We start from the raw sequence: 72,089 nt of genomic DNA on the forward strand, positions 1-72,089 counted from the left end.
AAAACTGCCTTTTCCTACTGATAGTTACTTTATTTATTCCACACGCGTTTCTCCTTCTCTTGTTCTAAATCGCGAAGTGAACTGTTTGATAATCTATAACTAACAAAACTGTATCGTTATAGATCCCGCTGATTATGCCTTAGAACAAGAGAAGGCGAAACGCATATGGGATAAATAAAGTAACTAGCAGCAGCGAAAACAAAAAAAGAACAAAAATATGTTTCAAATGGCTCTGGGCACTTCAAGACTTAACATCTGAGGTCATCAGTCCCCTAGAACTTAGAGCTACTTAAACCTAACTAACCTAAGGACATTACACACATCCATGCCGTGGGCAGGATTCGAATCTGCGACAGTAGCGGTAGAGCGGTTCCAGACTGAAGCGCCTAGAACCCCTCGGCCACACCGGCCGGCCAGGAAAAGCAGTTTTATTTACAAAACAAGTATTTATTGCTACTAGATTGTTTTAATCTAATCGAGAGTTTGAAAGTTTTACGATATAGACTGAAGTATTATTCAGAAGTCATACTAAAGCAAAGGCATCTTTACCGTTAGCAAGGTAACGGGATACGGAGATTCGCGACGAAATTAAATCCTATGAGATTTGTGATGGTAATTAGCCTTCCTGGTATTGAATAAGCACGAACACTCAAGGACGTTGAAGAAGAAAGATCGCCGACAGAATAACAATAATGAGTCTCGAGTAGGTAGCAGACAAACGAAAACAGGAAGAACGTACAATTGCACCGAGTTGTCAGAAGTTGTCGTCAACGGCAGGGTTACTTACGCAAATGGAAGCAATTCCCTGAGTGATAAATCGGTGTGCGTGCTCAGCATAGGGACAATTAATTACAATCAACAATAAAACTGGATTCAAACTTTAATTCTTCGTGTCGCCTACGTAACTGAGTAGACATTATCGTGTGTATTAGTGACAATTAATTAACTATTAGAATGTTATGAAGTGATTGATGGTTATTTAACGGTGAAGAGTCATCGATTTGTCCCAATATTACGACGCATTCTGAACAATGCTTAAGTATACGTTATCTCTGTAATTACATCGTGTAGTTATTGAACACGCAACGTAGTGACGTCTTGACGACGGACAACAAATGGTTAACATAACATTCCCACAATTCCATACTGTGGCCACGACTTGGGTGATGTTTTGAAGAATCAAGACTTTATATTAGCAATTTTCAACATCCATTATCTAACCGGCACATAATAAAAAGAAGAACTACAGTTAACCAGGTCGCGCAAGCTGAAAGCCTGTCGCGGACTCACAACAAAAGAAAATTGGTGTTGATCATTTAAGGTCATCGCGTCATCCAGTGGTGTAATTGCCGCGTTTATCAGTGAAGAAGCAGGATTGGCTTAAACATTCTAACGAGCTGCTCTATCGATATATTGACACTGATCACGAAAGACGGTATTTGAAATATGACCAAACCACACGAGTAATTTGTGTTTCTCTACTAGTTGCAGGTTGGCGTTGTCTTGAGCGACGGACGCCGTTCCACGTCATCCCGACTGGAACAACCATCACAACTGAGTCGTGTCAACTCTGAGGAGACGCTGACGCCACATTAGGGAATTTAGTATTCGGAGATCCACAGTGTCAAATGTGTACCGAGAACACGGAATTCCAGGCACTACCTCTCACCATGGAGAAAGCAGTGGTCGACGGCCTTCGGTTGAAGACTAGGAGCAGCGGCGCCTGCGTAGAGTCGTCAGTGCTGACAGAGAAGCAACACTGTATGAATAACCGCTGAAGGCAATGTGGGGAGTACGAGTAACGTACACGTTAGGACAGTGCGAAGTGTTAAGAGGTTCCGGAAAGGCTCAAAATCATGAAAAATTCAATTTTTACTTTTTTGCGTTTTCTGCATCTGCAGACTATTACCTTTTAATGGATATATAATTTATTCAATTCCGAAGACTACAACTATTTTTAAATTTTATTTTGAAATGTTTTCTACATGGGCGTGACCCACTGTGGCGCTGTTAAACTGCTGTCAAATGGTGTTATTATTAACGTCCGTGTTCATCAGGTACATAATGAAGGTGATAAAACCTATTTTCAGAGACTTAGCAGCACCCGAACTGTTGAAAAAGTGTGTTCATGGAAAAACTCAAAACCCCAATGAAAGTGTAAATAGTGTTATATGGTCGAGAATCTCCAAGACTGTATTTTTTGGAATAGAAACACTTCACTTTGGTGTGTATGATGCTATTGCGACTTTCAATGATGGCAACATTGTAAGATGCAAGGTATTTAGAAATATGGGAATGAAGATAGGTTCTTACATGGTACGAGCGATGCTTGCTTTAGACAAGGAACGCCTTCGGGCTGCAGACAGGGCTGTAAAGAGTCTAGAAATACAAGCAAGAGTAAACAGGAGGAGGAACAAGAGGAAGCTGGAGGAGGAGTTTGCAGAGGATGAAGATAATCCATCCTATGGACCTGGAATGCACTAAAAAGTTAATCCAATCTTTGTCGCTCGATTCCCAAAACTTTTATTTTCTCATACTAATTACATGTTTTCTAAGGATCTTCCAAACATATTTGTTTCAAACTTTCAGTAAATGTTACACAGTACCTTCTGCATAATTTAACACAGCCTTTTTCCAAAAAACTGTATATTTTTGAACATATAAATAAAAAATTGCAAAAAATTTTTGTGAATTTTCATTACAATTGAAAAAAAATCATCTTTAATAACTGAACTAATATTTTGTAAAATCCCTGTATTCCAATAAATAATGTGTAAAAATTTCAACTTCCTACCCCAAATACTTTGTGAGGAAAGATGTAATTTATAAGCGTTATTTTAACATTGCAAGTATGGGGCGTTCCGGAGCCCCTTAAATGGCTACGGCAGCAGACGACCGACGCGAGGGCCGTTACTAACACTATGACGTCGCCTGTTGAGCCTGCCATTAACAGTAAGGCATCGCCTGATGCGCCTATTCTGCGGCTCACGGTCATATCGATTGGACCGTAGATGACTGGAACATCTTGGCCTGGTCGGGTGAGTCCCAATGTCACCTGGTAGAAGCTGATGGTCCACTGGTCCAAATGAACCGATGGTTGGCCGGCCGCTGTGGCCGAGCGGTTCTACGCTCTTCAGTCCGGAACCGCGCGGCTGCTACCGTGGCAGGTCCGAATCCTAGGGGACTGATGACATCAGATCCCAAGTCCCATAGTGAACCATTTTTTGAACCGATGGTCCCTAGATGACTGGAACATCTTGGCCTGGTCGGGTGAGTCCCAATGTCACCTGGTAGAAGCTGATGGTCCAATGGTCCAAATGAACCGATGGTTGGCCGGCCGCTGTGGCCAAGCGGTTCTACACTCTTCAGTCCGGAACCGCGCGGCTGCTACCGTGGCAGGTTCGAATTCTAGGGGACTGATGACATCAGATCCCAAGTCCCATAGTTAACCATTCTTTGAACCGATGGTTGACTGTAAATGCTTATGATCGGCCACTTGCAGCCATTCATGTTCCCAAACAACGATGTCATGTCACTAGGCCAAAATTGTTCGCGATTGATTTGAAGAATATTGTGGACAGTCCGAGCGAAATATCAGGTGGTGGTAAAAATTGCTGTTTGAAGAGCACGCCGCAGCGCGTGGTGTGAAGGAGTCACCCTCCGTTTCTGGCGGTGGCGCCGCTGTGGCAATCGCAGCTTTGGTGTCTCCCTCAGGTGGGAAAGGGGAGAGGTTGCCTGCTCACGTGCATTGAAGGAGCGCTATGAGCTCGGTAGTTGGTCAGTCGGGTCAGTGTGGGGCAGTCAGTGTCTCTCTGTCGTTCGGAGTGCTGGTATGTCTGTCGTTTGGATCAAGCTTTAACGCCGGCAAAATGAGAGTCTTGCCACGCCGCCAGTAACAGAACTCTGCTAGTGGTCGCCCGGTCGGGGCTGATTTCCTGCATCTGTGTCTGCGCGTTAGGGCGGCAGTCTGCTCGAGTTGCTCCGGCAACGGTCATTGGCGGTTGGATCGATTCGTTGATCGGTCGCGCACTGAGACGCAGGATGACTTGTCCGCCTTGAGCGTCGGCACATGTGAGGTCGCTACGTGAGTCCAGTGAGCCGCGGCGTATAGCGACGGGTAGTGACGTCGCGGTCGACACGAGAGCAACAGGAGTCAACCCACGACATCGGTCTGGCCGGTGCGAGCTGCGACGCCGTGAGGCGGGAGATCGTCGCGCCTTCCTGCGTCCGTTGAAGAGGCTGGCAGCGGACGGTTCGGGAGAGCGTTTTGGGGGTGCTGTACCCGACAGACATCGCAGTTTATTAGAAGTTAAGTGATTGGAGATATGTTTTTTCATTTACTTGATAATTTCTACTTGTTTTCTTGGTCAGTCTCTCGTCCCCAGCTTGCTCGTCTGTCTCTCGTCTGCATTTGTTAGGCAGTTAGTCTCTGTCTGTCTGTCTGCCGGTCTGCTGTATGTTAATAGCGGCCTCTGTCATGTTTGTCGGATTCGGTGTTAACGAATTTATAGCTTGAAGTGTAACAGCCAATTTTCTGAAATATGTTTTTATCTTGCCTATCATCTTGAGAGGCGGTATATGTGTAATGTAGAAAATGTTTGGCCAACCTTGTATATTTTATGTAAGGCTGCATTTCATGGGTTTTTATTTAAATGGTCATTTTAGTATGTAAAGTTGCCATGCTTCCACAGTAAGAGGTATTTTTTTTAAAATCAAGATGCACTTTCGGTGGCAAGTCAATCATTTAATGTTAGCGTTTTGTATCATTACCATCCCTCCTGTGGGGTGCATAGATTATGTGCTTGTGTGAGTTGTTAACATTTTAGTTTAAAGTAATCTGGTGTGTTCCATATTTGCACCAGTGTAGTCTTTCAGACGTTGTTGTGAGCGGTCGTGATTACGACCGTGTCAAAAGGGAGCGGCCAAAGTTCTCAGCTCGAAAGTTCATACAGTAAAAAAATCTTTCTGCCTCTGAATGAATTGTAACTTGATATTTAGAGGGTGCTTTCTGATAATAATTTTAAATCTGTGTCTAAAACAAAAGAAAAGAAAAGGAAAGGGGGCTTTTAGGAATAAAATTTCCATTCGTTGAAAGATATTTAATTTGTTTTCATCAGTTACGCACTGGCAACTACTCCCACGCTCTCATAATGTGATTAAATGTGTTAATCTTCTTGATGAATCGCTGGTAAATAAAGTAAATTCTTAAGAAAAAGTTTTGAAAGTAAATTCACAGTCCGTCCAAGTTTGCCCGACATGATTTCCATAGAACGTTTATAGGACACAAGGAAGAGGTCAGTTTGTGCACAAAATCCTCCACTTCGTACTCTTTCGCAGCTATGGAGCAGTATGGGTCAATATATCTTCATGGGACATCCAACGACTTTTTGGATCTTTGGCACGTATAGTTGCTGCACTACGCCGGACGAAAGGTGGTCCGACACAATATTAGCAGGTATCCCAAGATATCTGTCTCCTCAGTGTAGAGGGTTGAGAAAGACGAGTGCTCCAACATTGTCCAGTTCTGCGAACTTGTGAGTCCTTGGAAGGACCTTCTGATGTCGTGTGTACCCCACGGCCGTGATGTTTTTACCGATAGTGAGGCGGCACGTTATCATTGTTGGTATCTCAACACCAACTCGGGCTCGGTGTGTAGCTGGTTTAAAGGTTATGCTTACGGACGAAAGCGAATAAACCAAAATAGCTATGACCAACTCTTAATTACAAGCTGAGTCTTTCAAACGGATCTGACGAAACCAGTACGGGGTATAAAATTATTTAAGAACTTGTCTACACCGCTCTGTTTTAAAACCCACAGCCTTACACCTATCATATGTTGCTTAACATTGCTGTTCGACCCATATGAATAGTACTCAGTCTAAGAAGATAGACGTGCAAACCGAACAGGCAGCGCGAGTAATTACAGACTGTATTCAGAGTAGTAACACCCATTGCCTCTGTGTTCTCAGCAGCATCCCGCATCCACTTCTAAGAAAACCAGGAACTCGCCCGAGGGTGTGGACCAATAAACAGAGGATTCCCCAGCTTCTCATTAATCGTGATACCGCACAACCAGCTTCAAATCAAGAACACCGTCGGAGCGCACAGAAAACAACCTTTCCATGTCCTCTTCCACTGCCAATAATTGACAGAAAATCCAGTGATAAACAGTCATCAGTACTGAACAATCGTCTAGACATGAACACTTCCATTCATATCACCTCAGATGTGAACGTAGTGTTATATGACTGTCAAGGCAGTTACAGTTACTCCTTATTAACGCAAAAGCTGAAGATGGGCTAGTTCTGTAGATTGTGATTGCAGTACCGCCTTGCCGTAAAACCACCATATCCTTCAAACAACTTTCGGGAATGCAGAAAGGTGACGTGGTCGACAACAGCCGGTATGTCGACAGAAACACTACAGCATGCCTCGAAAATACAGGGGAAGTGCACCTGTTGAAATGCCTACCTGCATCCCCATATGTCATTTGAACGTTGTATACGCCGAGAGAAACTCAGGCCTCACATCATATCGTTGCTGACTGTCCTCTCCGAGCCTACAGAGGAACTGCAATGAGCTTTCACCCCTCAACGGATGAAGCGATCGAATGGGTCAGGGTATTACATTGTGCAATACAATAATTAACTGTTTCCCGTCGTCCAAACCCAAAAGTTTGAAATTTGGCTCAAAGGCGTCTACGACATTACTACGAAATGGTACAAACAGGAGAAGCCCTGCAACGTCACAGTGTGCATATGCAGTGCGTGTTGCCTATACGAGGTGCATTCAATTTCTAAGGCCTCCGATTTTTTTTTCTCCGGACTGGAAAGAGATAGAAACATGCGCATTGTTTTAAAATGAGGCAACGTTCATTGTCAATACGTCCCAGAGATGGCAGCACCGTACGGCAGATGGAATTTTACCGCCAGCAGCGAGAATGAGAACTGTTTCAAATACTTAAAGTGGCGACGTTTTGAACAGCATGCAGTCATTCGTTTTCTGAATTTGCATGGTGTAAAACTGATTGAAATTCATCGACAGTTGCAGGAGACATGTGGTGATGGAGTTATGGATGTGTCGAAAGTGCGTTCGTGGGTGCAACAGTTTAATGAAGGCAGAATATCTTGTGACAACAAACAGAAACAACCTCGGGCTCACACAAGCTGGTCCGACGACATGATCGAGAAAGTGGAGAGAATTGTTTTGGGGGATCACCGAATGACTGTTGAACAGATCGCCTCCAGAGTTGGCATTTCTGTGGGTTCTGTGCACACAATTCTGCATGACGACCTGAAAATGCGAAAAGTGTCATCCAGGTGGGTCCCACGAATGCTGACGGACGACCACATGGCTGCCCGTGTGGCATGTTGCCAAGCAATGTTGACGCGCAACAACAGCATGAATGGGACTTTCTTTTCGTCGGTTGTGACAATGGATGAGACGTGGATGCCATTTTTCAATCCAGATACAAAGCGCCAGTCAGCTCAATGGAAGGACACAGATTCACTGCCACAAAAAAAATTTCGGGCAACCGCCAGTGCTGAAAAAATGATGGTGTCCAAGTTCTGGGTCAGCGAGGGCGTAATCCTTACCCATTGCGTTCCAAAGAGCACTACGGTAACAGGTGCATCCTACGAAAATGTTTTGAAGAACAAATTCCTCCCTGCACTGCAACAAAAACGTCCGGGAAGGGCTGCGCGTGTGCTGTTTCACCAAGACAACGCACCCACACATCGAGCTAACGTTACGCAACAGTTTCTTCGTGATATCAAATTTGAAGTGATTCCTCATGCTCCATACTCACCTGACCTGGATCCTAGTGACTTTTGGCTTTTTCCAACAATGAAAGACACTCTCTGTGGCCGCACATTCACCAGCCGTGGTGCTATTGCCTTAGCGATTTTCCAGTGGTCAAAACAGACTCCTAAAGAAGCCTTCGCCGCTGCCATGGAATCATGGCGTCATCGTTGTGAAAAATGTGTACGTCTGCAGGGCGATTGCGTCGAGAAGTAACGCCAGTTTCATCGATTTCGTGTGAGTAGTTAATTAGAAAAAAAATTGGATGCCTTAGAACTTGAATGCACTTCGTACTCCAGCGAATCCATGATTCTCTCAAAAATGCCTTTCTCCACTTACACAGTCTTAAGGTTTTCTTGTTTAAATTATTCAATACATTTAATGGCGTAGGTAGCATCAGATGCAGGACATATGATTAGAAGACTTTATAGTTCGGAAGAATTTCGGTGTCCCAGGACCGGCGAATGCAAAGCAAAGAGCTCACTTACCCTTGCGGGTCACGGATGATTCTTTCTGCTGACCTGTTGCTGAAACTGACGCGGGAGCCTCCGCTATAAGGGAAGCACCTTTGCGATGATTTAACTTTGAAAACATTTAGTCCGCATCTCGTGGTCTCGCGGTCGCGTTCTCGCTTCCCGAGCACGGGATCGAGTGTTCGATTCCCGGTAGGGTCAGGGATTTTCACCTGCTTCGAGATGACTGGGTGTATGTGTGTGTACTTCAACTGCAGTACACACACACACACACACACACACACACACACACACACACACACACACACACACACACACACACATATATATATATATATATATATATATATATATAGTGTCCCAGCTATCTTGTCCACCCAAAATATCTCTGGAACAATAACAGCTATTGGAAAACGACTATCACCGGTATCAATGTAGGGCTGTGGCCCAAGAATGTACATATTTGGAAACATTCTAAAACGAAAGCATGTGTATTTTTTAACACAAACTTATGTTTTTTTTTTAAATGGACCTCCTATATTTTTTCTTGAGCGATCTATAACATGACAAAGCACATAGATAATGGCGTTGATTGCATCGCAGTATTCCCATTACATCCCGAGATATTGAGACGCAAAGTTGACACTTGAAACACCCGACAAGAGCTGCTAGCGCATGTCCTGAGGCTCTGGCGTTAACCCTATGCTGCCCGTAATCGCGGTGTGATTGACATGTGTAATCACACCTCCATACTTATCAAGAGGTCCGAAACGAATAATACGGTCTGCTGCCATCAACTCTCGTAAGCACATAATGTTTTCCCTTTTGCACATTTTACGTATCTACGTACACAATATGAAGCAGTACCGATCGGTGTACACCCGTCAGGTTGTCTTATTTATCCTGCACACCCAAAATAAGGTTTATCTGATACGTTATAGGAGCTATTGTGCCTGTCGCGCAGGGCCTGGCTCTACCTAGTCAAGTGTCCAACGTAGTTCCCACTACTGCCACAGTTACCACTTCGCCTTGTTTATGATTTGCGACCCATGCAAACTCCTGTACTCCACCACCCTCCGAGCACCCCATTTGTTGTTGCTTCGGCGTGCAGTACACCGCTTGCCAGTGTAGTCGTGCATCAGAGTAATCTTGTGACTGCACGGAGGTAGCACACATTGTGAATAAACGTTGTGTTGTGGAACTTATACTGTACAGTATAATGTACACACATGAAGATATGGTAGAAATGCTGCTGACCTATGGAGAATGTACGTTGACGGGAATACGTTATGAGATTGCTTGTTTGTTGATAGTACTGTTAGCGAACATTATGATTATTAAGTTAATATGTCTGTTTTCTACACTACTCTACATACCTGTACTGTACCCTGTTGTAAGTGGACGAAATGCTGTTCAGGCAGAACGACTGTACAGAAGACGATTCCCTGACAAGCCATCGCCTTCGCGCCGGATGTTTGGTCGTCTCACATCTCGTCTACGTGAAACGGGAAGCTTAAATCCAAGACTTCGACATCGTCCTAGAACACGCACAGATGAACGTGCTGAAGTTGCTGTGCTCGCTACCATAGCTGTGAATCCTCAATTCAGCACACGTCAAATTGAACGTGAAGTTGGTGTGTCGAAATCAAGTGCACAGCGTATTCTTAAACGTCATAAATTTCATCCTTACAATGTTGATTTACACCAGGATCTTCACGGAAATGACTTCGGCAATAGGGTAACATTTTGTCGGTGGGCTCAGCAAAAACTTCTGACTAACCCAATTTTTTTTCAGATGTTCTCTTTCCCGACGAGGCATCATTCTCCCACAAAGGAATTGTCAATATGAGGAATATGCATTATGGGTCCGCAGACAATCCCAAATGGCTCCGTCAGGTAGAGCATCAACGTCCGTGGAAAGTTAATGTTTGGTGTGGGATTATTGGAGATACCATTATCGAACCTTTCTTTATAAATGGCATCCAAAATGACAGACAATACTCCAGATTCATACGACACAATCTTCCTGTACTCTTGGACACTGTATCTCTGGAGAATGGTCATGTGGTACCAGCATGACGAATGCCCTGCACATAACGCCTTACGAGCACGACGACTTCTGAACCGTAAGTTCCCTGGTAGGTGGATTGGACGAGATGGCCCAGTTAGGTGGCCTGCCCGATCTCCGGACCTTACACCACTGGATTATTGTCTTTGGGGAGCAGTGAAGGATGCTGTTTACCAACATGAAGCAACAACACCAGAGGACGTGAAGCAACGCATTGTTGATGCTTGTACAGCCATCAAAGAGGAAACAGTAGCACGAAGTAGGGCATCCTTCATCCGCAGAGTGACCCTATGTATGCAAGCCAATGGGCATCACTTCGAGCATGAGATGTGATCGCTATGTTTAGTATGTAGTGCTGGTATCACAGTGGAAATTTCTACAAAGGGCCATTTTACCCAGTGATGTTAAGAAACATTTGTTTGAAACAATTCGTCATTTAACGTATTAGATAAACATAACATTTATAATTATGTGATAATAAAACTAATTGGTTAAACATGTTTACATTCATCTTCTACGTCCTACCTGAACTTCCCAAATCAAAATATTTTTACCTAAACAACGGTAAAACTTTTAGTCCACTTGTTTCACTTAAACCATCAACATGAATTTTACTATTACGAGTGAATGATTAACTGTCACTTGCGCTAGATCTACAGTAAAGTAAAGTTTTAACGTTGAACGGCATTACCTTTTTGGTAACAGATTAACGATAAGCGAAGTTAACTTTGTGACTAACGTTGCGGTACACAGATATGTTACAGAACCGCATCACCCATAGCCTATGGGACAAACGCCTGCTGGAATGTACGACGTTAACGCAGGATGGCAGCAGACCATATTATTCGTTTCGGACCTCTTGATAAGTGTGGAGGTGTGATTACGCATGTCAATCACATCGCGATTACGGGCAGCATGGGGTTCACGCCTGAGCCTCAGGACGTGCGCTACCAGCGCATGTCGGGTGTTTCAAGCGTCTAATTCGCGTCTTAATATCTCGGGATGTAATGGGAATATATCGATGCAATCAACGCCATTGTGTATGTGCTTTGTCATGCTATGGATTGCTGAAGAAAAAATATAGGAGGTGCATTAAAAAAAACATAAGTTTGTGTTAAAAAACAAATATGCTTTCGTTTTAGAATTTTTCCAAACATGTACATTCATGGGCCCCAGCCCTACATTGATACCGGTGAAAGTCGTTTTCCAATAGCTGTTATTGTTCCAGAGATATTTTGGGTGGACAAAATAGCTGGGACACCCTGTGTGTGTGTGTGTGTGTGTGTGTGTGTGTGTGTGTGTGTGTGTGAATGTGTGTGTACTGCAGTTGCTTGGAGAAGAAGTGGTTTTGGTGTCTAGAAGCTAACTTACGGATTTCATTGGGAAGAAAACGTCACGGAGTTTGAGAGATTTCCTTTAAATCAACTCAAAGGTGCTTCCCTTATAGAGGAGGATTCGCATCAGCTTCAGCACCAGGTCAGCAGAAAGAAGGAGACGTGAACCGTAAGGGTAAGTGAGCTCTTTGCTTTGCCTTCGCCGGTCATGGGACACCGAAATTATACCGAACTAGCAAGGTCTTGTAATCACATGTCCTGCATCTGATGCTACCTACGCCAATAAATTTATTGAGTAATGTAAACAAGATAACCTTAAGAACGAGTGTCTCTAAGTGGAGAAAGATATTTTTGAGCGAATAACGAACGGACTTTAATTTGGGCTGGAGTATAGGCAACACGTACTGCATATGTAGGCTCTGACGTTGCAGGACTCCTCGCTTTTGCACCATTTCATTGGAAGGTCGTAGGCGCCTTTGAGCCAAATTTGGAACTTTTCCGTCGCGATGGGAAACAATTATTGTATTGCGCAATATATATATATATATATATATATATATATATATATATATAACGGCATAATTTGAAAAGGAGCAGAGCTAGTAGCAACAGAAGCAGTGGTAGCGGTAAACTGTTCAATCAAAAATGAAATGGTTAACAGTAGAATTGTACAGCCAAAGAACAAAATCCCAGTAAATCCCCCCTTCGCCCCCCCCCCCGAAAAAAATTGTCGGACACAGAGGGACAATGAGAGCCCTATGCCTTATGGAATACCAGAACAACGAATATAGAAGAACCATTGCGTGAACTTACACAGTCAATACGCAGTCTGTAAAGACATATCGAGTGAATTGTGCAGATGAGGTTGATACGTAGAGGACTGGCAAACGTACACATTTATGGCACTAACAATCAAATCAACAAAAATCGTGAGAAACAGCCGTCTAAGGAACAATAATGGAACAGCGAGGGCTAACGGCGAGTGTGTGGCTGCCTTTTGCCTGTACCACCACCTCTGACCCTGTTATAAGCGGCCACCCACAGATCCGGTCCCTCTAATGAACAGCGACGTCCGCCTGCACCGCTCCCTTCCCACGCCACCCACGCTAGTTAGAGGCCCCTGAAGCGACAGACCGTCCTTTTCCGCGGACGGATACAAAGTGAGGCCCTAACTCGGTTGCGGCGTAATAATGATTGCTGTGGGCCGAGCTGCGCTGCGCCGCTTCTCCCAGATGTACGTCAGTTTGTCGCCGGCTCTGACGACCTCATTAAGACCTCTGGGGGCTTGGGGGGGGGGGGGGGGGACGGTAGCCCGGCAGCGAAATGCGGAGAAAACAGTGGAGGGTGACGAGGGAGAGGCAGTAGCTGTTGGTGGGCAGGGGGTGCAAGTCAGGGGCCCATTAACGCGCGCTTAATAGTGCTCGCCGCAGGATGGCCCTCTGGGACTGCAGGCTGTGGACTGGGTACCCGCCACGCCTAGCTGCTGGGGGCCCCGCAGCGGACCAACTTGTCTAACTACCGTCATTATTTACTGTGTACTAATACGACTCTGTCTTCGTACACAAAATGATTTACCACTGTTTTAGGAGTAACGACAAGGACGCGTGAGCGCGAAAACCACCATGTAATCATGTTAACAGGTAATGCATCAATGCTGTCAACAAGGGTAATATACAGGAAGACCTAGAAGGATGGTGGAGTTATGTCAGTTGATGATCAGTTTGTCTAGAGCAAAGGTTCTCGCCTTGGCCTGCGTAATGGAAGCAAGACTCGAGAAAAGACATCTTCACAACATTTGTCAAGCTATAAAAAGCGTTTGACAGTGTGAGGTGGTGCAACATGTTAGACACTTTGAGGAAAATAGGTGTAATCTAAAGATAAATGGGGGGGGGGGGGTAAAATAGAATACCAGGGATTCCGGCAATGCTACGCGGTTGATAAACACGTATAGGAATGGAAACTTCCTGGAGTTAAAAACTGTGTGCCAAGCCGAGATTCCAACTCAGGACCTTCATCTTTCGTGGACAAGTGTTCTACCAGCTAAGCCACTCAGGAACAACTCACGACCCCTCGTCAAAGCTTCACTCCGCCATAACCTCGTCCCCTACCCTCCACATTTTACAGAAGTTCTTCTGCTGTATAGAAATAGGATACTACTCTAAATCTCCTTCTTCCTCCCCGTCACTATCCACCTTTCGCTGCCCTCCGTATTTTCATCTCCTCCTACTCCGCCTCACTCTATCAGCTCCGCCCCCTCTGTCCTGCTCCTCTTCTACCCTCTCTCCCTTTGTCTCTTCACTTCTTCCTCAGTGTCCATTTCCCGTTTCCGTCTCTCTCACCTTGACCCTCATTTCTTGTTATTTCCAAAGAAACCTTGATTGGGACTTGAAGTCTCTTAAAATGAGTGGGGAAATTGGTGAAGTAGTTGGAATGAGAGAGATTGTGCAGCTGCTACGTTTGTGAGGATAGTAGTTATAATTTGTTGGTCTGCAAACGGGTAGGATTGCAAAGTTTAATACCAGTAAGCCGTACTACTTTCGTACTTTCTATTAAAATCGACTGCGAGGAAGAAAACAAAACAGCACATATTGTGTACACAATTTTTGTGCAAAACTATACGTACAGAGAATGTATATACTATATGTGAGAAACAGTTTGTTTAATTAAATGTCATGCTGTCATAGTTAAAACTGACTGTGGAAAACTAAACCGCACATTGCCATAGCACAACGCAGCAATGTCTCTGTCGCAATCAGTTTTAATAGAAAACCTGTACGTTATGTTTTAAAGTGATAAATGTCTAGTGCTTGCTGGGAGGTTCCTCCATGTAATGATTCTTAATTCTCGAGCGGGCGCGCGACACACTTTGTACACATGAAAAGAATAGCTTTCCTTATGTTACCAAGGTAGGTCAACTATGATCAAAATCACAGTTTAATCTTAGTTTATTTGAAAAAGTAGATAATAAACTTACATAATATGAGCTAAAGTACTGTTTTATTACACAATAATTAAATAAATTTTCACTATAACTCTTTTTCGCTAAGGACAGATGTTAGCCGGCCGCGGTGGTCTCGCGGTTCTCGGCGCGCAGTCCGGAACCGCGCGACTGCTACGGTCGCAGGTTCGAATCCTGCCTCGGGCATGGATGTGTGTGATGTCATTAGGTTAGTTAGGTTTAAGTAGTTCTAAGTTCCAGGGGACTGATGACCACAGCTGTTAAGTCCCATAGTGCTCAGAGCCATTTGAACCATTTTGACAGATGTTAAAGATACAGTAATGACGCATTCGAAGCATTAAACAGTGCAGTTGCATTATATCTCGGTCAGCTGCTTATTCGATCACTAATCATATCGTAGACAACTGCCTCAATGTGGGATTATGTTGCCAGTTCGTAACTGGGGTAATTTTTTTGAACTGATCGGAAATTTTTTCTCGCCTAGCTTGGCTTTGTATTTTATATTCTTGCTCTTCACTTGGACGTACAACAACACAATTTTTCGCAATACTGAAGGAATGGGTTTAGGTTTGCAGTTGTGAAACAAAAATGGAACCGCAAAAAATCATTTTAATTTTGGTTGGCGCACATTATATGCAGGCGCGCCCGCTGGTGTGTTAATAAAAGTACATGCCAAAATATTAATACTATCCATAAAATATTTCTTGATAGAAGTACGTGCTATAACATTAATGCTACCGAAAGGAAACATTGCTACTGGTCACAATGTGTCTTCATAAAAGTAAGTGTTAAAATGCTAATACTATCGAAAAGACAGACTGCTACTGCCCGAAAGCATTTCCCTTGAGGTGGGCACCATGCACACACACAATCACGCAAACACAACTCACACACGAATGACCACTGTCTCTGGCTACCGAGCACAATGTAGGGATGGGAAAAAGGAGCCTGTAAAACTGATACCTGTACGTTGCTTCTGAATACCCACTATTTTTCGGTTTTTATTTGGTCTAAGTTAAAAAAGGTGCTTTTTATTTTTTGCTAATAGCCGCAAGAAAACTAAATATTAATTTATCATGGCAGCAGTGCTAAATTTTTCTTTTATTCAAACCTTCTTTAAAACGGACTAATTTTTATTCGTAAATTTTGAATTGGTTTGAAATATAGCGTTGTTGGAGGAAGTACGAAACGCGATAAGTACTATTTTAATGACAATGCCGACAGAAAGGAGCAACACATCATATGTCATTAGAATTGGTACGTCATTGCAAAGACATTAATGGTCTTTCTGCCATGCGTCGTCGTGCAGTTTACAGGACTAGCCCCCACCCGTTCCATACAGAACTTTTCACGCTCTTGACGCAGGACACCCGCTGTATTGCAGTGTAGCACCAACCCTAGTCTAGGAATATTTTTACAAAGTGACTTTGAAATGAAGTGCTATGGTTCATTTCGTTTAAGAGATTGAAGACTTGTGTGAAATTTCTATGAAATACAAAAAAGAGGAAGGAAATTATGGTCGCAGTAATATATTACGAGGGCTATTCGGAAAATAAAGTCCGATCGGTCGCGAGATGGAACCCATTGCCGAAACCAAAAATGCTTTGTTCGCAACAGGTAGCTACACCTTCCTGCTACTTCTCTCTCCGGCTTAGGCAACTGTCGTAGCGTTGTACCAGCTTTCCGTTGTCCTCGTTATAGAAAACAGCCGCCTGTTCTTCCCGCTAAATCCCTACGGTCCGCAGCTCGTGGTCGTGCGGTAGCGTTCTCGCTTCCCGCGCCCGGGTTCCCGGGTTCGATTCCCGGCGGGGTCAGGGATTTTCTCTGCCTCGTGATAACTGGGTGTTGTGTGATGTCCTTACGTTAGTTACGTTTAAGTAGTTCTAAGTTCTAGGGGACTGATGACCATAGCTGTTAAGTCCCATTGTGCTCAGAGCCATTTTTGAATTCTCTACGCTGGTCCACAGTTCGTTGTCTGTACCTAAATGCTGTCTTTATAGCCAGAAGTTCCTGTGAGCGATTATGAAACCCAGAAGGAGCCAACGACGGACTGTATGGTTGGTAATCAAACACTTCTCATAGAAAAAGCTGCAGGAGATTCTCATTGCCACTGCAGAGAGCGGCCGAGAATTGACATGAAGAAGGAAGCGCATGACTTACGTTATGTGGGTTGCATAGCATTAGGCGGAAACTGTGACCAAGCCTCCATGCTTCGCGGAATACACTATTTTCTAGGCATCTTTACCTGCTCACAGTGCGCTCAGAGTGACATGACTCTATCAGCTTACTAGAGGGACTGCCTAACACATCTGCGCAAAGCTTTATCGGATTTTTTGTGTGGTTTCCATTTCGCGCCCCATCAGACCTTAATTTTCGAGTTGCCCTCCTAATAACTTAAAAGTAACTCCTTCATAGTGTACTATAAAAACAGAAAGTAGCTAACCTGCTTCCTGTGTCTACGTAATTTGTCTATCTGCCTGAAGCTCTAGAAAAGAGGAAAAATTGACACAATCTAAAAACATTCTAAATCCGAGATAGCATAAACTTTTCTTTATTGAAAACACTAGTTTTCAACTCATCTTTACCGTCATCTTCAATTCTTAAGTAATCTTTTTCTTAAGAAATGTGTTAGTTTTAAAGTGGACCTCATACTATGTTATCATGTGCATAAAAACAGCACGTGACAACTTGGTGTGAAGTCCAACTTAAAACGAACACGTTTAATAACAAACATATTTTTTAAACGCCTGAAGATGACAGCAAAGGTTGTCAGTGCACATGATGATGGCAAGGTGGTCGTTTGCCGAAATATTGTGCCCATATGACCCCCGACTTCCGGCCGTTTACCCATGAACTATTTGGACTTTGTCGAAAGCTGATGATTTAAATACAGAAACGTTTATGCGATCTTGGATTTAGGCTGTTTTTAGCAACTAAAACAGATCACGCCCCCTGTCTACTCCAAACGAGAAAATGCACTCAAATTCAGCCTTTGGCTCGTAATGCCAACATAGTGGTATAATCCCCGAGTACATGATTTTTAAGAAGAATTCAAAAAATGTGGATACTGGAGATTTTTTGTACTGTGCAAGCACTTACAACTTCTCGAGAAAAGAAGCGAGCGGTGGACGAACTAAGTTTTCTTTTCTTCTCTATTTAATTTAGTATTTTGATTCAATGTCTTTCTAAGACTGAGTGGCCGGCCGCGGTGGTCTAGCGGTTCTAGGCGCTCAGTCCGGAGCCGCGCGACTGCTACGGTCGCAGGTTCGAATCCTGCCTCGGGCATGGATGTGTGTGATGTCCTTAGGTTAGTTAGGTTTCAGTAGTTCTAAGTTCTAGGGGACTGATGACCATAGATGTTAAGTCCCATAGTGCTCAGAGCCATTTGAACCATTTAAGACTGAGTGAGTCAAAATTTTTCAACCTTCGTTCAGTTTCTACAGTTATTACAGGAAATGATACAAATAAAAAACGAAAACTGGTTACTTCAGACATCAGTTATATTCAGCTGTTTTAACAGTCGGGTTAATTGTGCGGAAAATAAGAAACGACATAATAGAAAACCGGTTGTTTCAGCGATAACCGCCATCCCTAGTTCAGAGACAGTGGTCATGTGTGTGTGTGTGTGTGTGTGTGTGCGTACCCGTGAGTTGCGTTTACTTGAATGTGTGTGTGTATCTTATCTAATTCAGAAGGGGGGGCCTTTTGGCCGTAAGCTTACATGTTTAGCTATCTTTTTGTTGTGCCTGTCAACATCTCTACTATACGGTGAGTAGCAGTCTATCCTTTTCACAATACTGTCATTATTCCATCGTCGACTTTCCAATGTTTGAAATTATGTGTAAAAATATGAAGTGTATCGGTCAAGAAATGTCCGCGGTTTTTGCTGACGTTGATTCCCATTTATACGTTATATAAATATTGAAATATTATATAAATTATAGAGATGTATAGGCTATATCTGTCAAAATGTTTATTAGAGGGTAACGTAAGGGTTTGAAGTAAGTCGGTTAAGAACTTTTCGAGATTTTTCGTAACTACACTCCTGGAAATTGAAATAAGAACACCGTGAATTCATTGTCCCAGGAAGGGGAAACTTTATTGACACATTCCTGGGGTCAGATACATCACATGATCACACTGACAGAACCACAGGCACATAGACACAGGCAACAGAGCATGCACAATGGCGGCACTAGTACAGTGTATATCCACCTTTCGCAGCAATGCAGGCTGCTATTCTCCCATGGAGACGATCGTAGAGATGCTGGATGTAGTCCTGTGGAACGGCTTGCCATGCCATTTCCACCTGGCGCCTCAGTTGGAGCAGCGTTCGTGCTGGACGTGCAGACCGCGTGAGACGACGCTTCATCCAGTCCCAAACATGCTCAATGGGGGACAGATCCGGAGATCTTGCTGGCCAGGGTAGTTGACTTACACCTTCTAGAGCACGTTGGGTGGCACGGGATACATGCGGACGTGCATTGTCCTGTTGGAACAGCAAGTTCCCTTGCCGGTATAGGAATGGTAGAACGATGGGTTCGATGACGGTTTGGATGTACCGTGCACTATTCAGTGTCCCCTCGACGATCACCAGTGGTGTACGGCCAGTGTAGGAGATCGCTCCCCACACCATGATGCCGGGTGTTGGCCCTGTGTGCCTCGGTCGTATGCAGTCCTGATTGTGGCGCTCACCTGCACGGCGCCAAACACGCATACGACCATCATTGGCACTAAGGCAGAAGCGACTCTCATTGCTGAAGACGACACGTCTCCATTCGTCCCTCCATTCACGCCTGTCGCGACACCACTGGAGGCGGGCTGCACGATGTTGGGGCGTGAGCGGAAGACGGCCTAACGGTGTGCGGGACCGTAGCCCAGCTTCATGGAGACGGTTGCGAATAGTCCTCGCCGATACCTCAGGTGCAACAGTGTCCCTAATTTGCTGGGAAGTGGCTGTGCGGTCCCCTACGGCACTGCGTAGGATCCTACGGTCTTGGCGTGCATCCGTGCGTCGCTGCGGTCCGGTCCCAGGTCGACGGGCACGTGCACCTTCCGCCGACCACTGGCGACAACATCGATGTACTGTGGAGACCTGACGCCCCACGTGTTGAGCAATTCGGCGGTACGTCCACTCGGCCTCCCGCATGCCCACTATACGCCCTCGCTCAAAGTCCGTCAACTGCACATACGGTTCACGTCCACGCTGTCGCGGCATGCTACCAGTGTTAAAGACTGCGATGGAGCTCCGTATGCCACGGCAAACTGGCTGACACTGACGGCGGCGGTGCACAAATGCTGCGCAGCTAGCGCCATTCGACGGCCAACGCCGCGGTTCCTGGTGTGTCCGCTGTGCCGTGCGTGTGATCATTGCTTGTACAGCCCTCTCGCAGTGTCCGGAGCAAGTATGGTGGGTCTGACACACCGGTGTCAATGTGTTCTTTTTTCCATTTCCAGGAGTGTATATTTCCTTTTACACATATTTTTGTTTACTTAACACACACATTAAAACTGTGTGGCCCATATCCATTTGAACGTTCGAATAAACACGTATCGCGAAAAAATCTAAAGTAAATCGGTCAAGAACTTTGCTAACGGTTTCGTTTTATGTATTACAATTACATGGCGGTCAGGAACAGCATGAAAACTTTGTATGGATGTTGTAGGGTAGGCTGTGCTAAGAAATAATCAAGAAAAGATTTCGTTGCGTGGCGTCGTTTTCGATTTGTTTAGCACTGAAGTTAGCCAATTAGGCCACTGCATACGCAGATTTATTAGGCCCGCCAGAAACAATTAGTGCCAGTGGTTCAGATTATGGAGCACGAGATAGCTCAGCCTTTTCTTCGGGTTAGATTCTTACTACCAACTCAAATCTCTGTACCACTATCTTGCTTGGTTTTAGGAAACCAAACTAAGAACATTTTTGGAAACACCATCTCTAGCGAGCGACTTGATTTGCGGATAAGGCACGAATATGGCCTTTCACTCTTATTGTCAATCTATGCATCAAGCAAACAGTGGCGGAAATAAAAGAAAAGTTAACTGGATTATAATTCAGGTTTTATGGTATATTTACTATAAAATTCCCTGATGACATCGCTATTGTTAGTGAAATGGCGAGAAATCTCTGGACCTGTTCACTGGAATGAACAAGTGAAAGTAAACCGAAGAATGACGACAGAAATTAAGACTTTCAGAAACGAAATTGGTGATGAATTCAAAATTAAAATTCGGACCACGAAATAAACGGAGTGAAGAAACTCTGCTACCCTGGAAGTGAAATAACACACAACAGACGAAGCAATGGGAAATAGAAAAGACATAGAAAACAAACACAGCCCAAGGGGGACTTGCTGGCCAAGAGAGGTTTCTGGTATATCGGCCTTAATTTTACTGACGATGGTTGATGGAGTGACGGTTGTGCATTCAACTTATGTTTACGTTTGTCCTCTGTCACCGTCAGCACTTAGATGTGTTCCATTACCCAGAGTACTTGCACTAAGCTCTGGGAGCTCAACGTCAGTGTTGCGTTATGTAACTAATAGCGTTGCGTTTCAGTGAATGGTACACTGATACATTTTTGAATAGATCTTCAGGAGAAAAAATGAATTACTGAGTAAAAAATACAGGGTTCTATTTAAGAAAGGTCATACTGCCTTTCAAAACAAAGCTACAACGATGGCAAATCATGCTGATTGATGACACCCTAATGGCTACAGGACATTTTCTTGAAACATTTTGTAATCTGCATCTGGGCAAACTGTTATTTAGGGTTGTCAAGATAAATGGGACACCCTGAATAATACATTAACATGCCTAATACTGTGTAAGAAGCACTTTGGCGTTCAGAACGACTTCCCTTCGTGTGGTGTGCGTACTGTAAGACCTTCAGTACACACACCATCAGATTATTTGACCTGTCACTCTAACGAAGTAGGCGAGTGTCAGCAATATGTCTTGTGGTCTCATCGTGGCGTGTTTATCTTCTGCCGTTAGGTCAGACGATAGAAATGCCACCTGCACGCTTAGAGTAGCAGATTGACGGTGACCAACTTGAAACAGAACGTGATTAATTTTCACACACATTTATTAGAATAATAACAAGCATAAAAATTACTTAACTTGGTTCTGGATGCTATTTACAATTGACAATCAGAAGTTCCTTTGGTATTGGTAGGTTAATCTTATTCTCACATATATCTCTCATACATGACAAAAGTGTAGCCGGCCGGTGTGGCCGTGCGGTTCTAGGCGCTTCAGTCTGGAACCGCATGGCCGCTACGGTCGCAGGTTCGAATCCTGGCTCGGGCATGGATGTGTGTGATGTCCTTAGGTTAGTTAGGTTTAAGTAGTTCTAAGTTCTAGGGGACTGATGACCACAGATATTAAGGCCCATAGTGCTCAGAGCCATTTGAACCATTTTTGACAAAAGTGTCTATACATTTATCTTCATGGCTATGTACAATAATATGGTAATCTTATTAGGCGCAGACTGAAACTTGACTATTCACTGGTACAGACAAATGTAGAGCTCGTACAGACTAGTACAGACTAATGCAGACTGGTGCAGACAAATGCAGCTGACTAATCGGAGGTCTGTACACTTGTTACAATACCTCGAGCGTTCGTGTATTACTGCGCGAGTGTGATCCACGAGGAGAAAAGGTTCTACTTTAGCAGAAATCTCATTGGCTGCATCACATATTAATACGCGGATCGGCGGAAGCAGAATTTGGTCTGTCTCTATGGCAGCGCCATCTTGTAGTGCGGAGATGGATGAGAGCTGCGCCTGCGCTGTTGTGCTTAGCGGGGCGCGTCACTAAGTCCAGTTCGCTCTATAAGTACATTAGCAGGTAATAAGATATTAATTACTCTGTACCAAGAGCAAGCTACTTCCATCGTGTAGACCGGAAAAATGATGTTGGTCCATACAATCTCCCAACGAAGATGCTGCGGTAACAGTTCAACATTATGGGGGAAGACCATCCTGACCCCACAAGCCAGCAGCAATTGTGTTGTGAACACTTGCGGCCTGAAGACGTCCCTTCCCCACACCCACCCCCCACCCCTCCACCCACCACCCAGATATCCCACCGCAGTATAAAATTCTCGAACGTGACCCAATTTTCAATCAATGCAGCCTATAGAGAAGCAAAACTCAGTAGCTGTACGGAGAGTGGCGATGTGACAGTATGTGATTCACGTGTAACAATCAGTATCATGCGTCGGACATACAATGGAGACGTCATGCGTGTGGCATCTTAGAGAGACAAACATCCGTCCGTTCGTGGGCTCGTCTGAATCTCGTAACGTAGTTTAAATTTACGACCTTCCAATATAAACCGGCAAGACAGTTGCCTCAGTTTCTTCGCTACCATTTCGGGAAGAAGAAAGATTTGCACGGTATAATACGCCTGATGCAAAATACAGGTATCCGGTATTCGTAGTTTGAGCAAAATGGTAAGCGAGCGCCGTTTATGTTGCAATATGGCAACCTGAATTTCATCAGTGACACAGCTAGACCACCAAGCCCAAATATTTCTTAGAACTAACCAGTTATCCAATAATATAAAAAAATAGTGTTTCTGTACATTGGAATCGATCAGGGCGCCCTGTCGAAATTCTGGCTTCAAACAACAGATTTTTATTACAAAAAAAAATGATTCAAATGGCTCTAAGCACTATGGGACTTAACATCTGAGGTCAACAGTCCCTAGACTTAGAACTACTTAAACCTGAGTAACCTAAGGACATCACACACATCCATGCCCGAGACAGGATTCGAACATGCGACTATAGTAGCAGCGCGGTTCCGGACTGAAGCGTCTAGAGCCGCTCGGCCACAGCGGTCGGCCAGTTTTATATTAAATGTGTACCTTGAAAACAGAGATTCAGAAGTAGGTGACGATAATTTCCTGTTGCACTACTGTATTTCTGAAACTTAGCGCTTTTTTTGCAAAGGGTAACTGATTAACATTTTAAATAAATAAACACTCTGGAGCATACAGCCGTTTTCGTAACTCCATAAATGTATGCAAAGTCACGCGTAATCCCGGTAACAAAGCTTACATTCGCTTTAAAACTCTCTGGCCTTGGAGAGTATATGACAGCGGATTTTGTGTGTGCGATCTCGCTATTTCATCGTTTACATAAAGGTAACTTTCGTGTGTAGAGTGGTTTCCAACAGTTTTAACAAACTTCGTGGCAGTTATCTGACATCATGCCCCCTACGAAAGCAATTTTACAGTGCTCGTGCCGCGGTGATAACCTCTTGAAATGAAGTTACGAGAGTATTTCTGGCCAGTAATTTGTCACCAGTTTGCATAGGTGGTATATCACGTACGCATAATGGGAAAAGTTAAATAGGGGTTTAACGTTCGTTACTTCCTACCACCTAGTTGCCTCTTGAATTTGCACTACGAGGTGATAAAGTAGCATACAGCTAATTTTCGTTTTCTAAACATCACTGCTGAATTTTTGTTGACGAAATGTTCTCGGATAATCAGCCGCCATGTAGTGACATTGTGTTGTCGCAACTTTCCGACTTGCTAAAACGAGCAGTAAAATCGTTGAAAAGTCGCAAGAAGACGACGACACGACACTCCAGATAACCAGTGGAGATTTAGTCAACGAAATTTGGGGAGGAAGCACGCATTCCCATTCAGTTTAGTGGGATACTTTTCGAAGTTCGCATGCAACACTGAACCACACGACTACTGTTTTCATTGTTATCGACTGAAGTTACTGACACTACAGGCTGTGAGCTCGTTTCCCGTCAGAGAATTTTGACTTGTTTATGATTTATGACAGAACGAACACGTAATTATATTTCCCGCATAAATCATTACGTAGACCATTAACTGGAAAAGACAGTCTGAAGCGTCGACCGTCCAGTCTCAGAGTGGGGATATGTTTCTCTGTTTCTCCATAGGTTTAAATTCTGAGATGGCCCCTATAATTGTTGTTTATAAATTACTTAGCTTACACTTGTCAAACAGAAATATCTCTCTTTTGGATGACACAAAAGTCATAACAGAGCTCAAAAAAGGTACCACAACAGAAAGAATTATAGATGTACTGTTATTACGTACTACTGATTAATTCTCGGTAAAAAAAAAAATCTGCCACGTAACTAAAAATACTTACGACAGTTTCACTTGTTTCATTCGTTTGTATAGTGTATACGCTGATACGACTAAACATTATTGACACCTACGAAACGATGGGGAGCTAGGTTGATAAGTGGTGAGGTGTTGGCTCAGAAAAATTTATGGAGTTTAAGTTACTTTATTTAACAATAAGGAAAAAAACATCAAAACAAGGAGATATTTCAGGTTTCTTAATGATCCAGGTGGACACTTCAGGTAAGTAATTCATATCCGCTCTGGTAAACACTCTATATAATGAGGGCGAAAGCGATAAAATAGGAAAAAAATGGCAGCATCCCAGACTTGGTTGCACTAGCACCTAGTAACCGATTAAATTTACAGATGAACTCATCTTTCCCATACCTCATTCCAGGAATCAAAGTCTTACTGTCACATTCCCTACTGATAATTTTACGCGGTCGTGGTGTCTCATATATTTTCATAGTATTACATTTAAGTATTTAAACACTGCGAAGTACTCCAGACGTTCGCCAGGAACTTAGCCACATTTCAGTAGAGTTGCCACTGGTTACACCATCTGGCAATACTGACCACGTCTGTCTGCAAGGCTTTGCTGTTGTCCCACTGTGCGGCTGGTCCCGGCGGAGGTTCGAGTCCTCCCTCGAGCATGGGTGTGTGTGTTTGTCCTTAGGATAATTTAGGTTAAGTAGTGTGTAAGCTTAGGGGCTAACGACCTTAGCAGTTAAGTCCCATATGATTTCACACTCATTTGAACATTTTTGTTGTCCCACCACCATACTTTTCTGCTGATAATAATGTATTCGTTAAACAGCCTCATAGCACAGCTGATAATATCTGAAAATTTTTTATACAGGGTGACCATTAATAAAACCGACGATCTACAGGGACGGATTTCTGACTGCAAATGGAGGGAAAAGGATCCATGACCACGTGCAGGGGATGGAAGCTGTACGTTGAACGACAGCAAATCGTCCCGGAACACAGTACAACCGCGTCACAACGTATGTTCAAAGTGGCCTCCATGGGACGCAATGCACAAGATCACACGTAGCATTGTCGGTTGTTGATGACACAAATCCCACAATTGTGATGGTATAGTGCAAAAACAATGGAGATCTGCGGCTGATAAAAGGTTGCGGTCGTTGCAATATAGATAGTAGCGACGGTCAGGCAGGACACACATAATCGCACTTAGGCTTACTTCATGTTGTCTGGAGCTTGTACTATGGTTTGTCTCAATATACTGCCGAACCAATTCCTCCATATCCGGTGGACGCAAAGCCTGCGGCCTCCCTGCACTAACAGAATTCACTATCAAAAATGAGCAGAAATGGTTCATATGGCTCTGAGCACTATTGGATTTAAGATCTGAGGTGAGCAGTCCCCTGGACTTAGAACTACTTAAACCTAACTAACCTAGGGACATCACTCACATCCATGCCCGAGGCAGTACTCGAACCAGCGACCGTAGCTGCAGCGTGGTTCCGGACTGAAGCGCCGAGAACCGCTCGGCCATAGCGGCCGGCCACAGAAACCGCTTGAAATGTTGTGCGATGTGGTTGGTGTCTGTGACGGTACTTGATTTGATTTAGCCGTAATGCCTCACGATCTTTTCCATCTGCTTGGCCCTACACACACACACACACACCATCTCGGCTTCTTCCCAACATGAATATCGGACCATTCTGTTGCTTATAGTACGCTGCGTCAGTCACACAGCCTGCAACACGGAAGGAACACACGGTATGTGGTCAGAGCAACTTTCATTCGTCAGGGCCATCTATTTTGGCAACGATGCATTTCCGGTGACATGTTTATAAAAACTTTTATCCTCCATTTCCGGTCAGGAATACGCACCTGCAGTTAGTGTGTTTTATTAATGTACCTGTTGCGCTTCCAGTTTAAACACCCAATGTTCGTTTTCGTACAACAATCGTCGTCAAACGTAACGAACTGTAGAGGAATGTTGGACGAGGACAGAAACTGTCAGGAATGCTCCGTATTAAGACTCTTCCAAGTTACCCAGGTGGTTATTAGCACACACTCTTCGGTCAGAGTTGCTGTATTGCTGGAAGCCGTGCTTGTTTTGGCATCGCTGCCTGGCAGTGAGGAGCGCGAGTGTTCTATCGTTACAGGAGTAGTGAGGCAGACGCCTAAGAGAGGAATTGTACGAATGTAGACGTAAACTTAAGTTCATCAGTGTTTAAGTAAAATGACTTGCGGTTGAATATAGTGAAACAGAGGAAAAGGATTAGATAGCGATCCAGAGTTAAAGGAGTATGAAGAGGAATGAAGGTAATACTTTTTTATTTATTGACACTGCAGTGAATTAAACGTCCATGTCATGGAAGTTTGGATTTTTCACTAAATACTGAGTAATTTTCAATGTAAAGTAGACAGAACCATGAAAGAAAAAGTAAAGAACGAACTGAATGAAGTCAATAGGCACCTGCATGATAACACCACACTATCAGACCCCTTTTCTGAGATATATATAAACGAGTCAGTCAAAACATCTAAAATGTGAAGACCCGCGATGGCATATTTCCTGAATTTATAAAATACATAGGGGAACATGGGAGAGCGTGGCTGAAGAAGTTCTACAATGATATACTCAAGACCCGAAGGGTGCCTTCACAGTTGAAGATCACACACACATTAGCAATTCTCAGACCTGGAAAGTCAGTACATGACCCCTCAAGTTACCGGCCAGCTGCTCTGCTGATCGTGTGCTTCAAACTACTGGAACGACTCATCCATAACAGAACACAAGGAATAATAAACAACATGACCCCAACATATTAGGCTGGGTTCAGAAGCAAGCAGAGCTGCTGTGAGCAGGTCCTAGACATTATACATTGAGGCTGGATTCCAAAAGAAACTAAAGACATCAGTGGCCTTTTTTGATCTGTCAGCAGCATATGACACTGTGTGCTGAAGTTAAAAAAGTACGTTCCAAGGAAGAATCTGAAGACACTTGAGGGAAATATGTTAACCAACCGCTACTTCAAGGTTAGCAGTGAACAAAAACAGAGCAAGTCATTTACCTTGAAAAATGGGCTCCCCCCAAGGGTCTGTTCTAGCACCCCTACTTTTCAATCTGTACACCAGTGACATGCCAAACACTGCTAGCGCAAAGTTTTGCTATGCCGAGGACCTTGCCATAGCTGTACAAACCAGCACACTTGAGGAAGGAGAAGCTATATTATCTAGAGACTTAGAAATTCTCAACACATACTACAAAGCTTGGAGACTCCATCCAAACGCAGAAAAGACAGAAGTCTGCGCATTTCATCTAAACAACAGAATTGCAAACCAGCAGTTGAATGTCAGCTTCTACCAACAAAAGGTTAGACATAATTTCCAGCCTAAATACCTTGGTGTCGCACTAGATCGATCTCCGACGTATAAAAACACTTGGAAAAACAAGCCAAAAACTAAAGACCCGAAACAACTTCGTAAAGAAACTAGCTGATACAACATGGGGTGCCGACGCTTCGACTATAAGCTACAGTACTTACGCTGGTGTACCCAGTTGCAGAAAACTGTGTTCCAGTGTGCCAATATAGTGCCCACATGAGGAAGCTGGACGTAAACCTGAACTAGTCAGTGAAGATTATTACGGTCACATTAAAATACACCCCGATCCCACCACCTGAATTACGACCCCAAGAAGCAATCGATCCCGAATGGGGGGGAACTACACCACCCCGACTACCCAAAAGACCTCCCAATTCATACAGTCTTAAACAACCTTCCCACAGACTGCTTAAAATCTCGCAATCCACTCTGTCGTAAGGGTAGGAACGATAAGAAGTTCGACATTAAAGAAGAGTGGGACAAGAGGTGGAATGCTGCAACAATAGCACATAGAGGTATCCAAGAGCCAACTGCCAGCCTATCAGGATTTCATCTGCAGAGGAGTGGACAAGGCTTAACAGAATGAGATCTGGCCATGCCAGGTGCAACGCTATGTTGCAGACGTGGGGACTCCGAGATTCTCCAGCATGTGATTCTGGGGCCCGAGAACCAACTGTTCAAAATATTGTTAGAGACTGTCCTCACAGGAAGTATCCTGTACCATATAATGACTTTATTTATGCTACTCCCTCTGCTGTTGGTTGGCTTCAGTCACTAGATATGAAACAATGATTAAATCTATCTTCCTTTTTTAACTTGCAATTATATCAGTCAAAGTAGTCATTAATATTAAGTTAGTAATTTTCACAACTTAAAAATGTGTATTAAACTTGTGCCAAAATTATAACTAAAGTATATGTAAATACTTAACTAAATATACATGTAAAATTAAACTTTATCTACTTGTCAATGTTTGCTGTCGTTGCCATACGATAAATAAATAAATGTAAGGTATTTTTCATACTTATTAATGATCTGTCTAACGTTCTGAGAATAATAATTTGTCAATGTTAATGAGTGTTGTAATATGAATTGCATACAAGTAATAATTTATCAGATACGTTAAGAAATAGTTTGTTAAAAGAATATTTCACCTAAGAGCATTATCAACATCCTCGATCCAAGCACTTTTCGTTAAAGAACTGTCGCACTCAATGATGTGCATAAAATAGTTTACCTGTTAGCTGGATCACTGCACTAGGCTCTCAGTAACTGAAGTTAGCAATTTGCAGCTGGCGCACAGAGATCAGCAACCCCTGCGTTTAAAAGCAATTGCGTTACGAGATAAGATATTTTCATTTCAGGCAGTTTGCTCTTAAAATTATCAACGTACAGGGAACACGTCATGAACAGCATCATTAGGCAGATCATTAACGCACAGGGACCACTTTGTTTAATTAAAGAGGTCCATAGTAAAGTTCAGGATTTAATCAGTTCGCACATTTCATTAAAGTGATTATAAAACTGAACCAAATTCACATTGTAGTCTCTTATATCGTTTGTCTCGCAGTTGCAAATGCACAAGGTGACCCAAAGCTAAACAACAGCAAACTTACAACCAACCAACCAACCAAACAGAACGAGTTCAAAAAAATCTAACACTTGGCCTAATTTAAGAGCATGTTTAGAATGATTGTCCTGATGGAGAACAAACCTATGACCAATAAATCTCTTGACAAATGGTACTGAACTGTTGATCAATGTCCTGTGGTATCTTAATTCACACTAGCTAACCAACTTTATCACTAGAAAAACATCCCCACACCATGACTGACTCTCCACCATTCTTCGTAGTTGGCGTCACACATCGACTCCTCATACGTTCTCCACGAATTCGACCCATAAACATTCGACGATGTCTTCCAAATATTTCAGACTTGAATCCGTCCTTGGATAACACCTTTGTCCATTGCTGCATTCTCCAGTTTGTGTTTTGTGGCGCGCAATGCAATTTTTTTTTGCCTTATCTTGCTTGCGTAGAGACGGTTCTTTCGGCTAATGTACAATTTAAATCTCGTTCACGGAGATGGCGCTCCACTGTTGAGACAGAGATTGGAGTAGCTCCCATACTATTTCCTTCTTCGAGAATTTCAGGTGCAGTACATGAACTCTGGCGTTTAATATATGATTGTTGTAGCTGTAGATTGGGCTATAACGAGCATCAAAACCGATTCGGGGATTAGTGAACACAGAGTTGTCGTAGCGAGATTGAATATTGTAATCCCCAAATACTAGAAAAATAAGCGAAAAATATACCTATTCCAAAATGCAGATAAAATTCACTTGGCACCTTCCTAAGAGACAATCTCCACTCATTCCAAATTAATAATGTAAGTGTAGACCAAATGTGGATTAAATTCAAAGAAATGGTATCCGCAGCAATTGAGAAATTTATACCAAATAAATTAACAAACGACTGAGCTGATCCTCCTTGGTACACAAAACAGGTTAGATCACTGTTGCAGAAACAACGGAAAAAACATGGCAAATTTAAATAGACACAAAATCCCCAAGACTGGTGATCTATTACAGAAGCTCGAAATTTAGCTCAGACTTCAATGACTGTAACAGATTCCACAACGAAACTTTTTCTCGAAACTTGGCAGATAATCCAAAGAGATACTGATCGTATGTGAAATATGTTAGCGGCAAGAAACAATCAATGCCTTCTCTGCGCGATATCAATGGAGATACTATCGAAGACAGTGCTGCCAAAGAAGAGTTACTATATACAGCCTTCCGAAATGCCTTCAGAAAAGAAGACGAAGTAAATATTCCAGAATTCGAATCGAGAACAGCTGCCGACATAAGTTAAGTAAAGTTGAAGTAAATATCCTCGGAGCAGTGAAGCAACTTAAATCACTTAATAAATGCAAGTCTTCTGGTCCAGACTGGATACCAATTAGGTTCCTTTCGGAGTATGCTGATGCATTAGCTGCATACCTAACAATCAGATACAACCGTTCGCTCGACGAAAGATCCGTACCCAAAGACTGGAAAGTTGCACAGGTCACACCAAGATTCAGGAAAGGTAGTAAGAGTAATACACTAAATTACCGGCCCATATCGTTAACGTAGATATGCAGCAGGATTTTAGAACATATATTGTGTTCGAACATTATGAATTACCTCGAATAAAACGGTCTATTGACACACAGTCAACATGGGTTTAGAAAACATCGTTCCTGTGAAACGCAACTAGCTCTTTATTCACATGAAGTGTTGAGTGCTATTGACAAGCGATTTCAGATCTATTCCGTATTTCTGGATTTCCGGAAGGCCTTTGACACTGTACCACACAAGTGGCTCGAAGTGAAATTGCGTACTTAGGGAATATCGTCTCATTTATGTGGCTGGATTAGTGATTTCCTGTCAGAGACATCACAGTTCGTACTAACTGACGGAAAGTCATCGAGTAAAACAGGAGTGATTTCTGGCGTTCCACAAGGTAGTGTTATAGGCCCTTTGCTGTTCCTTATCTATATTAACGATTTTGGAGACAATCTGAGCAGCCGTCTTCGGTTGTTTGCAGATGACGCTGTCGTTTATCGACTAATGAAGTGATCAGAAGATCAAAACAAACTGCAAAACGATTTAGAAACGATATCTGAATGGTGCGAAAAGTGGCTGTTGACCCTAAATAACGAAACGTGTGAGGTCATCCACATGAGTGCTAAAAGGAACTCGTTAAACTTCGATTACACGATAAATCAGTCTAATCTAAAAGCAGTAAATTCAACTAAATACCCTAGGTATTACGATTACAAACAACTTAAATTGGAAAGTTGTTGTTGTTGTTGTGGTCTTCAGTCCTGAGACTGGTTTGATGCAGCTCTCCATGCTACTCTATCCTGCGCAAGCTTCCTCATCTCCCAGTACCTACTGCAACCTACATCCTTCTGATTCTGCTAAGTGTATTCATCTCTTGGTCTCCCCCTACGATTTTTACCCTCCACGCCGCCCTCCAATACTAAATTGATGCCTCAGAACATGTCCTACTAACCGATCCCTTCTTCTGGTCAAGGTGTGCCGCAAAATTCTCGTCTCCCCAATCCTATTCAATACTTCCTCATTAGTTATGTGAGCTACCCATCTAATCTTCAGCATTATTCTGTAGCACCACATTTCGAAAGCTTCTATTCTCTTCTTGTCCAAACTATTTACCGTCCATGTTTCACTTCTATACATGGCTACACTCCATACAAATACTTTCAGAAATGACTTCCTGACACTTAAATCTATACTCGATGTTAACAAATTTCTCTTCTTCAGAAACGCTTTCCTTGCCATTGCCAGTCTACATTTTATATCCTCTCTACTTCGACCATCATCAGTTATTTTGCTCCCCAAATAGCAAAACTCCTTTACTACTTTAAGTGTCTCATTTCCTAATCTAATATCCTCAGCATCACCCGACTTAATTCGACTACATTCCATTATCCGCGTTTTGCTTTTGTTGATGTTCATCTTATATCCTCCCTTCAAGACACTATCCATTCCGTTCAACTGCTCTTCCAAGTCCTTTGCTGTCTCTGACAGAATTACAATGTCATCGGCGAACCTCAAAGTTTTTATTTCTTCTCCATGGATTTTAATACCTACCCCGAATTTTTCTTTTGTTTCCTTTACTGCTTGCTCAATATACAGATTGAATAACATTGGGGAGAGGCTACAACCCTGTCTTACTCTCTTCCCAACCACTGCTTCCCTTTCATGTCCCTCGACTCTTATAACTGCCATCTGGTTTCTGTACAAATTATAAATAGCCTTTCGCTCCCTGTATTTTACCCCCGCCACCTTTAGAATTTGAAAGAGAGTATTGTCAACATTGTCAAAAGCTTTCTCTAAGTCTACAAATGCTAGAAACGTAGGTTTGCCTTTCCTTAATCTTTCTTCTAAGATAAGTCGTAAGGTCAGTATTGCCTCACGTGTTCCAGTATTTCTACGGAATCCAAACTGATCTTCCCCGAGGTCGGCTTCTACTAGTTTTTCCATTCGTCTATAAAGAATACGTGTTAGTATTTTGCAGCTGTGGCTTATTAAACTGATTGTTCGGTAATTTTCACATCTGTCAACACCTGCTTTCTTTGGGATTGGAATTATTATATTCTTCTTGAAGTCTGAGGGTATTTCGCCTGTTTCATACATTTTGTTCACCAGATGGTAGAGTTTTGTCAGGACTGGCTCTCCCAAGGCCGTCAGTAGTTCCAATGGAATGTTGTCTACTCCAGGGGCCTTGTTTCGACTCAGGTCTTTCAGTGCTCTGTCAAACTCTTCACGCAGTATCGTATCTCCCATTTCATCTTCATCTACATCCTCTTCCATTTCCATAATAGTGTCCTCAAGTACATCGCCCTTGTATAGGCCCTCTATATACTCCTTCCACCTTTCTGCTTTCCCTTCTTTGCTTAGAACGGGGATCCCATCTGAGCTCTTGATGTTCACACAAGTGGTTCTCTTATCTCCAAAGGTCTCTTTAATTTTCCTGTAGGCAGTATCTATTTTACCCCTAGTGAGATAAGCCTCTACATCCTTACATTTGTCCTCTAGCCATCCCTGCTTAGCCATTTTGCACTTCCTGTCGATCTCATTTTTGAGACGTTTGTATTCCTTTTTGCCTACTTCATTTACTGCATTTTTATATTTTCTCCTTTCATCAATTAAATTCAACATTTCTGCTGTTACCCAAGGATTTCTACTAGCCCTCATCTTTTTACCTACTTGATCCTCTGCTGCCTTCACTACTTCATCCCTCAAAGCTACCCATTCTTCCTCTACAGTATTTCTTTCCCCCATTCCTGTCAGTTGTTCCCTTATGCTCTCCCTGAAACTCTGTACAACCTCTGGTTCTTTCAGTTTATCCAGGTCCCATCTCCTTAAATTCCCACCTTTTTGCAGTTTCTTCAGTTTTAATCTACAGGTCATAACCAATAGATTGTGGTCAGAGTCCACATCTGCCCCTGGAAATGTCTTACAGTTTCAAACCTGGTTCATAAATCTCTGTCTTACCATTATATAATCTATCTGATACCTTTTAGTATCTCCAGGGTTCTTCCATGTATACAACCTTCTATCATGATTCTTAAACCAAGTGTTAGCTATGATTAAGTTGTGCTCTGTGCAAAATTCTATCAGGCGGCTTCCTCTTTCATTTCTTAGCCCCAATCCATATTCACCTATTACGTTTCCTTCTCTCCCTTTTCCTACACTCGAATTCCAGTCACCCATGACTATTAAATTTTCGTCTCCCTTCACTATCTGAATAATTTCTTTTATTTCATCATACATTTCTTCAATTTCTTCGTCATCTGCAGAGCTAGTTGGCATATAAACTTGTACTACTGTAGTAGGTGTGGGCTTCGTATCTATCTTGGCCACAATAATGCGTGCACTATGCTGTTTGTAGTAGCTTACCCGCATTCCTATTTTCCTATTCATTATTAAACCTACTCCTGCGTTACCCCTATTTGACTTTGTGTTTATAACCCTGTAGTCACCTGACCAGAAGTCTTGTTCCTCCTGCCACCGAACTTCACTAATTCCCACTATATCTAACTTTAACCTATCCATTTCCCTTTTTAAATTTTCTAACCTACCTGCCCGATTAAGGGATCTGACATTCCACGCTCCGATCCGTAGAACGCCAGTTTTCTTTCTCCTGATAACGACATCCTCTTGAGTAGTCCCCGCCCGGAGATCCGAATGGGGGACTATTTTACCTCCGGAATATTTTACCCAAGAGGACGCCATCATCATTTAATCATACAGTACAGCTGCATGCCCTCGGGAAAAATTACGGCTGTAGTTTCCCCTTGCTTTCAGCCGTTCGCAGTACCAGCACAGCATGGCCGTTTTGGTTATTGTTACAAGGCCAGATCAGTCAATCATCCAGACTGTTGCCCTTGCAACTACTGAAAAGGCTGCTTCCCCTCTTCAGGAACCACACGTTTTTCTGGCCTCTAAACAGATACCCCACCGTTGTGGTTGTACCTACGGTACGGCTATCTGTATTGCTGAGGCACGCAAGCCTCCCCACCAACGGCAAGGTCCATGGTTCATGGAAAGAACACATGGAAAATGTTGTGGGGAAGGCTAACCAAAGATTGCGTTTTATTGGCAGGAAACTTAGAAAATGTAACAGACCTACTAAGGAGACTGCCTGTACTACGCTTCTACGCTTGTCCGCCCTCTTTTAGAGTACTGCTGCACGGTGTGAGATCCTTACCAGATAGGACTGACGGAGTACATCGAAAAAGTTCACGGAAAAGCAGCACGTTTTGTATTATCGCATAATATGGGAGAGAGTGTCACATAAATGATACAGGATCTGGGCTGGAAATCATTAAAAGAAAGGCGTTTATCGTTGTGACGGAATCTTCTCACGAAATTCCAATCACCAACTTTCTCCTCCGAATGAGAAAATATTTTGTTGACAGTGACCTGCATAGGGAGGAACGATCACCACGATAAAATAAGGGAAATCAGAGCTCGTACGGAAAGAAATATGTGTTCGTTCATACCGCGCGCTATACGAGATTTGAATAATAGGGAATTGTGAAGGTGATTCGATGAACCCTCTGTCAGGCACTTGAACGTGATTTGCAGAGTCTCCATGTAGATGTAGAACATTTTTGCTATTGTTCATTGTTCTACCAGAGTAGTCTTCCTGATCCAGAGCTACAACTACAGCCCTGTTTTCAATTACAACCTCCTCCATCCGTTACATTATGAGGCAATGTGAGACGAACCAAATCAGGTATATGAACAGATTCACACAATGTGCTGTAAACTATTGCGAACTGGTTACTACAGGGACTGCTGAAGGAATAAGGACTGCTTGAACAGAACCGTATTAGGATGTGTGGATACTTATCATCACCGCCTTCTATGCGAACAGCTAGTGAGATACGTAACAGAGGAGCTTAGGTTTAGTTGATTTTTTCTTTTCTTATTTTAGAGTTCAACCCTGAGGTTGGTTTACAGCAGAGCGCCGTTCCTCAGTTCTGTCTGCCTTCCTCTCCATTTCCACGTATGTGTTATAGCCAACGTCATTCATAATCTCTTGCATGTATGATATCCTAGGTCGTCCCTGCCGATTCCTTCTCTCAATAGCTCCTTCTGCTATTGTACCAATGATTTTGTTTCTTCTTGTTTGGATGTGCCTCCAAGGAGATCTGGTTTCCTGTACTCTTCTGAATAACTCTTCTAAGTACCTCTTCATTTGTTACTTTGTCTCTCCAGCTGATCTTCTTCATCCTTCTATTGCACCACATCTACAAGGCCTCTAGCCGTCTTCTCCTTATTTTCAGACTGATGTTGTTGCCGATGAGTAAGTTCCTTCTCCGACTAAATGCAATTTTGGCCGTTTGTATTCTGATCGCAATTTCTTTCCAGCTTCTACCATCTCTTATGATTTTGCTTCGTAGGTAAGTAAATTCCTCTATCACTTCCACCTCCTCTCTTCCAATTCTCATTCTCAGAGGTTCATATTCTGCTCCTATACTGCATTCCATCACTTTAGTCTTTTTCTTGTTTATTCTCATTCCATACAGATTGCATAGAATTTTTTCCATTTTTCTGAGGACTTCCTCTAGATCATCTTTTGTCTCCGTCACTATAGCAATTGTTGTTGTTGTTGTTGTTGTTGTCTTCAGTCCTGAGACTGGTTTGATACAGCTCTCCATGCTACTCTATCCTGTGCAAGCTTATTCATCTCCCAGTACCTACTGCAACCAACATCCTTCTGAAACTACTTAGTGTATTCATCTCTTGGTCTCCCTCTACGATTTTTACCCTCCACGCTGTCCTCCAACGCTAAATTTCTGATCCCTTGAGGCCAGAACATGTCCTACCAACCGATTCCTTCTTCTTGTCAAGTTGTGCCACAAACTCCTCTTCTCCCCAATTCTATTCAATACCTCCTCATTAGTTATGTGATCTACCGATCTAATCTTCAGCATTCTTCTGTAGCACCACATTTCGAAGGCTTCTATTCTCTTCTTGTCTAAACTATTTATCGTCCATGTTCACTTCCATACATGGCTACACTCCATACAAATACTTTCAGAAACGACTTCCTGACACTGAAATCTATACTCGATGTTAACCAATTTCTCTTCTTCAGAAACGCTTTCCTTGCCATTGCCAGTCTACATTTTATATCCTCTCTACTTCGATCATCCTCAGTTATTTTGCTCCCCAAATAGCAAAACTCCTTTACTACTTTAAGGGTCTGATTTCCTAATCTAATTCCCTCAGCATCACCCGACGTAATCCGACTGCATTCCATTATCCTCATTTTGCTTTTGTTGATGTTCATCTTATATCCTCCTTTCAAGACACTCTCCATTCCGTTCATCTGCTCGTCCAAGTCCTATGCTGTCTCTGACAGAATTACAATGTCATCGGCGAACTTCAAAGCTTTTATTTCTTCTCCATGGATTTTAATACCTACTCCGAACTTTTCTTTTGTTTCCTTTACTGCTTGCTCAATATACAGATTGAACAACATCGGGGACAGGCTACAACCCTGTCTGACTCCCTTCCCAACCATTGCTTCCCTTTCATGCCCCTCGACTCTTGTAACTGCCATCTGGTTTCTGTACAAATTGTAAATAGTCTTTCGCTCCGTGTATTTTACCCCTGCCACCTTTAGTATTTGAAAGAGAGTATTCCAGTCAACATTGTCAAAAGCTTTCTCTATGTCTACAAATGCTAGAAATGTGGGTTTTCCTTTCCTTAATCTATTTTCTAAGATAAGTCGTAGGGTCAGTATTGTCTCACGTGTCCCAACATTTCTGCGTAATCCAATATCAATATCAACTGCATAACGTAGCATTTACATGATTATACCCCTTTTATTCTCAGAACGGGTGTTACGATAGAATATTCAGAAAGAAATTCCTGTTTTAAACACCAGCCCATAGCTTGATAAATGGTCGAAAACTTTAGACTCCTAGTGTAAGAGTCCATTTTGTTAAAGGGTTGCAGACGACGCAGCCCTAGGACGACGTAACGATCACAACGGTACAAGACGGACCGGATGACGACGGCGTCCGGGCAGCAGGTAGCAGGCGTTTCTCGCGCCTGCTCCTTCGCCCCCCGCTCCGCTGCTTCCAGTTCCTGCCGCAGTCGATGTGACACTTGTTGAAGGGCCGCCCTTCCCCGTGGAAACCACCGTCTCCGCATCGGTCACGCAGCTTTCCGATATCGAAAGGAGACCTTAGGCTGCCGAACCGGGCAGCAGGAGGATCACCTTCCTTTATGTGACAGACTATCCACTTTCCTGTTACTCTGCCGTTACCATCTTCACTATGTTGTATATCTTCAAAACTCGTTCTGCACGAATGTAGTTGTGGTTAGTGGTCCCAGATATCACTCCTCAATGTAGTTATGGCCACACAGTTCCTGAAGGCAGTCTACACTCTTTTTTATCATGGGGGCTGACATCGACATTGTATCATCATACTGCATATGCATGTAATCGTTTAAGTGTGGGGGCGATCTATAGTGTTGTGAAATGTGTAAGTAAACACATCAGATAGCCAATATCCTATTATAATTTAATTTTTTATGACCGGTTTCGGAAAATCTAATTTGCCATCATCGGTTCTGTAAAGCGGTTAGATCTAAATTTACGAGCATAATCACGTTAGACATAATAAGATGGGGTACTCGTTTTCACAAAATGGATATACACAATGCATCTCAGTACATCTGCGTCCGCACTCGTGGTCTCGCGGTCGTGTCCTCGCTTCCCGAGCACAGGGTGCCGGGTTCGATCCCCGATTTTCACCTGCCTCAAGATGACTGGGTGTTTGTGTTGTCCTCATCATTTCAACATCATTCATGAAAGTGGCGAGATTAGGCTAGTACATCTGCATCGTGCATATAATACATCCTGCCAAGTAGTGACACGGCATTCCACGAACATGCAAAAGATGATGCATCGGCATGGCAATAATAAATTTTTGATTCACATAAAATATGCATATTGCACGACTGCACAAGCACACGTTCACGTAGCGAATGAAAGGAGACTGGGGAGCACTAGTGAAAGCAGACCCGCAGCTAGTGGCACTGTAATAGTAAACGTACCAAAATACAACTGTGAATCATGACGCGTAGGGAAGAAGATACACGTCCAATGAGTCGATAAACGAAAGCTGTTAGTATGCAACTGTGCAAGAGAGGTAATCCTCATCAGAGTATATTTGAATAACAAAATTCCGGTTTCTAGATTTAAATATCTTACAAAAAGGACGCACGTTATAACTTTTGTACAACCTACTGGCTATATAGTCAAAATGGTTCAAATGGCTCTGAGCACTATGGGACTCAACATCTTAGGTCATAAGTCCCCTAGAACTTAGAACTACTTAAACCTAACTAACCTAAGGACATCACACACACCCATGCCCGAGGCAGGATTCGAACCTGCGACCGTAGCAGTCCCGCGGTTCCGGACTGCAGCGCCAGAACCGCACGGCCACCGCGGCCGGCGCTATATAGTTAACTAGTTATCAGGTACCTACAATGTATTTAATATATCGTCATTGAATAAGCTTACAGAAGATCACTTGAAGTTTAGTTGATAGTAATACAGACACAGTGTACTAAATACGTGTTGTAATGTATGTAGAAAACAAGGGGGGGTGGTGACTAAAGTGTTGTATTCTTAAATTACTAAACACAAATCATTTATTATAGACCATCACCTGTAAAACACAACGTCTGGGTGGCAACGTAATGTGGTACTCGAAGTCTTGACGAAATAAGCGTCCTGTATAACTCCATAATGAGAATGGAAATGAGCGTTTGGTGCCATTGGCCGGGAGGCAGATCCGGCCGCCTTGCTGCACGTCTCATTACACTCGACGCCACATTTGGCGACCTGCGCGCCGGATTGGGATGAAACGATTATTAGTACATCACAACACCCAGTCCCTGAACGGAGAACATCCCCGACCCAGCTGGGATTCGAAGCCGGGCCCCTTAGGACGGCAGTCCGTCACGCTGACCAATCTGCTGTCGAGGCAGACAACACCATAATTAAGTGCTGAATAAGTGTATCTTCGTCCGGCCACTTTAACTGAGTGGTCAGCGCGACAGAATGTCAATCCTAACAGCCCGGGTTCGATTCCCGGCTGGGTAGGAGATTTCCTCCGCTCAGGGACTGGGTGTTGTGATGTCCTAATCATCCTCATTTCATCTCTATCGACGCTGAAGTCGCGGAAGTGGCGCCAAATCGAAAGACTTGCACCCGGCGAACGGTCTACCTGACGGGAGGCCCTAGTCGCACGACATTATTTTACTTTATCTTCACGACAGTAATATGTAAGTACATATCAAAGTAATTGTATCTAAATTATATGCAAATATAACAACCATGAAAGATCATGGTAGCTCTAAGTCTAGATGTGAACAATTAATAGAACCATTAACACTAAGGAAGATATCACTAATGTGTAGTTCTTTTGAAATTTTATAAGGAATTTAATTTTAAAAATTAAAAATTAAAAAAAGGGTGTTTCTTATTTCCATTTACTACAGTCTGTATTACTTGTATAACTACATGCCAAAATGTACATATTGCATTGTTTCATTGACTGCTTGCATATAACTCCTTCCTTATACTTTATAATTTAGGATATTTCTGTATACTTACTACTTGCAGGTCCATCTGCAAGTAGTTAGTAACATCTTTTCTTTGACATGTGATCCTCAGTTTCCTTTCATCTGTTGTGTGAACATGAGTTTATCCAAATACACATGGTACTTTACGAAAATCTTGTTTTATAACTGACATGCCTTATGCGAAAGAACTTGCCCCCCCTTCTAACAGCCGTGTACAGCAAGTCTCTAGAGGAACGGAAGGTTCCGAATGATTGGAAAAGAGCACAGGTAGTCCCTGTCTTCAAGAAGGGTCGTCGAGCAGATGCGCAAAACTATAGACCTATATCTCTGACGTCGATCTGTTGTAGAATTTTAGAACATGCTTTTTGCTCGAGTATCATGTCGTTTTTGGAAACCCAGAATCTACTGTGTAGGAATCAACATGGATTCCGGAAACAGCGATCGTGTGAGACCCAACTCGCTTTATTTGTTCATGAGACCCAGAAAATATTAGATACAGGCTCCCAGGTAGATGCTATTTTTCTTGACTTCCGGAAGGCGTTCGATACAGTTCCGCACTGTCGCCTGATAAACAAAGTAAGAGCCTACGATATATCAGACCAGCTGTGTGGCTGGATTGAAGAGTTTTTAGCAAACAGAACACAGCATGTTGTTATCAATGGAGAGACGTCTACAGACGTTAAAGTAACCTCTGGCGTGCCACAGGGGAGTGTTATGGGACCATTGCTTTTCACAATATATATAAATGACCTAGTGGATAGTGTCGGAAATTCCATGCGGCTTTTCGCGGATGATGCTGTAGTATACAGAGAAGTTGCAGCATTAGAAAATTGTAGCGAAATGCAGGAAGATCTGCAGCGGATAGGCACTTGGTGCAGGGAGTGGCAACTGACCCTTAACACAGACAAATGTAATGTATTGCGAATACATAGAAAGAAGGATCCTTTATTGTATGATTATATGATAGCGAAACAAACACTGGTAGCAGTTACTTCTGTAAAATATCTGGGAGTATGCGTGCGGAACGATTTGAAGTGGAATGATCATATAAAATAAATTGTTGGTAAGGCGGGTACCAGGTTGAGATTCATTGGGAGAGTCCTTAGAAAATGTAGTCCATCAACAAAGGAGGTGGCTTACAAAACACTCGTTCGACCTATACTTGAGTATTGCTCATCAGTGTGGGATCCGTACCAGATCGGGTTGACGGAGGAGATAGAGAAGATCCAAAGAAGAGCGGCGCGTTTCGTCACAGAGTTATTTGGTAACCGTGATAGCGTTACGGAGATGTTTAACAAACTCAAGTGGCAGACTCTGCAAGAGAGGCGCTCTGCATCGCGGTGTAGCTTGCTCGCCAGGTTTCGAGAGGGTGTGTTTCTGGATGAGGTATCGAATATATTGCTTCCCCCTACATATACCTCCCGAGGAGATCACGAATGTAAAATTAGAGAGATTAGAGCGCGCACGGAGGCTTTCAGACAGTCGTTCTTCCCGCGAACCATACGCGACTGCACAGGAAAGGGAGGTAATGACAGAGGCACGTAAAGTGCCCTCCGCCACACACCGTTGGGTGGCTTGCGGAGTATAAATGTAGATGTAGATGTACATCACTTTCTTCATGTACCTGGAATGACGAGTCACTATTTTGCACGATATACTCTACATTTGATGGAGATGTTTTTCATTGTTCTGTCTGTAAATAACCTGAAGCCAATAACAAAAAAGTAGTTAGCAGCTTGGGTCTCGAACCTTAATGGTTTACATATTTAACGTCAAATATTTACGTAATTCAATCACTAGTAAGGTAATCATACATTTGAAACCGTTTTATAAGTTAGAGGTTTGTTCTTTAAGGACCCGAGAGGGGTTAAGGGGGATATTGTTGTTACGAATAGCTGTTCAAAGGTCAAAAGGAAATGTCAACTAAACTTTTAGCCTTAATGTCACAGACGCACACCAGAAATAGAGGACAAGTGCTGGTGCGCGGTTATCTGCCACCGGAGCGTAAATCCGCGTAGTTTGTGGCCAGACCGCAAAGCTAGACCGCGCAACCAAGTTGCGTAAACAACTCGGCCAACAGGTCTAATTAACATTATTCTCACAGTGGTCACATTTAAACTGGCAGCAGTGTGGAGTGGGAGGTAAAGACTGTGAACTGGTTTCAGGCAACATACCTCTGTACCAGATACTGCCGCCATACAATAAGAGTTTTCTGTCACTTTCGGGACGACATCAAAGCAGGACGGCTGGTTCGTGGAATACTGTATACCCGACAGACATCACAGTCCGATGCAGAGTAGCAACATACTGGCTGTAGCTGCATTATACGATTGTGTGGCAGAAGTAAAGAGGCATGATAACGTCACCCTGCAAAAGTTTTACACTTGCCCATTATACTGAAACACCAGGCCAGCCGCGGTGGTCTCGCGGTTCTAGGCGCGCAGTCCGGAACCGCGCGACTGCTACGGTCGCAGGTTCGAATCCTGCCTCGGGCGTGGATGTGTGTGATGTCCTTAGGTTAGTTAGGTTTAAGTAGTTCTAAGTTCTAGGGGACTGATGACCACAGCTGTTAAGTCCCATAGTGCTCAGAGCCATTTGAACCATTTGAAACACCAGGAAGCATAACAAACAACGCAGTTTCTATTATTGTGCGAATATAATACTGCAGAAAGAACTCGTTATTAAATTCTTAGATGAAGTGGGGTACCGACGGTCCAGAATTTAGCACAAAGAGGTACCAAAACTGTTCCCAACAATGGCTCTAATTAGACAGGGCTTACATTACGACCGAGAGACACACAGACACATTTTCCTTCAAATTTATGCCACACTTCTCCAATCGTATTGGAAGGCGAGTTATGGGTCTAAAGAACAAGCAGACTGGGGCTACAGTCTGCATCGTTGTCGGTCAGGCCACCACGGAAACGACTGGTCTTGTTGAAAGTTAACGTCGTGATGCCTTTCATAGTTTGGTGTTACATCTTTATTATAAAAAAGTTTTCAATGGTGATGAGCCACAGTAATGCAATATTTTTAGAATGTATAAACCTCCATTTGACTGTGTGTTACTGTATTTATCTTATGTAATATCTCGATTTCAGCTTTTATGCCATTATCGAGTACTATACTAAAAATTATTAGTGTTAATGGACTAGCGTTTTGCTCGAGCATGGCATAAAACCGAAATCTAGAGAGCACAGAAGATAATTACGGTAATACATAGTTAAACAGCGATTTATCATTTTTTTAAAAAAAAGAAACAACAACAACTTTATTACACTCAATGATAGAGGAAACTAACGGAACGTATCTCTGTCGATTATCTAATGAGTTTTAAACAACCCCACGCCCGGGTTCCCGGATTCGATTCCCGGTGGGGTCAGGGATTTTCTCTGCCTCGTGATGGCTGGGTGTTGTGTGCTGTCCTTAGGTTAGTTAGGTTTAAGTAGTTCTAAGTTCTCGGGGACAGATGACCATAGATGTTAAGTCCCATAGTGCTCAGAGCCATCTGAACTTTTTTTTTTTTTAAATAACGTCTAGCGAGGAAGGCTGAATGGTATATTATAAGTATCCGTTCTCCATCACGTCAACTTCCTTCCCTGCCGCTTTATAACGTAGGATAACTCATTTATTGTTGAAGTCAATAACTCAGTTATTAAAGTCAGAAAACTGTATGTTTATCTATTCAGGCGGCATAACTCACGGCGCACAAAGTATCCAGTCTACATTGATAAGGCACTTTAGAATGAGGTCACCTAGCGACCCCCAGCAAACATAATACATACTTTAAAACCTTTCCGAATCCTTTTGTCGATGAGAAACTCACCAAAGTAATGAGAGGAAAAAGGTTCATTGCTTATTACATGTTCGCTGCTCACACAGTAAAACTTCAGCATCTATCACGATATTTTAATTTATCGTTTCTTTACTGCTAGCTCTATTAGCAACATATTTTGCGGAGTGTACCCAATCACACTACTTGAATGCAAATGCAAAATTATATTATTGCAGGACACATTATGCGGGAGGTATGACATCATAAAATTGAAGATCCTTCAAAAAATTGCTTCTTCTTGAAACAGGAATTTTCTGAAATATAGTAATCCGGCGTTTGGTAATGGCAGCACTGAGCAACTTAAACAAATTCATAATTTTAAACATTTTCTGAACTTCACCTCGCTGTATTTGTTTACCATGATTAAAGTGAAATATTCAACACGTTAACCCATCAAACGTTTGAAGTTCTTCTACACATGAGAATGCGATACTTTAGAAGAATCAGAGGTACGGGCGTTATTGTCATTTAACTGTCAGAAACCTTTACGTTATGCTAGACATCAGGTGTTCAATAGAAACAGAAATAGAAAGACACGCAATGTAAAATATATCCGAAACGACTAAATATATAGAAGTGCTGCTTTTGCTAACTTACCAGTCTGACGAGTATCCTGACGTACGTAAGTCAGTTTCACTGTTTATAGTTGTCGAATTACGACTCCGGTTATGTTTTATGGCAATATGTACTTTTCTCTGTGACATTAGAAAGGGACTTCGTACAGAAACTCATGCACATATCATGAATTGAACGTAATCAAATGGAAATGGAAAAAAAGAACACATTGACACCGGTGTGTCAGACCCACCATACTTGCTCCGGACACTGCGAGAGGGCTGTACAAGCAATGATCACACGCACGGCACAGCGGACACACCAGGAACCGCGGTGTTGGCCGTCGAATGGCGCTAGCTGCGCAGCATTTGTGCACCGCCGCCGTCAGTGTCAGCCAGTTTGCCGTGGCATACGGAGCTCCATCGCAGTCTTTAACACTGGTACCATGCCGCGACAGCGTGGACGTGAACCGTATGTGCAGTTGACGGACTTTGAGCAAGGGCGTCTAGTGGGCATGCGGGAGGCCGGGTGGACGTACCGCCGAATTGCTCAAAACGTGGGGCGTGAGGTCTCCACAGTACATCGATGTTGTCGCCAGTGGTCGGCGGAAGGTGCACGTGTCCGTCGACCTGGGACCGGACCGCAGCGACGCACGGATGCACGCCAAGACCGTAGGATCCTACGCAGTGCCGTAGGGGACCGCAGCGCCACTTCCCAGCAAATTAGGGACACTGTTGCTCCTGGGGTATCGGCGAGGACCATTCGCAACCGTCTCCATGAAGCTGGGCTACGGTCCCGCACACCGTTAGGCCGTCTTCCGCTCACGCCCCAACATCGTGCAGCCCGCCTCCAGTGGTGTCGCGACAGGCGTGAATGGAGGGACGAATGGAGACGTGTCGTCTTCAGCGATGAGAGTCGCTTCTGCCTTGGTGCCAATGATGGTCGTATGCGTGTTTGGCGCCGTGCAGTGAGCGCCACAATCAGGACTGCATACGACCGAGGCACACAGGGCCAACACCCGGCATCATGGTGTGGGGAGCGATCTCCTACACTGGCCGTACACCACTGGTGATCGTCGAGGGGACACTGAATAGTGCACGGTACATCCAAACCGTCATCGAACCCATCGTTCTACCATTCCTAGACCGGCAAGGGAACTTGCTGTTCCAACAGGATAATGCACGTCCGCATGTATCCCGTGCCACCCAACGTGCTCTAGAAGGTGTAAGTCAACTACCCTGGCCAGCAAGATCTCCGGATCTGTCCCCCATTGAGCATGTTTGGGACTGGATGAAGCGTCGTCTCACGCGGTCTGCACGTCCAGCACGAACGCTGGTCCAACTGAGGCGCCAGGTGGCAATGGCATGGCAAGCCGTTCCACAGGACTACATCCAGCATCTCTACGATCGTCTCCATGGGAGAATAGCAGCCTGCATTGCTGCGAAAGGTGGATATACACTGTACTAGTGCCGACATTGTGCATGCTCTGTTGCCTGTGTCTATGTGCCTGTGGTTCTGTCAGTGTGATCATGTGATGTATCTGACCCCAGGAATGTGTCAATAAAGTTTCCCCTTCCTGGGACAATGAATTCACGGTGTTCTTATTTCAATTTCCAGGAGTGTAGCTACCAGGTAACACGGTAGCAAACGACTACCACAATATAAAATGTCCCTCAAGCGTATGCCCTGCTGTACCACATGGAAACAAATGAATACAGTGGGTGAGCATACTGTGGATGCACCACAAACAGAACGTATTACGATGCCTAATACGGCATAAGAAAATCTTGGGCGTTCACAACATCTTCCATTCAATGGAAAAATGCAGGTGCTGCATCTATTTCAAGGGACTCTTAAACCATTCTTCCACAAAGTTACTGACGGTTACAAGTAACCATGATGGAGGTGGAGAGCGGTCACGCATCCTTTTCTCCGAAGTAGCCTACACAGCTCGATAATACTGCCGTTTGGTGACTGCGGTGGGTAGGGTAGGCGTGATAATTCATCCTCGTGCTCCCAAAACCAGTCCTGGATGTTGAGAGCCTTGTAGAGCCTTGTGAACAGGGGCCCATTAGTCTTGGAGCAAAACATCACCACTGCAGAACGAAGAGCGTACCATGGGACGGATCAGCTGAAATGGAGACATAACCTTGGTAGCAATGTGACCTTACAGAGTAACAAACATGGTCAATCACGTCTGCACTTGCACCACATGTCCTTGAGCAAGGGTCAACATTTGCGTGATACTGTAATCCTGGAAGGCCTCTGAAAGTGTGACTAGAGAGACCGCCTGTAACGCATGGTGGCCTACGTTGAGGAGTAAGTGCACTGGGAACTACTGTAAGTGATGCGTCCTTGATACTTGCTGACCCTTGCAACATTATAAAATCCCAGTTACCGTTATATTCTCGTGCAACCTGTGTACTGGATACATCCTTCGCTCTGCTAGCGATGTTACTCTATTCCTCCCATTCGGAATAACATCCCGGTAGGCACCAACTGACGGCTGATCATAGGGACGCATGGTGTTTGAAATGTTGACCCAGAGCCCTGAATCATCTTTTAATTGATTATGGAGGGACAACACTACACACTGAATATCAGCTGCAGTCGGCACAGCACAATCCTACATTTCACGTCTTCGTGAGTCAATCGGCCCTTCCTTAGTGACCTGTTGTTTCAATTTTCCCTTTGAAAGTCCAGAAATATTAAGTTTGACGAGCGTGCAGGTCATTTTCTGTTTTCCAAACGATCAGTCCAAAGTCCTCCAGACCCTGAAATTGGACTGACAGTGTTCCACACTTAATGACCGATGGAAACTGTGCCGTTAATATGTTAGTGGAAGAAAGCCACTTGACCACAACTGCATGTTTAAGGATAAATCTACAATACATGTACACTCCTTAAGCATTCTTGCAATGTGTGGCACTGGATTCTTCGTCTACCACTACCACTTCCACTCTTACCTCTTTCAGTCGCGAAAGGTCCGCGGAAGAGCGATTGGAAATGCAAAACACGCTACGCACGTCGCAGTAGCAGTATAGAAACTTTTATTGATTCACGTTGACCAGTTTCAATACTCTTATGGTGCCATCGTCTTATCTTAAGGAAACTACAGGGTGATTCAAAAAGAATACCACAACTTTAAAAATGTGTATTTAATGAAAGAAACATAATATAACCTTCTGTTATACATCATTACAAAGAGTATTTAAAAAGGTTTTTATTTCACTCAAAAACAAGTTCAGAGATGTTCAATATGGCCCCCTCCAGACACTCGAGCAATATCAACCCGATACTCCAACTCGTTCCACACTCTCTGTAGCATATCAGGCGTAACAGTTTGGATAGCTGCTGTTATTTCTCGTTTCAAATCATCAGTGGTGGCTGGGAGAGGTGGCCGAAACACCATATCCTTAACATACCCCCATAAGAATAATCGCAGGGGGTAAGATCAGTGCTTCTTGGAGGCCAGTGATGAAGTGCTCTGTCACGGGCTGCCTGGCGGCCGATCCATCGCCTCGGGTAGTTGACGTTCAGGTAGTTACGGACAGATAAGTGCCAATGTGGTGGCGCTCCATCCTGCTGAAATATGAATTGTTGTGCTTCTTGTTCGAGCTGAGGGAACAGCCAATTCTCTAACATCTCCAGATACTTTTCACTAGTTCTCGGCCGTCCAGAACTTTTCCCTTTGCACAAACACCCATTCTCTGTAAACTGTTTATACCAACGTTTAATACACCACCTATCAGGAGGTTTAACACCATACTTCGTTCGAAATGCACGCTGAACAACTGTCATCGATTCACTTCTGCCGTACTCAATAACACAAAAAGCTTTCTGTTGAGTGGTCGCCATCTTAGCATCAACTGACGCTGACGCCTAGTCAACAGCGCCTCAAGCGAACAAATGTACAACTAAATGAAACTTTATAGCTCCCTTAATTCGCCGACAGATAGTGCTTAGCTCTGCCTTTTGTCGTTGCAGAGTTTTAAATTCCTAAAGTTGTGGTATTCTTTTTGAATCACCCTGTATTGTAAAAGGATTACATTACATGTAGTCAAAACGCAATAGGCACTCCTTACATAGAGGGTGGTCCATTGATCGTGACCAAGCCAAATATCTCACGAAATAAGCGTCAAACGAAGAAAACTACAAAGAACGAAACTTGTGTAGCTTGAAGGGGGACACCAGATGGCGCTATGGTTGGCCCGCTAGATGGCACTGCCATAGGTCTAACGGATATCAACTGCTTCTTTTTTTTTTTAAATATAAACCCCCATTTTTTATTTCGTATTCGTGCAGTACGTAAAGAAATACGAATGTTTTAGTCGGACCACTTTGTTCGATTTGTGACAGATGGCGCTGTAATAGTCACAAACAAATGGCTGGCAATTTTAGACGAACAATTGGTAACAGGTAGGTTTTTTAAATTAAAATACAGAACGTAGGTACGTTCGATTATTTTATTTCGGTTGTTCCAATGTGATACACGTACCTATGTGAGCTTATCTTTTCTGAGAACGCATGCTGTTACAGCGTGATTACCTGTAAATACCTCATTAATGCAATAAATGCTCAAAATGATGTCCGCCAACCTCAATGCATTTGGCAATACGTGTAACGACATTGCTTTCAACAGCGCATAGTTCGCCTTCCGTAGTGTTCGCACATACATCGACAATGCGCTGACACATGATGTCAGGCGTTGTCGGTGGATCACGACAGCAAATATCCTTCAACTTTCCCCATAGATAGATTTCCGGGGACGTCAGACCCGGTGAATGTGCGGGCCATGGTATGGTGCTTCGAAGACCAATCCACCTGTCATAAAATATGCTATTCATTACCGCTTCAACCGCATGTGAGGTATGTGCCGGACATCCGTCATGTTCGAAACACATCGCCATTCTGTCATGCAGTGAAACATCTTGTAGTAACATCGGTAGAACATTACGCGGAAAATCAGCGTACATTGCACCATTTAGATGGCCATCGATAAAATGAGGGCCAATTATCCTTTCTCCCATAATGCCGCACCATACATTAACCCGCCAAGGTCGCTGATGTTCCACTTGTCGCAGCCATCGTCGATTTTCCGTTGCCCTACAGTGAATATTATGCCGGTTTACGTTACCGCTGTTGGCGAATGACGCTTCGTCGCTAAATAGAACGCGTGCAAAAAAATCTGTCATCGTCCCGTAATTTCTCTTGTGCCCAGTGGCAGAACTGTACACGACGTTCAAATTCGTCGCCATGCAATTCCTGGTGCATAGAAATATGGTACGGGTGCAATCGATGTTGATGTAGCATTCTCAACACCGACGTTTTTGAGATTCCCGAATCTCGCGCAGTTTGTCAGCTACTGATGTGCGGATTAGCCGCTACAGCAGCTAAAACACCTACTTGGGCATCATCATTTGTTGCAGGTCGTGGTTGACGTTTCACATGTGGCTGAACACTACCTGTTTCCTTAAATAACGTAACTATCCGGCGCACGGTCCGGACACTTGAATGATGTCGTCCAGCATACATAGCAGCATACATAGCACACGCGCGTTGGGCATTTTGATCACAAAAGCCATACATCGACCTTTTCCGTAATTGGTAAACGGTCCATTTTAACACGGGTAGCGTATCACGAAGCAAATACCGTCCGCACTGGTGGAATGTTACGTGATACCACGCACTTATACCTTTGTAACTATTACAGCACCATCTATCACAAAGCGAAAAAAGTGGTCCAACTAAAACATTGATATTTCTTTACGTACTACACGAATATGTAATAAAAATGGGGGTTCCTATTTTAGAAAAAACGAAGTTGATATCCGTTTGACCTATGGCAGCGCCATCTAGCGGGACAACCATAGCGCCATCTGGTTTCCCGCTTCAAGCTAGACGAGTTTCGTTCTTTGTAGTTTTATCGTTTAATGCTTATTTCGTGAGATATTTGTCCCAGTCACTATCAATAGGCCACCCTGCATACGTATTTGGTTTTGACTTCATGTATAGTAACATGGTACTCATATAACAAGTTCCATAAGATCAGAAGAAACTTGTCATCATAGAACAATAAAGGTTTATATACTGCTATCGCGACATGCGAAGCGTGTTCTTGATTTACAGCCATGCAGATCGCACCACAAGGAAGATCAGTTGTTAGTAAGTCTACATGTGTACTCGAATCTTGTGCGCGAATCTGTCTAATTATCATCTTCATGGTCCTTTTGCAGAGATATATGCTAGGAACCAAAATGTTAGTTGATTGTTCTAGTAACACGTTCTTAGAGAACTCTGTCTTATGACACAACAGACTATACTCAAGCATCGATGTCTGGTTTTGGACATGAGCGGTATTTGTGCTGCGTGCGCTGTTTGACATGGACTCCAGGCGTGCACGACGTCACGTCCAGACTGAGCCAGGGTAAGCTTGATGGTTACTGGCTAGAGGCTGCATGCCGCGCAGGATTCTAGCTGTGCCCGGGCGGTCAGGACGCAGGTAACTGTCAAAGTTCAAACGAGCGGACATGACACTATTTCCGCCGGCAAAGCACGCAATGCCTTCTCATATATTGTTCGCCTCTGAGCACCTGCGGCACAAACGTAGTGGATGTAGTGAAGGGCGTCATGTCGAAATAAAGAGGGGAGTGCCACCACTATGCAAAAATGCAGGTATAAATGGTAATCTATATACCGTTCGTGACACCATACGAAGGGCTTATTTCAATAGTGGTACAAGTCCATTATCTCCACTTTTCGGTCTTTAATGTTTCTGACATTAATGGTCCAAACAAACAGAAAGAAAGGTTCATCTCTAGCAAGAATCCATATGATTAATATTTCTCGTATCTCAACTGCAGATTTTTAAGCGCTCATTTAACTTTAGGACTCTGTATCTCAGGATGAACAAAATTGGACTTGTACCACTATTGAAATAAGCCATTCATACAGGGTGTTTCAAAAATGACCGGTATATTTGAAACGGCAATAAAAACTAAACGAGCAGCGATAGAAATACACCGTTTGTTGCAATATGCTTGGGACAACAGTACATTTTCAGGCAGACAAACTTTCGAAATTACAGTAGTTACAATTTTCAACAACAGATGGCGCTGCGGTCTGGGAAACTTTATAGTACGATATTTTCCACATATCCACCATGCGTAGCAACAATATGGCGTAGTCTCTGAATGAAATTACCCGAAACCTTTGACAACGTGTCTGGCGGAATGGCTTCACATACAGATGAGATGTACTGCTTCAGCTGTTCAATTGTTTCTGGATTCTGGCGGTACACCTGGTCTTTCAAGTGTCCCCACAGAAAGAAGTCACAGGGGCTAATGTCTGGCGAATAGGGAGGCCAATCCACGCCGCCTCCTGTATGTTTCGGATAGCCCAAAGCAATCACACGATCATCGAAATATTCATTCCGGAAATTAAAGACGTCGGCCATGCGATGTGGCCGGGCACCATCTTGCATAAACCACGAGGTGTTCGCAGTGTCGTCTAAGGCAGTTTGTACCGCTACAAATTCACGAAGAATGTCCAGATAGCGTGATGCAGTAATCGTTTCGGATCTGAAACATGGGCCAATGATTCCTTTGGAAGAAATGGCGGCCCAGACCAGTACTTTTTGAGGATGCAGGGACGATGGGACTGCAACATGGGGCTTTTTGGTTCCCCATATGCGCTAGTTCTGTTTATTGACGAAGCCGTCCAGGTAAAAATAAGATTCGTCAGTAAACCAAATGCTGCCCACATGCATATCGCCGTCATCAATCCTGTGCACTACATCGTTAGCGAATGTCTCTCGTGCAGCAATGGTAGCGGCGCTGAGGGGTTGCCGCGTTTGAATTTTGTATGGATAGAGGTGTAAACTCTGGCGCATGAGACACTACGTGGACGTAGGCGTCATTTGGACCGCAGCTGCAACACGGCGAACGGAAACCCGGGGCCGCTGTTGGATCACCTGCTGCACTAGCTGCGTGTTGTCCTCTGTGGTTGCCGTACGCGGTCGCCCTACCTTTCCAGCACGTTCATTCGTCACATTCCAAGTCCGTTGAAATTTTTCAAACAGATCCTTTATTGTATCGCTTTTTGGTCCTTTGGTTACATTAAACCTCCGTTGAAAACTTCGTCTTGTTGCAACAACACTGTGTCCTAGGCGGTGGAATTCCAACACCAGAAAAATCCTCTGTTCTAAGGAATAAACCATGTTGTCTACAGCACACTTGCACGTTGTGAACAGCACACGCTTACAGCAGAAAGACGACGTACAGAATGGCGCACCCACAGACTGCGTTGTCTTCTATATCTTTCACATCACTTGCAGCGCCATCTGTTGTTGAAAATTGTAACTACTGTAATTTCGAAAGTTTGTCCGCCTGAAAATGTACTGTTGTCCCAAGCATATTGCAACCAACGGTGTATTTCTATCGCTGCTCGTTTAGTTTTTATTGCCGTTTCAAATATACCGGTCATTTTTGAGACACCCTGTACAACATCCAGCAAATTTCTATAACTGTAATTCACAAAACTTCAATAACCTTTATGCCATTTAATTGCAAAGGAGACCATATAACCAGACTGTAGCTCTTAATGGCGCGTTTAGATTGAGATACTCACGTGTTTTGTAACATAATCCATTAATCTATCAAATGGATTTTAATAGGATTTTAATTCAAATTTGAAATAAAATCTAATACAAGACAAATACACATCCAGAAAGGCAATACACATTGGCGAACATTGTTACTCACCATATCCAACGTTTACCTTTGTAGAGAGATATTTTTACTATGTATCTTTGCTAACTCTCTACAAATATATAAGTTTTGCCGACGACACGGAAACTTTTACAGGTATTTTAATTGTGAAGGGTGCAATGGGAAGAGGAATTAAACTCCGATAAGGATGAGGTGCCGTATCAGCATTTGTCGTAATATTCATGATAAGGACAGGAACGACTGGTTTTAAGCACACCAACGAAGTGTGCTATTGTTTGTCTTTAAATTTTGGGCAAGCTTCTGCACATTAAATTAAGTATATAGTATCGCTTTTCACCAATATTTCAATGCGCAGCTAATAGGGCGATCAGGTCTTAAATACGATCTATGTATTGAAAGTTGTAAATTAGGGAAGAGAAATTATGAACTCCTTAAGTGACGTATATATAGAATTTTGCGTGAAGGGAGGAATAGAAACTAGAAAAGAGTGGTGGCCATCTTGTAGTGGACGGTGTTCTGCACGACTTGATTGAGACAATATCCGAGCTGGCCTTAGCTGTGTTCCAGCTGTGAATATTATCGCTGTTAGAGAAATTTTCTCATCTTCAGTTGTGACACTCTGAATTATTTCGTGTGTGTTGTGTGGTATCATCCAAATACCATGGCACCACACCGTGGTCGGTAATGCAAATTGATACCACAACATTAGCGATATGTCACTCCAGTCCGCAATGACGAATGGGAGCGTCTGAAGAAGACACGTTCTCTCCCCCTTAGCACAGTAGCGTCTGAGCACGGAGGTCAATATAGAGCGAAACATGAAAGTACCCTGCCCAGTTGGTGACTTTAAATAAAGCCGTGAGTTTCATCGTGTAGGGCTAAAGATTTATTCAACTCTCAGCCGGAAATGTAATTTTGTAAATGCTGACAGTTGTATTTCAAGGGAATAGTTTGTTAATTAGTGCACGAAGTTTCGGTTTAATAATTACAAAATTATCGAGCACTCCTGCGGAATAGGACTATATCAACGTTATGTTATCCTTTTTATCTTTCATGTAATAGAGCGAATCACACTGGAAAGCAAAAGAAACTACCTAATATCGTGTAGGACTCGCGGGTACGCACGACGCGGCATGCACTCGACTAATGTTGGAGGAAACTGACTCAAAGAATCCTTCAGGGATGTACATAAATCCGTATGAGTACGAGGGGTCGAGATCTCTTGTGAACAGCTCGTTGCAAGACATCCTAGATATTTTCGGTAATTTCTGTGGAATTTGGTGGTCAGAGGAAGTGTCCCTGGTGCCACTCTGTAGCAATTCTGTACCTGTGGGATGTCGCATTGTCCTGCTTGAAGTGCCCAAGTCAATTAGAATGCACAATGGACGTGAATGGATGCAGGTGAAGGATGCTTACGTGCGTGTCACCTGTCAGAGTCGTATCTAGACGTATCAGGGGTCCGACATCACTCCAACTGCACACGTTCCACACCATTACAGAACCACCACCAGCTTGAACAGTTCCCTGCCGACATTCAGAGTCCATGGATTCATGAGCTTGTCTCCATACCAGTATACGTCCATCCGCTCGAAACACTCTGAAACGAGACTAGTACGACTAGGCCACATGTTCGTGGTCATCAACAGTCCAATGTCGGTGTTCACGGGCCTAGGCGAGGAGTAAAACTTTGTGTCGTGCAATCATCAAGGTTACACGAGTGGGCCGTCGGTTCCAAAAGCCAATATACTGACGTTGATGGCCTAGCAATGATATTTGCGGCAATTCGTCTAAGGGTCGCTCTTCTGTGGCGTTGGACGGTTCTACGCAGTCGTCGTTGGTCCCGTTTTTGGAGGATCTTTTTCCGAAAGCAGCTATGTCGGAGATTTGAATTTGTTATCGGATTCCTGATATTCACGGTACATACGTGAAATGGTCGTACGGGAAAATCTCCACTCCATCGCTACCTCAGACATATGTTCGAGCCCGCCATGTCCTGCTCGCTAGGCAGGTGCGTTAACCACAGCGCCTCCTGGACACAGTGTTTACCACACGTGCTCGATCTCGGCGCACCTCACGGCCGACCCACATTCCCACCGAGCGCCAACTATCCCTGGCCATTTCATCCATGCTCGCCAACCTGACATTCCTGCACTAGTGGACGAGCGTTCATCGGAGGTGAGGGTATCATCTGGAATGCCCCAGGGAAGTGTGGTAGGTCCACTGTTCTTTTCTATCTACATAAATTCTTTTGGATAGGTTGGATAGCAATGTGCGTCTGTTTGCTGTGATGCTGTGGTGTACGGGAAGGTGTCGTCGTTGAGTGTCTCTAGGAGGATACAAGATGACTAGGACAGGATTTGTGCTAACCTCTTCATCTCAGAGTAGCACTTGTAACCTACGTCCTCAATTATTCCAATCTCTGTCTTCCTCTACAGTTTTTGCCCTCTACAGCTCCCTCTAGTACCATGGAAGTCATTCCCTCATGTCTTAGCAGATGTCCTATCATCCTATCCCTTCTCCTTATCAGTGTTTTCCACATATTCCTTTCCTCTCCGATTCTGCGTAGAACCTCCTCATTCCTTACCTTATCAGTCCACCTAGTTTTCAACATTCGTCTATAGCACCATATCTCAAATGCTTCGATTCTCTTCTGTTCCGGTTTTCCCACAGTCCACGTTTCACTACCATACAATGCTGTACTCCAGACCTACATCCTCAGAAATTTCTTCCTCAATTTAAGGCCGGTATTTGATATTAGTAGACTTCTCTTGGCCAGAAACGCCTTTTTTGCCATAGCGAGTCTGCTTTAGATGTCCTCCTTGCTCCGTCCGTCATTGGTTATTTTACTGCCTAGATAGCAGAATTCCTTAACATCATTGACTTCGTGACCATCAATCCTGATGTTAAGTTTCTCGCTGTTCTCATTTCTACTACTTCTCATTACCTTCGTCTTTCTTCGATATACTCTCAAACCATACTGTGTACTCATTAGACTGTTCATTCCGTTCAGCAGATCATTTAATTCTTCTTCACTTTCACTCAGGATAGCAATGTCATCAGCGAATCGTATCATTGATAACCTTTCACCTTGTATTTTAATTCCACTCCTGAACCTTTCTTTTATTTCCATCATTCCTTCCTCGATGTACAGATTGAAGAGTAGGGGCGAAAGGCTACAGCCTAGTCTTACACCCTTCTTAATACGAGCACTTCGTTCTTGATCGTCTTGCTTGTTGTACATATTGTATATGACCCGTCTCTCCCTATAGCTTACCCCTACTTTTTTCAGAATCTCCAACACCTTGCACCATTTTATATTGTCGAACGCTTTTTCCAGGTCGACAAATCCTATGAAAGTGTCTTGATTTTTCTTTAGCCTTGCTTCCATTATTAGCCGTAACGTCAGAATTGCCTCTCTCGTCCCTTTACTTTTCCTAAAGCCAAACTGATCGTCACCTAGCGCATTCTAAATTTTCTTTTCCATTCTTCTGTATATTATTCTTATAAGCAGCATCGATGCATGAGCTGTTAAGCTGATTGTGCGATAATTCTCGCACTTGTCAGCTCTTGCCGTCTTCGGAATTGTGTGGATGATGCTTTTCCGAAAGTCAGATGGTATATCGCCAGACTCATATATTCTACACACCAACGTGAATAGTCGTTTTGTTGCCACTTCCCCGAATGATTTTAGAAATTCAGATGGACTGTTATCTATCCCTTCTGCCTTATTTGACCGTAAGTCCTCCAAAGCTCTTTTAACTTCCGATTCTAATAGTGGATCCCCTATCTCTTCTAAATAGACTCCTGTTTCTTCTTCTATCACTTCACCCTCATAGAGGCTTTCAATGTATTCTTTCCACCTAGGGCTTGTACAGAGGCATATAGGCAATCATTTTTGCCTCGTTCTCTTTGGGAGTGGAACAGGGAGAGAAGATGCTAGTTGTAGTACGAGGTACCTTCCGCCAGGCACCGTATGGTGGATTGCGGAGTTTGTCTGTAGATGTAGATGTAGACGTCGGCTGTACTTGTGCAGCCGCATTGAAGAACGTGGATCCATTGCCCAAATAGGCGAATCAGTTATAGGTATTCATATAATTTCCAGATTAGCCTAACGACAGGAAGAATACGCTTGCTCAGACGAGGTGCTAACCTGGCTAGCAAGTGTGAAGCTCACCTTTCATAAACGTAGCGACACTACCGTGTTCACTAGCAGCCGATATTCTGAATGCATAATCCATTGATTTTGATCTAAAGCTTAGTTACAAATAATATGCAGACTCGCCGACTGTAACTCAGACACCATAAATAAAGAGCTGGGGGCCGGCCGGTGTTGCCGTGCGGTTCTAGGCGCTTCAGTCTCGAACCGCGTGGCCGCTACGGTCGCAGGTTCAAATCCTGCCTCGGGCATGGATGTGTGTGATGTCCTTAGGCTGGTTAGGCATAAGTAGTTCTAGGTTCAAGGGGACTGATGACCTTAGATGTTAAGTCCCATAGCGCTCAGAGCCATTTCAACCATTTGAAAGAGCTGGGGGAATTATTTAGACGGGCCTCCCCTTTAGCAGCTGTCGCGATTATTCATTCCAGCGAACTGAACAACTCGTTCGCCAGACTCGATTTACTCCTTTTTATTTTCCGGCGTTAACCGTAAATTATGAGGAGATGTGACTTTCTCTCCTCTTGTCATTGTGAACTTCCAAAGAACTTTTCTTAAGAATACTTTCATTGGCACGACATAAGGTTTCACATCAAGGGAGCAATGTTGATTCACAAACTCACAAGGAAGTGGGCCTGGTGAGTGAGAGTGCTGAGCTAAACCGATTTCTGCTTGTGTTAACACCAAGGGAGAGGCAGTTGTCATCAGTACACTTACAAAGAAATGTATAATGGCAGTATTATCTCTATTGCTTGAAGTACGTCTTCATCAAGTGATGCTGCTATTATCTCCGGAATAACAAAATCAACGAATCATAATTACAATTTAACTTCCATCGCTAGTTCCAGGAATGCAAATAAAATTCCTTGGCCTATTCAGTTGGTTGACTATATAGCTGCTTGTTCCATGTATTTCAAAACCCAGTGGGAGACGCATAAGATACAGTTTAGCTGCCGCCACCTAGAGATAATATATTCCAGAATAAATCAGCCAAGACTGTGACCTACAACTTACTTCCTGAGGGGAAGACAATTATCCATGTATATTTCACATTTTATTGTTATTTTGATTAAATATTGTGAATATTTTACTTAAGGGATGCAAAGTTGAAAAATATGAGTTTTTTTGAATCCTAGAATCTCGTTCCTAGTTGATACTACAGCCATTCTAGTTTTTTACATTGCAAAAAATCAGTCTTGTCCGTGACTAGGGTGAAGAGAGAGAACTATGCGACAGCTGTCTGTTAGCTAAGCGGTAAAGTGCCCACCATTAAAAAAGAATGTGGTAGCTGTGGGTTGAAACATTGCGGGAGACAAGCTTTTTACTTCTTCTGTCACAAAGATACTGTCAGGAAGGTCAACAATCAGTTGAGAAATCTTTAGAAAATTTCTCCCTCACACACTTTCCTGTTAAATTGATTCAGCGCCCAGTTGAAGTAAAAACGAAATACTTACATATTTACACGTTTGTTGTTCCTGTTTTTTCTGCTCCTGATGGGATATTTTTTTCATGAAGAAACAATATTAGTTACTTAATTGGGACACTGAATATGTAGTTACCTGGATTTCGTTATGTGTCTGCGTGCATTTGTATGTTTCAGTACATTCAGAGTAGTCCCGAAACGCCACAGAAGGATGATCATCAACTGCACACAGTCACAGACGGTTTTTATGACATAAGTGCGTAATATCTTGCTGGAGACGATTGTGTTATGGGTACTTTGTTTTATTATAGAATACCTCTGTTGTAGATTTGCCATGGTAAGTCGCAATTCATTTTAGTACAGTGAACACTCTATAGCATTTTTCCGTTAGTTCACAGCAGATACGGAACTAGTTACTCATCAGTAACACAGTCTCCTACAGCATCTAACATCATCGAACTTGCACTGTACTCATTCACTGATATCTGATCAATTTTTTTTGGTCATTAGAAATTATTCCTTTGCACTGTTTGCTTTTCCGATTTGAAACTGTACGCTGTCTGTAGCTTATAGAAACTTTGCGGATCTTAGAGTACTGTAATCAGTGCCATCTTGACTTTTCATTCGTGTTATTTTATGTTAGAGGTGGTGTCAATGAAAACATTCGCAAGGAAAACTGCTTTATGTGTATAAAATTAAAAATAATAATTTTTACTCCTAATGTTAATTCTATCACGTGATGATAAAAATGCGATACACGTGTGGTGAAGTTTCAAGTACAGATAAGACATAAAAAGCAAAAATATTTACGACAGCTACTGAAGAGTAGGACTATCCCAATAATTTCCCCTGCTCGTCATTTTACAGTTACAGTCGATGAGACTGGACATCATTTGTAGCTGTGCTTCGTATCAATATCGTAGTTACAGAAGTCAAAATAGAGCTCATTGATCCATGCTTCAGATATTTCGACTACCAGTCAATATGGTAGCAGCAGGCATCGTAGCATCGTCTAAGGGAGAGTTTCCCAACTGCCGAACAGCTCGGCACTGAAGCTATCGCCAGTCTTATGGAGAAAGAATGAGTTTGGATACTACGTGGCCATTGGTTTACCTTCTGGTGTGCTAAATTCAACTGATGTTTACTTGTCATTTCCGATAAGTAATCACACTTGAAGTGTAACATTGGCCTGTCATTTATTATTCCGGAAAGCCATTCACCACAGAGTCTGTTACCAGTCCCATGTTTAACGTTACGAATTATCTCTGCTAAGCAACAATACCACAGTGAGAGTAGGCTGTTACGAGAACTGTCCCGCTTGCTCAATGTTAACGTGAAGAGCAATGCTGCTTTTGCCCTATGTTCTCATCTCACAAGAGGGCTACATAATTCGTCTGCGTTTTACATTTCTCTTACCGAGCTATAGATATCCAGATCGCAAAGCATTAAGAAAATCATATTTTCTCCATCCTCAATCTTATCACGATTTCGACTTGGTACCCATAAAACAAAAAGTGAAAATTAAAGAAATTGTTACCTTCCGTCCTTCTTAGCACTTTTATATTTTTTTGCATACTCTGACACACATCTTAGTTTTGTGATTACACAGTTCTGTAGGTTACATGTGACACTGAATATTTCATTAAGTGTGTTTCCTTTCGGGTCTAATTTCACACCGATGTTTATACGTTTTGGCGGTAATTCCGAAATGCTTCCTAGGTAATACACAGGACTTCACTAGACACAGATTGCAGCAGGCGCAAAGGTGCGTAATACATTGCTAATGCATGATGATTTGATGTTATTCAATCTGTATATTGAGCAAGCAGTGAAGGAAACAAAAGAAAAATTCGGAGTAGGTACTAAAATCCATGGAAAAGAAATAAAAACTTAGAGGTTCACCGATGACAGTGAAATTCTGTCAGAGACAGCAAAGGACTTGGAAGAGCAGTTGAACGGAATGGACAGTGTCTTGAAAGGAGGGTATAAGATGAACATCAACAAAAGCGGAACGAGGATAATGGAATGTAGTCGAATTAAGTCGGGTGATGCTGAGAGGGAATTAGATTAGGAAATGAGACACTTAAAGTAGTAAAGGAGTTTTGCTATTTGGGGAGCAAAATAACTGATGATGGTCGAAGTAGAGAGGATATAAAATGTAGACTGGCAATGGGAAGGAAAGCGTTTCTGAAGAAGAGAAATTTGTTAACATCGAGTATAGATTTAAGTGACAGGAAGTCGTTTCTGAAAGTATTTGTACGGAGTGTAGTCATGTGTGGAAGTGAAACATGGACGATAAATAGTTTAGACAAGAAGAGATTAGAAGCTTTCGAAATGTGGTGCTACAGAAGAATGCAGAAGTTTACATGGGTAGATCACATAACTAATGAGGAGGTATTGAATAGAATTGGGGAGAAGGGGAGAACCTCAATGTTTTTATGTCTCCTCCATGGACTTTAATACCTACTCCGAATTTTTCTTTTGTTTCCTTTACTGCTTGCTCAATATACAGATTGAATAACATCGGGGAGAGGCTACAACCCTGTCTCATTCCCTTCCCAACCGCTGCTCGCTGCTTCCCTTTCATGCCCCTCGACTCTTATAACTGCCATCTGGTTTCTGTACAAATTGTAAATAGCCTTTCGCTCCCTGTATTTTACCCATGCCACCTTTAGAATTGGAAAGGGAGTATTCCAGTCAACATTGTCAAAAGCTTTCTCTAAGTCAACAAATGCTAGAAATGTAGGTTTGCCTTTCCTTAATCTATTTTCTAAGATAAGTCGTATGGTCAGTATACTCTGATGCATTAGTTGTCCGCAACACAGCAGAAGTGTGTCTGCAGTCTATTCGGAACATGTGCTCCCTTCTGACAGCGCACCAGTCTTGTAGGCCAATGTATTTAGCGGTAGGCGAGATGTGTAACTTATTTTCTGAAATCCCTGTGTATCTAACCCCTAGTTTAATCATGCTACCACATCCTTGCACTTCTCATCTTTCATTACCACTTAACTGTTTCGCACTACCTTGTTATCTCAGATCTGAGGCGTCTGCGTATTATAATAGCTGCTGAGGTATCCATGGCAATGTACGGCAAGAAAGGAAGAATGAATTGATTGTTGGTGTTAATAACGATTATCCTCTTTTATCTCCTCTGCACTGCTGCAGGTGACGTGTCACTGAGCACATTAGTTCTGTGCCTGGAGTACACGTGAGGCGCCTAGTTGTTTCCACTGCACTGTGTGGAATACGAAGGTTCTGTTATAGTTCACTAACCTGCTGTCTTCAAGTTGGTGTCACCAGCGCTGAAAACAGCATGCCGGGCGTAGGTTCTGTATCTTGAGTCTGAAACTTTACTTTTAGCGAGGTTCTCTTCTGAAATAATTGCTCACTTCTTTGGGATGCCACTCGCGTATTTTAGTATAGCCACACGAGAACACTACATGATCTTAATACAACACCTTCTGATACAGCCAAGTACATGAGCAAACACAATGTTTTCGAGAATGTATCTTTACACTATTTGTGGCACATGTGTATGCCTCATGGCTACCGGAGTGGATCTTTTAATACTGAATACTGGCAAACACATCCTGCGACAGACAACATGCCTGTACATCTCGACTGCCTAATCCTGAGAGACGAACAGGAACTTAAATAAAAATTGGAAACACATCCTACGACAGACAATGTTGTGAATTGGCAGGAGCCAATTCACGGAGTTTGGAGGAAGCCGAAAGGCACGCGTTTAAGCTCACGCAGGCTGGCGTGAGGTCTGGAACAGGTCAGAGTTGAGTCTAGTAAAAAAAGGAGGTAACTGGTAGAATACTTAACTTTAATCCACAGTTGGTGAACATCTCTCTTGACTGTACATGCTTCACAATCTCAATATTAACTGGTAATGGCGCCTTGCTAGGTCGTAGCAAATGACGTAGCTGAAGGCTATGCTAACTATCGTCTCGGCAAGTGAGAGCGTATTTGTCAGTGTAGCTTCGCTAGCAAAGTCGGCTGTACAACTGGGGCGAGTGCTAGGACGTCTCTCTAGACCTGCCGGGTGGCGGCGCTCGGTCTGCAATCACTGACAGTGGCGACACGCGGGTCCGACGTATACTAGCGGACCGCGGCCGATTTAAAGGCTACCACCTAGCAAGTGTGGTGTCTGGCGGTGACTCCACAGACAACATGTCTGTTCCTCTCGACTGCCTAATCCAGAGTGACGAACAGCCCGAAACACCATACCAGAAAATGCGTGACCCGAACGCTTCTGAAGTGCTTCGTCTGCAATTTCGTCAGTCCTTTGTTTTTGATTTAAATTGTTTTTAATAATTCTAAAATGACTGATTGATAGTCAGCTGTTGAAAGATATTTATACTAAGAAGTGAAGTCAATTCAGTGAGTAGTTTAACTAATAATAATGTCTATACTTTAACGTTTTGGCGCCCTTGCTCCGAACACAGCAGCCAATCACAGAGGAGTAGCATTGTGCAGGCGGTCTTTCTCACGGGAATGGTACCGAATCTAACATCTGTCACCGGTACCTCACACCACATTTCTTCGTCTATATACTCCTTGCATCTCCAATGCTCTGGGGACAGCTACTTGGAGCCTAATATGATGGCTGACTAAGCCAGATATACAGGGTGTCCGAAAAGTCTTTCCCTGATTACATAAATTGATAACTCATGCTAGAAGTAAAGTTACAAATATGAAACAGGTGTCTAATTGTTTACAAACTATCAAAGTTTTTTTCACACATCAGTGAACTTCCACGTGAGCACCCTTGGTAGTACGCAGTACATCTAGGCGATATTCAATTCCCGTCCACACATTAGCCAACATCACTGGAGGGATCGATTCTACGACTGTGGTTAACCGTTGCCACAGGGTTTCAAGACGTGGTACACGTGTTCGGTAGACCTCGTCCTTGACATAACCCCATAAAAAGAAGTCTAATGTAGTTATGTCAGGTGAGCGTGGAGGCCAAACCGTTGGCCCATCACGACCAATCCATCGCCCAGGAAAGGTCATATCGAGATAGGAACAGACGTCCAAACACCAATGAGGCGGTGCACCGTCTTGCTGAAACAAGACATTGGGGTGTTACTGAAGGAGCTGAGGAACAGCATACAGTTGCAATATGTCCAGATACACTGCAGATGTGATGGCAGCCTCAGCGAAGAAGAATGGCCCGATAATTCGATCGTGCAACAACGCGCATCGAACATTCACCTTTGGACGTGCTACCAACGGTGCTCATGTGGGTGTTTACTGATGTGTGAAAAATACTTTGATAGTTTGTAAACAATTAGACTTACTTTTTACTTTACTTTACACGTGGCTAAGGCCTTATCGACCATACACCTGCTCTACGAGCCTCTTCCAATTATTTCTATCCAGGGAAATTGTTGTCCAATCAGAGTTGATGCCCATCCTAGCTGCATCTTCCCGGATATTCTCCATCTACCTAATTCGAGGTCTTCCTCTTCTTCTCTTTCCTTCTAATTTCTTAGTGGATGCTATTTTGGGTAGTCTGTTCTCCGGCATCCTTGCTACATGACCAGCCCAGTTCAGTCTTCTCTTCTTTAACATTTCCACAATGGTACTATGTTTGTACAGCTCCCGTAGTTCTTCATTTTTCCTTATCCTCCACTCCATGACATTTTCATCGAAGATTGGTCCAAATATTTTTCTTAGTATTTTTCTTTCAAATATCAACAGTTTTTCTTCATCTTTTTTCCTGAATGTAATAGCTTCACATCCATATAATGCTACTGGTACAATAGTTGACTGATAAAAACGGTTTTTGAATTCAGTACTAAGTGATCTCATCCTTAAAATTTTGATACAGCTGTAAAAAGTTCTATTAGCTGCTGCTAGACGGGCGTCTATTTCTATTTCTGCTCTATTGTCTCTGCTAAAAAGACTCCCTAAGTACTTGAAGTGGTCAACTGCCTTGAAAATGAGACCATTTACGGTCAGTGGTGTATTCTTTTGGAGTTTTTTACTTATGACTAGATATTCTGTCTTTTCTTCATTCACATGAAGTCCAGCTTTCTCAGCTATTTTGTAATAATTTTGCATCATCCTGATTAATTCAGCTTTTGAAGTGCTTATTAAGGCTACATCATCTGCATAAGCAAGTCTAGTAATGTTCTGTCCCTGCAGTTGGATCCCTTGTGTATTAGTTTTGGTGAATTCTCTATCGATCTTCTCTAAGATAATATTAAATAGAATAGGTGAGATGGCATCCCCTTGTCTCAGTCCAGTGTACACCTTAAAATTTTCAGTTTCTCCTGCAGGTGTCTTAACTTTGCATATGGTTTCTTCCAAACACATTTTAACTAATTTGATTAATTTTAATGGTATTTCAAATTCTTTCATGGTGTCTAAGAGTGTCTGTCGGTGTATGCTATCATAGACAGTAGTTTCATATTTGTATCTTACTTCTAGCCTGAGTTATCAATTTATGTAATGAGGGAAAGACTTTTCGGACACCCTGTATTACAAACGTTCCAAAGGATAGGCACCTTCGGCGGATATAAAGGCCTTTCAAGAAACTTCAAAAGACTGTGAAAGCAGATCTGTTTCTGTGGTCAGCGTTTCAAAATGGCGTGCATCGTCTTCAAGGAAGCGCGTATTGGGTTTGGTGATGAGTCCACACAATGCCTCCGCTTATTTTGAACCGAGGAAAACGCACCGTGTTTTCATATCGCCACACAGAACAGCAACAATACCCCGAATCGTGGAGTGCTTTCATCTCGGCCGCGCTGATACCGCAGACGGCTTAGGTCCCACTGGGAGTGGGCCCCTGATGGCCTACTGCGGACGAGAACTGGTCGGTGGTGCGGGGGGTGGGGAGAGGTTGGGAGAGGAGCGGTTTGGGGTGAGAGTGTCAAGAGGGGGGCGGGGACTGCTGGCCGCCGGCTGATCTCTGCGGCCGGGACGCACAGAGGACCTTCGTGAATTATTGATGCGGATATCGTCAGAGTGGCGCAGGACCAGTTGAGGCGACGTTGACCCTCTCCGGGGTAGGCTGCGGTGGAAGGGAGGGGGCGGGGGGATCAGACTGGACAGACAACACGCGGCTGGCACTGGAGGGCTATCGCGGTGGCCTGGAGTCCTCCAGCTGTGGGCCCGCCGCACGGTGGCGACGTCTTGATTCGCTCCCGTACCCCTCCCCTATCCCTCCCCTCCTCCTGCTCCTCCTACGCATTTCTTTGCTTTCCTCTCCCCTTGCCGGGCCACACGAAAACGCAATCTTCGCGCGCGGCTGGACACTGCGCCTTCTTTTCGAGCCGCGACCTCCCCGTCTCTGTCTCCCGAAGCCCTCTCTCTTTCTCCCCCCGTCTGGGAAGCCTCCCTTTCCAGTCCGTGGGGATTTATCCAGGGAGATCTCTGTGGACAATGCCCTGCCGGACTCGGCACATAAGTGAAATTTTCCATTTTCTTCGCGCGAATGACGCAGATGGATCTCCATGTATTACTTTGAGTGTTTCCAGTATTTCGTACTGAAAACCACATCTTTAGTTTATCAGCCTATTCATCTCAGAATATTTCATAACTCGCATCAAGTCCCAGGCAACTTACATTTCCTTTGCTATTATAAAGAGAAACACTTTTTTTGTAATCGATAACTAGGTTCGATATGACCACCAGATCATCTTCAGATCTAAATTCGAATAACGAATTGAATTAAGTGTGGCAGTCAGGAGAAGATCGGATAAGACTCGCGATATGAAGGTTCCATACAAACGTAAATATGTGTCTACACTACTTACCATTAAAATTGCTACATCAAGAAGAAATGCAGATGATTAACTGGTATTCACTAGACACATATACTAGAACTGACATGTGATTACATTTTCACGCAATTTGGTTGCATAGTACCTGAGAAATCAGTACCCAGAACAACCACTTTTGGCCGTAATAAAGGCCTTGATACGCCTGGTGACTGAGCCAAACAGACCTTGGATGGCGTGTACAGGTACAGCTGCCCATGCAGCTTCAACGCGATACCACAGTTCATCAAGAGTAGTGACCGTCGTATTGTGACGAGACAGTTGCTCGGACACCACTGACCAGACGTTTACAATTGGTGAGAGATCTGCAGAATGTGGTCGCCAGGGCAGCAGTCGAACATTTTCTGTATCCAGAAAGGCCCGTACAGGACCTGCAACATGCGCTCGTGCATTATCTTGCTGAAATGTAAGGTTTCGCTGGGATCGAATGAAGGGTAGAGCCATGGGTCGTAACACATCTGAAATGTAACGTCCACTGTTTAAAGTTCCCTCAATGCGAACAAGAGGTGACCGAGACGTGTAACCAATGGCACCCCATACCACCACGCTGGGTGACACGCCAGTATGGCTTCACCGCGATGTCCCCAAACACGGATGCGACCATTATCATTCTGCAAACAGAACCTGGATTCATCCGAAAAAATGACGATTTGCAATTCGTGCACCCTGGTTCGTCGTTGAGTACACCATCGCAGGCGCTCCTGTCTGTGATGCAGCGTCAAGGGTAACCGCAGCCATGGTCTCCGAGCTGATATTCCATGCTGCTGCAAACGTTGTCGAATTGTTCGTGCAGATGGTTGTTGTCTTGCAAACGTCCCCGTCTGTTGACACTGAGATCGAGACGTGGCTGCACGATCCGTTACAGCCATGCGGATAAGTGATACGAGGCCGTTACGATCCCGCACGGCGTTCCGTATTACCCTCCTGAACCCACCGATTCCATATTCTGCTAACAGTCATTGGATCTCGACCAACGCGAGCAGCAATGTCGCGATACCATAAACCACAATCGCGATAGGCTGCAATCCAACATTTATCAAAGTCGGAAACGTGATGGTACGCATTTCTCCTTCTTACACGAAGCATCACAACACCGATTCGCCAGGCAACGCCGGTCAACTGCTGTTTGTGCGTGAGAAATCTGTTGGAAACTTTCCTCATGGCCGCACGTTGTAGGTGTCGCCACCGGCGCCCACCTTGTGTGAATGCTCTGAAAAGCTAATCATTTGCATATCACAACATCATCTTCCTGTCGGTTAAATTTTGCGTCCGTAGCACGTCATCTTCGTGATGTATCAATTTTAATGGCCAGTAGTAAAGATATTAAAAATAGCTTCGTGTGGGTGAACTGAGAAACTTACATTTCTTACACCGCCAACGTACGTAGATCTTAATAACCTGAGATGGGAGGAAAAGTAGGAAGTAGTAAAGTGTCGATCTAGGATTAATACAGAAATGTTTTTAATCAAATTTATTGAAAAGATATTCCCACTCAACATTTAGAAAAAAACACCTGTGTTCTTTAAAAGATAACAATTACAATACCCTATATTAATATTAACCCTGATTCAATACTGAGGGCAAATAGCGGTGATACAATGATGTCATAGTTAAGCTTTGGACAAGGGCACGGCATCAGTTAAAAGTTTCAGCTGAAACTATGTAACTGCTTCATATCAAAATTTTAATCCCCTAACCTAACTAAAAAACGCGTCTATCAAACCCTTAAACAAAATTTGTAATGATAAATTGACATGAATTTAAGTTTGAAAACGATCTTCAGGTAAAACACATTTAGCAACAGAACTGAAACTACACAATAACGAATTACACAGAGAACGTTACTCACAAGTTTTACGGATACCTGTTTCAGTCGTGGCACAACTTACGCTTTGCTCAAATACTGTATGCAAGTAGAAGATAATTTCGAAACAAGCATAGCCGCAGAGTGCCAAATAAGGAGACGTGAATCGTAGTGTTACAAATGGTTATGACTTAACTCAGAGATCGATGTGCAGCATCAGAATTCATCCTCTGCTACTTCAGTGGGTTTACACTGTCGTAAGCTTGCAGTCATATTTTATTTCACAGTTCAGTCGTGCGTACACGTCTTGGTGATATCACTGAAGCGCCAAAGAAACTGGTATAGACATGGGTATTCAAAAACAGAGAGATACGTAAACAGGCAGAATACGGCGCTGCGGCCGAAAACGTCTATATAAGACAACAAATGTCTGGTGCAGTTGTTAGATCGGTTACTGCATCTACAATGGTAGTTTATCAAGATTTAAGTGAGTCTGAACGAGATGTTATAGTCGGCGCGTGAGCGATGGGACACAGCCTCTCCGGGGTAGCGGTGAAGTGGGGATTTTCCTGTACGACCATTTCACGAGCGTACAGTGAATGTCAAGAATCTGGTAAAAAGTAAAATCTCACACATCGCTTCCACCACAAAAAAATCATGCAAGAACGGGATCGACGACCACTGAAGAGAATATTTCAAATTGGCCGAAGCGCAACTCTTCCCCACACTGCTGCAGATTTTAGTGCTGGGCCATCACCAAGTGCCAGCGTGCGAACCATTCAACGAAACATCATCGATATGGGCTTTCGGAGCCGGAAGCTCACTCGTGTATCCTTGAGGAATAGACGACACAAAGCTTCCCGCCTCGCTTGGGTCCGTCAACACCGACATTGGACTGTTGATGACTGGAAACTTGAGGCCTGGTCGGACGAGTCTCGTTTCAAATTGTATCGAGCGGATGGACGTGTACGGGTATGGAGACAACCTCGTGACTCCATGGACCCCATGTTAGCAGGGGACCGTTCCAACTAGTGGAGGTTCTGTAATGGCGTGTAATGGTATGGGACCCCTGATACGTCTTGAGACGACTCTAAAAGGTGACACGTACGTAAGCGTCCTGTCTGATCAACATCCACTGATCTCCACTGTGCATTCCGGCGGACTTGGGTATTTCCAGCTGGGCAGTGGACTACTACGCAAGTACAAAATTGCTACAGAGTGACTCCAGGAAGACTCTCCTGAGTTTAAACATCTCCGATGACCATCAGTCTCCTCAAAAAATGGCTCTGAGCACTATGGGACTTAACTGTTGTGGTCATCAGTCCCCTAGAACATAGAACTACTTAAACCGAACTAACCTAACGACATCACACACATCCATGCCCGAGGCAGGTTTTGAACCTGCGACCGTAGCAGCCCCGCGGTTCCGGACTGCGCGCCTAGAACCACTAGACCACCGCGGCCGGCTCAGTCTCCTCAGACACGGGCATTACTTACAAGGGAACCTCCCCATCGCACCCACCTCAGATTTAGTTATAAGTTGTCACAGTGGATAGGCCTTGAAAAACTGAACACAGATCAATCGAGAAAACAGGAAGAAGTGGTGTGGAACTATGAAAAAATGAGCAAAATATACAAACTGAGTAGTCCATGCGCAAGATAGGCAACACGAAGGCTAATATTAACACAGAAGCACCGTGGTCCCATGGTTAGCGTGAGCAGCTGCGGAACGAGAAGTCCTTGGTTCAAATCCCGCCTCGAGTGAAAAGTTTGCATTCTTAATTTTCGCAAAGTTATGATCTGTCAGTTCGAGCATTGACGTCTCTGTTCACTGTAATAAGTTTAGTGTCTGTGTTTTGCGACCGCACCGCAAAACTGTGCCATTAGTAGACGAAAGGACGTGCCTCTCCAATGGGAACCAAAACATTTGATCGCAAGGTCATAGGTCAACCGATTCCTTCACAGGAAAACACGTCTGATATATTCTATACGACACTGGTGACGGCATGTGCATCACATGACAGGAATATGTTCTCCACCCACCTAACTTGTACACTTGGCGAATGGGTAAAAAGATTCTTCTACTTTGCCCGATTTAGGTTTTCTTGTGGATGTGATAACCACTCCCAAAAAAGTGATGAAAACATAAGAGTTTGCCACCTAAACTGAAAATAAAAAACTTAAAATTTTCACGCGATGGGAGACTTGAACCAAGGACCCCTCGTGCCGCAACTGCTCACGCTAAGCACGGGACCACGGCGCTCCGGAGCTGACCTTATCCTTATGATGCGCATGAACTACTCTGTTTGTATATTTTGCTTATTTTTTCATAGTTCCACACAACTTCTTCCTGTTTTCTCGATTGATCTTTGTTCAGTTTTTCAAGGGCTATCCACTGTGCCAAATTATAACTAAATCTGAGGGGGGTGCGATGGGGAGGTTCCCTTGTTAGTATATCTGTGACGCCTTGCAACTTGCTGCTCACAAGAGATCTCCACCCTCTCGTACTCTAACGGATTTATGGACAGTCCTGCAGGATTCATGTTTGCAGTTCCCTCCAGCACTACCTCAGACACTAGTCGAGTTTAGGCGTTTCCGCATGGTCGGGGGCTCCTACGCTGCATTAGGAAGTTGCACTAGTTCCTTTGGCTCTTGGCTGTGTTATACACGCCATTAAATCGGCGTGATAAGACTTGAAATACAAGACAGTTACCACCGGTCCCACGTATACACACAACGCAAATGGCGACCACCTGGGCAGACTCTAGGACAAATTTCACATCATGAAGAGATAACATGAGCAGATCGCCATTTATTGAAGAGTGGAGTTACTCAGCTTCGCATGAAGTGAACAAGCACTCGTCCGTAAATGCAACCAGGGTGCAGTGACAGTGCAGTGAATTCTGTGCAGATGGTTCCAGCTGTGCTTTGACCGAAGTCTCTTCCGGTCAGCAGAGGCAGAATCCGAGAG

Source organism: Schistocerca cancellata, chromosome 10 (assembly GCF_023864275.1).
Source record: "Schistocerca cancellata isolate TAMUIC-IGC-003103 chromosome 10, iqSchCanc2.1, whole genome shotgun sequence".
NCBI lineage: Eukaryota > Metazoa > Arthropoda > Insecta > Orthoptera > Acrididae > Schistocerca > Schistocerca cancellata.